Source organism: Podarcis raffonei, chromosome 5, assembly GCF_027172205.1.
Source record: "Podarcis raffonei isolate rPodRaf1 chromosome 5, rPodRaf1.pri, whole genome shotgun sequence".
Classification (NCBI taxonomy): Eukaryota; Metazoa; Chordata; class Lepidosauria; order Squamata; family Lacertidae; genus Podarcis; species Podarcis raffonei.
This window is the reverse complement of record NC_070606.1, coordinates 91,674,363-91,746,112: the sequence shown is the minus strand read 5'-3', so window position 1 is coordinate 91,746,112 and position 71,750 is coordinate 91,674,363. Positions and strand designations below refer to the sequence as shown.

The window sequence follows — 71,750 nt, the reverse complement described above, 5'->3', positions numbered from 1 at the left end:
CATTAACAGTACAGTTCTGGAGGTCTGTTTGTAAACCAAAACAGGTTGTAACCCAAGGCGCACTTTCGCCAATGGGGCCTCCAAAATTTTTTAGTTCATAATCCAAAAATAAATGGGCTGCAATCCAAAAAAACGGTTGCAAACCGGAACACGCATTTCCGGGTTTGACGCGTTTGTAATACAAAGTGTATGCAAACCAAGATGTATGCAAACCAAGGTACCACTGTACCTCCTACCCTTATACCCTAAAATTCTAAGCGTACTGAATAGCACTGATTAATCTAGACTGAATCCTATAGGGTCTCACACATTACATTTAATAAGTTTACAATTTGTGTACCTGTGTACACTAAAAGTCAAGATGTACAATCATAAATATATTTACGTGTACAAGGAGTGTATAGTCTGTGTACCTGTACACCCAATATTTTAGCTGTGCGGTTTGCCAGAAGCGGCTTAGTCATGCTGGCCAAATGACCCGGAAGCTGTACGCCGGCTCCCTTGGCCAATAAAGCGAGATGAGCGCCGCAACCCCAGAGTCGGTCACGACTGGGCCTAAAGGTCAGGGGTCCCTTTACCTTTACCATCTTGGCTGTGAGTCCTGGAAGACTTGCTCCCTGCCTTGCAGGCCTTTTCCCATCTGGCCTGGGAGGGCAGAGCCCTGATGGACTCCAGCTACAAAAGCTGGGATGGGGTATTTAGGGGGTTGTTGCTGTTATTGATAATAATTTTTTGTATCTTTATTTTGGATCTTCCTATTATTAATGTGGAAATCGTTCAATTTGGTTGTGCACTTTCTGATGCTTTATTGTTTAGGACTACTTTTGTTACAAATAGTTACAAATGTATGTCATTTTTTATATGTTGCAAGACGCCTTGAACTTGGTTTTAACGTTGGAAAGGCGTCATACAAATAAAACGATTGATTGGTTTGATTGAAGTGTACATTTTTTCATACAATGGGTGCGTTCAGACACAATGATTATTGCATGAGTTTTCTGTGTTATAATGCTGCTGCTTTTGACCTGGTTTCTAATGTTCCTTTCACAGTGTATTTTCTGTCGCGTAAGAGAACTGTGGCTTTTTCATCAATATACTGCCATGTCACACTCAGTTCCATTCACACCAGTGGGTGTGGTATGACACCACGGCAGATGACATCAGAGAAGACCTCAAGCTTCTGTTCCCCCTCAATATCGTCCAATGATTTTTCTAGATTACTGAGATGGCAAATTCTGAAAGCAATCAGCATGAACATTAGCACTAAACCTCTGCCAGATCATTGTTTCCCAAACTTGGGTCTCCAGCTGTTTTTGGACTACAACTCCTATCATGCCTAGCTAACAAGACCGGTTGTAAGGGATGATGGGAATTGTAATCTGAAAAACAGCTTGGAGACCCAAGCTAGGGAAACCCTGTGCTAGATTCTCCTCAATTTCCAGAAGGAGCTTTCATGTCATGTGAAAAATCACATAGGATGTGAAAATTATCAGGTAAGAAGATGTTGGGAAAATGAAATGAAGTTCCATCTGAATGCAGCAAAACAATTGTACGTGTGAAGAGATAGCTTGTGTTCATTGTACTATGTAAAGAAGGCTATAGAATGTTCTTTCTGTTGTTGTTGTTGTTGTTGTTGTTTAGTCGTGTCCGACTTTTCATGACCCCATGGACCAGAGCATGCCAGGCACTCCTGTCTTCCACTGCCTCCCGCAGTTTGGTCAGACTCATGTTTGTAGCTTCGAGAACACTGCCCAACCATCTTGTCCTCTGTTGTCCCTTTCTCCTTGTGCCCTCCATCTTTCCCAACATCAGGGTCTTTTCCAGGGAGTCTTCTCTTCTCATGAGGTAGCCAAAGTATTGAAGCCTCAGCTTCAGGATCTGTCCTTCCAGTGAGCACTCGGGGCTAATTTCCTTCAGAATGGAGAGGTTTGATATTCTTGCAGTCCATGGGACTCTCAAGAGTCTCCTCCAGCACCATAATTCAGAAGCATCAATCCTTTGGCAATCAGCCTTCTTTATGGTCCAGCTCTCACTTCCATACATCACTACTAGGCTGAACATAAGATGAGCCCTGCAGGATCATACCAAAGGTCCTTCAGCATTTTGTTCCTATGGTGGCCAAACAGATGTCTGTGGGATGCGCAATAGCACATACAGTATGTGCAATAGCATTTTTCTGCTTATGTGTCCCAGCATTTGGTATTCAGAGGTACATATGTTATTGGATGCAGCATATAGCCATCATGACTAGCAGCCATTGTAAACTGATAACTACTTACATGTCGACTGTCAAGACAGTTACTTGTCCCTGTTCCATCTGCTTAGCTTTTGAATATGTCATTTTTTAAAAAAAGTCTCAGATGTGTCAGCTGAAATTCCTGCATTGCATAGGGTTGGACTAGACTAAATCACTCTTAGGGTCCCTGCCAACTCTCCAATTCTCTGATTCCATTATTCTATATATAGCCTATTTCATGACTTTGATGCATGATTTGCCTTGCCATATGTGACCATCAATTTGTCCACCTGAACCTGATTACTATTATATACGAACATCTTTTGTTGCAGCGATCTGTCTTATTTTCAGAAATACACACAGTTCTGGCAACACAGGCCATATATTTCAGTGTTACCAGCTTTCCAAATGGAGATGAATTGTCTGTACTATTTGTTTCACCTGACGAGTGGATAGTTGAGCCCATGGCAGGTGCCCCAAGCCTGGCACCCCCAGAACTTGCCTGGGTTGCCCACCTCTCAATCCAGCCCTACTTTTGACCGATAAACGGGAGTTATTGTTTTTACTGATGAGCGGAGCTGTTTAGGGTTTAAAGTTCGCATGACCAACGTCTTACCTGTTTACGAATTTCATAAAAATTCTTTTGTATTTTATTTTTTGGCGGGGTTAATTTTTTTTGTAAGACATTGGCCCAATCAATTTCAGAAATATATAAATGGTGTGATAAAAGAAATGTAGACCTTTGTCTGAGACTCTGTAGGTCTGTAGCATCGTGCTCCATCTGTTCTTTAAACAGATTTTACTTAGCATAAAGTTAGACATGAAATATCCTGAGTGAATGAAACCTTCACTCGCTCATTTCTGCGTACTGCCATTTTTAGAAAAGAGGATTTCAACAGGTGTTTCCCTCCCATTTCAGCACTGTGGTGACCAGAAAAGCAGAACCCTCTTTGCATTCTCTGCTGAAATACTAGCAACTAAACTCCCAATAAGATTCAATGGGTTTTGGAAAAATGCAAACTGCATCAGCAAAAAGGGTGGAGGAGAAAGGCTGGTAATTAATGGGATCAGAGCAGCAAAGAAATAGAATTCCACCCTTTCCTTGGATTCCTTCCCTGCTAAAGTCTGGGAAAACCCACCAAAGCTAGCATTTGCAATGGGAGAACATTCCCCATCAGCACCAATGGGAGTTTACCCCAAATACAAACATTAGAGTCGAAGGAGGGGTTTTCCTCCTTCGGTAGCAGGGGAGGAAACAGCCTCCCCCCCAGCAGCTTCTCTGCAGATATAATTTGCATTCAAAGCAAAGGCTAGATAGTGCACAACATACATTTAAAGTGCACACAGACACACACACACACACACACACCGGCACTGTCAATAACTGTGGCAACTGTAGTTTAAGGGCTCCTGGAACTGCAACTCTCTAAGGGGCAAACTACGATTCCCATGGCTCTATTTTTGAGAGGGGTGCTGTAAACATATGGTGTGTACAAACCTGCATGTAAGATGCAAAACCACATCTAACATCGTATATAGGTAAAGGTAAAGGTACCCCTGCCCGTACAGGCTAGTCGTGACCGACTATGGGGTTGCGCGCCCATCTCGTGGCCAGCGTGACGAAGCTGCTCTGGCGAGCCTGCACCAGCGCAGCACACGGAAATGCCGTTTACCTTCCCGCTATAAAGCGGTACCTATTTATCTACTTGCACTTAAGAGTGTTTTCGAACTGCTAGGTGGGCAGGAGCTGGGACCGAACGACGGGAGCTCACCCCGCCGCGGGGATTCGAACTGCCAACCATACAATCGGCAAGTCCTAGGCGCTGAGGTTTTACCCACAGCGCCACCCACGTCCCTAACATCGTATATAATTTGGCCCTAAATTAAGAGGTTGCTCTAATATCAAAACAACTCTCACGGTGCAAATCTTGAGGTGATTTAGGGACAGCTGTCAGCTAACTCCTTCTTCACTTGGTGCAACTTCTAAGCACTAACAAATTCCTGTTTGTTACGCCATTGCTGGTCTTATTATAACTGCTTGATACATTCCATGGATGTCTCCTCAGCTGCAGGTAGTATTATGTTAACCTCTCACCAGCTCCTTACACGAGAACCAAATCTGGGGTCACTGAGCATGTGGAAGTAATGGACTTCCCCTGCTGTCTTTGCTCTATGCAGAATGTGTATTTGCTGCATCTACAGTGCTTAGGTGCCTCCTGGTAGAAGCGTCAGTAAATTTTATTCACATTGGCTCTTGGTGGCCAGACGCAAGACAAAATGCAGGATTAATCTGCGCCGCTGTGGAATAGTGATACCTGCCCTGAGCCTGCGAGTTAAGACTGGGCTATGAATGGAATAAAATAAATAAAGGCGGCATCTGCGTTATCAGGAAAGGAGTGAAGCAGAGCTGTAATTAATCACTAACGGAGACACAGCGCAACAGTTAAAGTAATTGTTATGTACTGAGATGAATACGATCCAAACTGCAGCAGTCTGATTGGTCCTAGAACAATAGGATCCAAAAGGCAGCAGTCTGATTGGTCCTAGAACAATAGGATTCAGAATGCAGCAGTCTGATTGGTCCTAGAACAATGCAGCAGTATGATTGGTTGGCAGGAACTACCCAATCATGCTCCAGATAGAAGTGAATCCACAACCTGATTGGCTTACAGTAGAATTCTGGAATTAGCCAATCATGTGCAGCCCATTGTGTAAATAATGTATATAAAGCAGATACTTTGAGGGGACATTCATTCATTCCTCCTCACCACTATGAGCTGAATAAAGAGCATGAAATCACTTTGCGACTCTGAGTATATTTCAGTAATGAAGCTAATTTATTAAAATAGAAGCGGCTTGGTGGGTGAGATAGCTTGCAAAGATTCAAGCCTCTGAAACAGGAGGCCCTTATTTATTTTTATATAAAAGAATTCACTACCACCATCATCTTCCTAGTGGGTATGCATCATTCAACAAATAAGGCCACAATTATAAAGTCCCAGCACCAAGACAAAATACAGCTGAATTTTTCTTCCGGAAGACTTCCTCATGGGTGAAGTGTGGAGGAGGAAAGTCCTTTCTGGAGGTATTTGTTGATACCCGTGTTGCCTTGAACGAATTACAAAGTTCTGAATTAAAAAAATAAATGAAAAGTGAAGTGCTTGAATATGACATTTTACTGCCTTAAAACCTTTTCTTCAGATTTTTCTGTTAGGAAGGGGTCACAGGCCCTTGAGCTGCTTCTCAGAACCCCGGCGATTAACCAAATATTCAGAAAGAAGATTTCATGAAAATAAATAAATAACATGTCATAACCTGCCCTCTTACTTTGAGTAAGTGCCAGTTAAGACATTAGGACATAACCTCAATACAACCTAAATATGTATGGTTTGGTATTAGAACCTTTGCTGTGGAGCAGTTTCCTCATGTTATGAAGGACTTTGCAGTATTCAGCTTAACAGAAGAGACACCCACCCAATATGGAGAAGGGAGTAAGACTGCCAACCCAACCCCCCCAAAAAACATGCTTCTGACCCTCCAACCCCATTTTGTGCAGAATGTCAGCTGAGGTCTGATTCCTTAACTTCCGCCTCAGTCACTGAAATAATAATAATAATAATAATAATAATAATAATAATAATAGTAATAATAATAATAATTTATTATTTATACCCCACCCATCTGGCTGGGCCTCCCCAGCCACTCTGGGCGGCTTCCAAAAGAATATTAAAATACTGTGATACATCAAACATTAAAAGCTTCCCTAAACAGGGCTGCCTTCAGATATCTTCTAAAAGTCTGGTAGTTGTTGTTCTCTTTGACATCTGGTGGGAGGGCGTTCCACAGGGAGGGCGCCACTACCGAGAAGGCCCTCTGCCTGGTTCCCTGTAACTTGGCTTCTCACAGTGAGGGAACTGCCAGAAGGCCCTCAGTGCTGGACCTCAGTGTCCGGGTAGAACGATGGGGGTGGAGACGCTCCTTCAGGTATACTGGACCGAGGCCGTTTAGGGCTTTAAAGGTCAGCACCAACACTTTGAATTGGGCTCGGAAACATACTGGGAGCCAATGTAGGTCTTTCAAGACCTGTGTTATGTGGTCTCGGCAGCCGCCCCCAGTCACCAGTCTAGCTGCCGCATTCTGGATTAGTTGTAGTTTCCGAGTCACCTTCAAAGGTAGCCCCACGTAGAGCGCCTTGCAGTAGTCCAAGCGGGAGATAACCAGAGCATGCACCACTCTGGTGAGTGGAATATGGCTGCCATGACAACCATGAGGCTGTCCCAACTTGTCCCATGACAACCAGGTCACTAGCCCAAAGCATGTGGCAGGACATCTCTCTGAACCTTGTTTTTCTCGACTGGGCAGTAAGAAGGTGGTGTTGACATCAGTCCCTCGTCATGGTCAGATTGCTTCCTGTTCCAGGCTTTCAGCAGTTTTTCCACTCTGTAGATCAGGGGTCAGCAAACTTACCGCGCCTCGGGCCAGTGTCTCCAGTGCCTGGCGGGCTGGAGGGTGGGGGAGCGCGTGCCCATACTTGTGCGCACACACTATTTCTGGTGCACTTCTGGGTCAGAGGAGCACCAGAAATAGCTCGTGTGCATGTGCACGGGTCTCCTCTGACTGGGATGTGCACCAGAAATAACGCTTGTGCATGCACAAATAACACTTTCGCATGCACACAAGCTACTTCTGGTGCTCCTCCGACCCAGAAGTGGGCAGCTGCGCAGCGTAGTACCGTTAAGAGCAGGCGGTGGCAGCGGGTGTTGCCGCGAGCAAGATAGACGAGTCCCTCGGGCCTTATCTGGCCCACGGGCCTTAGTTTGGGGACTCCTGCTGTAGATGATTCGCCCTATTAGGATGATCCACCCACGGAGGCTGATGGAGCCCATGGGTTTCTGGATGGCTCTAGGGAATTTTTCTGGCTAATACGACTGGCGCTCCTGTCAAAGTCCTTGCTAACTTTTGGAACATCTTGATGACTCGGGCTGTTGACACGATCACCTCTGAGCACCTTCTCCGACTTCTTGGAACTGGTTTGCCTTCCTGGTATAAATGCCAGTCAGATCCAGGCAATAGTCAGGAACCACACCTGTAGAAGTCCGGTTAGAGGATGCAGAAGGCGATTTTGACATTCCTTCAACCAAAGTATTCTAAAGTCTAGTTAGACAAAGCAATAGCCCCACCTGTTGGCAGCTTTAAAAAACAAACTCTGTGAAACTATGCAGCCTGATCCTATACACTTTTACTTGGAAGTAAATCTAGATGTGGGGTTTAGGCTTAATGCAGCTTGCTCCCAGGTAAATGTGCGCAGGATTGCTGCCTTGCTGCTACTTGATTACATGCCATGCACTTCTGTTGAGTCAGAAATTGTTTGCAAAACCCCTTCTCTTCCGTGATAATCCCCTCATTTAATCTTGGAGAAAATGAGGCTGCAGTTCAGGTGTTAATTGCTCTGGAAAGTAGTGTAAGTGGCTGATAATGGGATCATTGCAAAGAAGGAAAGTTCCTTTCGCCAGACTGGTGAAGTCTATCGGAAGACTACATAGTCCCAGAGAGGTCATTTGGCGCAATGGCAGGGTCTTTCCTTCTGTTTAGGGGCTTGTTATGAATATAAGAGGAGCTGGGGCCTTGTGCTGTTTGCAGGAGGGGCAGGATTTTTGAAAAGGAGATAAAATATTTCAAAATGGCATAGTGGTCAAAGTTAGGCATTGACAGGAATGGCTCCACTATGGAAGGCAAATGTGAGTCTCTCACATAAAGGCTTCACTCTGCACACAGCATGCAATATATCTTGCCAATAAATATTCAGCAGTTGGGGTTGGTGCTCCGGATATCTGTGACTAAAAGAAACTACGCTCTGTGCAGGAAACAAACAAATAAATAAGACATGAAGTACATACAGGCAGAAGCTACCTCTAAGTTCCTGCTAACAATCACTTATTAGGATGAAGTATGTATACAGGAGCACATATATTTCATGACTGCAATGCAAACACTGAATTTGGTATCAGCTATGGAAATCAAATCACATACCCTCCAACGCTCCTCAGATGAAAATAGGGGTATTTCTCACTCTCCTCACCCCACCCACAACTGACCCTCCTTGAGCCCCCATTTTTGTGGGGGAGCCCCTCACCACAGAGCATTTCCTGGCAGAAGAAGGCGACCACCACTGCAATAATGGGACACAGCACACACACCATCCTGGAAAAAAACACCTTAATCCCAGTTTTATTTTATTTTCTCCTTTGGTAGATTTACAAAAAGAAAAGCACACCAATAAATAAATTTTAGAAAGGGGCAAGATTAGACATGGAAGCACAAAGTAATTTTTTTTAGAACAAAAACAACAACAAAACTAATCCAAGACTCCTTCTTCTCCTCCTCTTCACTCCCCCTTTCTTCCTGCCCAGGGTGGCCTTGCCCTTTGCCTGCAACTCAGAGCTGGTGCATCACACAAGGCTGGGCCTCTGTGGTGGCAGCCTCTCCAGCAGCTGCTACAAGCTGCCCAGAGTAGGAGGCAGACAGAAGGGAGAGGCCATGGAATGCTCCCTCACAGCCACCACTTCCATCAATACCATCACTCAGGACAAGCACTGCATCCTCCTGCTCCCCAAGTTTGGCAGTGGGTGGGAGGAGGAATAGGGACTTTCCAGGATCAAACCAGACGCCGGGATGGCTTTTGTAATTCTGGGAATGTCCCTGGAAAATCGGAACACTTGGAGCATATGAAATCAGCACTGAGATAAACTCTGTTGTTGTTAGTCAGCCAAAGGCCTGGTTATGGGGAAATGTTGTCACCTGGTGCCTAATGAAGGCGCCAATTGAAATGGATCTAGAAAAGCAGTTTCCTCCAGGAGCACCTGGATCTGGTCTGCGTATGCATGTATACACCCATGCGTAGCAGATACATGTAGAAGGGCAGAGCAAATCTAACAAGGGGGTGGAGAGGGGCGATCTGCTGGCTGTACCCAGGGCTGCCTTAAGCATATCCAGCACTATGGTGCAAAGCTCCCTCCAGCACCCCCATTTCCCAGAGTTTTTTTTAGGGAGTACGGCGCCACCGGTGGGGCTGGAGGAGGCAGGCAGCAGCTGGAGGGCGGTGGTGGTGAAGAGGTGGTGGTGAAGAGGCAGAGGTTGGACGCCGTGCCTCCCGGCTCAGCTGGCTGCTTCGTGCCGCGGTGGCCACGGCAGACGGAGGCTCCAGGCACGACGCTGCTTCGATTTGGCATGGTGGAGGCAGGCGAGGGCCGCAAGCTGATGCCAAGAGGTGCTCTCCAGAACTTGGCGCCCCAAGCCACTAGCCTCTATGGGTAAGACGCCCCTGGCTGTACCCCCTCACCCCAAGCCCTACCAGCTTCTAGACGTGGGTTTTCTTCCTCCTCTTTGCTATTCCAGCTCCAGCCTCTGATGGATATAAAAGCTTCTGGGGCAAAAAGAAAACAAGAGCAAAAACAAAATTCAAATGAACATCAGCCAAGAAGAGGGATAACCTATTGGGTACCACCACTGAGGGGTGGGGGGAAACCACAAGCCTGGTGTTACCACCAGCCGCAGCAGGGCAGGAGCAAAAGGTCATCTCAGAGAGGGAACAAATACATATGGGAACAGGCCGTCCTTTCCGTTATTTGGTCTCAAAGACATTGAGGGTGTTAAAGATGAAAAGCCAGCAAGGTTGACTGTGTGGTCTTTGAGGCAGGTTGTGACCATCGCAGGAGGTGCTCAGGACAGACACATCCTAGATACATAAGTATTTTCCCAGGGTGGGGGGAGAGGAAAAGATGCTGGAGGCAAGCTTGCATTCTAATAAATTCCTTTGACTGCTCTGAACTATTCATTATAGAAATGAGCGCTATCATGTTCTTTCACTCTACTTCCTTCAGGGATAAATGCAGTGTGACATGTATCAATTTTTGTTAAATACGATGTAACAGGAGATGGAAGCTATGGGGCTACAGTTGGGGAGGAAGTAACCACAGATATCACCCCCTTCTCCCCACCCTCCAATACCATTTATTTAACATCTCTTCCTTTAGAAAAGTTGGAAACACAGACATTATCCCAATATTTTTCTGCTTCTACCTGATATCTAGAAGCTAACTAAATAATGATAACAGGTTGCTGAAAGCATTGTTATACACAAGGCTGGCTCTACCACTGGGTAGAGGAGCAGGCAGATATCAGGGCACCACTAAAGGTAAAGGGACCCCTGACCATTAGGTCCAGTCGTGGCCGACTCTGGGGTTGCAGCGCTCATCTTGCTTTATTGGCCGAGGGAGCCGGCATACAGCTTCCAGGACATGTGGCCAGCATGACTAAGCCGCTTTTGGCGAACCAGAGTAGTGCACGAAACTGCCATTTACCTTCCCGCTGGAGCAGTATCTATTTATCTACTTGCACTTTGACATGCTTTCGAACTGCTAGGTTGGCAGGAGCTGGGACCGAACAACAGGAGCTCACCCCCTCGTGGGGATTTGAACCGCCGACCTTCTGATCGGTAAGTCCTAGGCTCTGTGATTTAACCCACAGCGCCACCCACGTCCCTCAGGGTACCACTAGAGGGCAGCAACCGGTCATTTGCTTACTTTATTATTATATTTTTGGCTTATGAGGATACCATCTTGGTTTTCTGCCACATGCTCCAAAACAGAATGGCCCCTTCTGTTTGCAGAAGTAATACAGTCAGTGCTATGTTTTCTTAATGCACATTGTTAATCTGTCTAGGTGAAATAAGGCCCAGATAACAGGATTTGGAATAAGGCAAAATGTGGGGAGGTGTGTGTGTGTGTGTGTGTGTGTGTGGCTGCAACAAAACGTTGCGTTGTGGAGTCTGGCTGTACAGGATTCCAGACACTCTATTCCATATACCCTCCTATTTTTCATTTCAAACTCCAGTGGTGTGTCTGCATGCACACCATGCATTTAACACACACACACGACTCCTGAGGAACTGGAGTTTACCCCCCCCCGAGCTATAATTCCCAGAACCCTTAACCAACTAGGGTTCCCAGGTTTCTTGGTGGTGGTGTGTATGTGTGCTTTAAATTTATGTTGCGCACACAGCCTTAGTCAGTCCAATACTTACCATTTTGGCTACATAACGATCAACACAACCTGAAGATCAGAAGCAGAAGAAAGACTACCTTAAAGGCTTACGTTGCACGCAAGTTTCTACATGAGTTGAAAGCACAGGGGATAGAAGGGCAGAAGATAGGGAGGGTTGTTTTCGGATTTTTTTTAAATCATTTTTTCATCAGGGCGAAAAAGAATAATCCAAAGCGTGTCGGAAATGGAAAACAATTTACTTGGGACTGTCTCCTTAAGTGTCACAAAACTCTTCTCCGGCTGCTGCGACATCCTCTAATGACATTACAGCTTGTGGCTCCCATCTCATCTAATCTGTTAGCAAAATCCGAAAGTCACTTATGTCAGTCTCTAATGCAAGCTAAATGAGTCTTGCCAGTAATAAGAAGCTTCGCAGAATTAGTTTTCGTTCTGCAGAAAATTGCCATGGGGGCCGGCACTTTTATCTAAAAATTTCACTTGTGCATAAGCAAAAAACTCATATATTATTTGGTTACATTCCATCAGTGTGAGGAATAACATTGTGAGAATTCAATGCATGCTAATGATATATAGAAATCCACCTGCTTTCCGATAAAATGAGTTTAATTTTCTGTTGCCCACTGCCTGGTTGGCCTTTCATAAATTACTTATGCACAGCTATTATTAAAATAGAGGGAAAGCAAATTAGAAAGTCGGCATATCTCTCTACTGGATTTAACCAAGGCAGGACTGTGACAGCTAGAGTCAGCGTTTTTGAAAAAAAAAAACCCTCTCCTCTCTTGAAAATTTTTGCATCTCTATACAATTCTCTGCCACTGTTGTAAACGTTCTGACCTGCCTTCTTACCAAATTAACCTAAATCCTTTCTATTTTTCAACATTAATGGAATCCTCTAGAGTCCTGCTGATATATATTAAAATATATTTATTGGTTAATTTGAATTCCAGCCATATTTTTTTTTTGTACCTCATTTCCTGGCACTTCTGTTATATCTCCGCAGTTTGGAGCTTTAGCATGAGAAACCTTACAAATTAAGATAAATGCATCTGACAATTATCAGATCAAAAACAACTTAACTTTCATTGGAATATATGATTGCAAATTTCCCTTCCTGATGAAAGAGAAAAATGAGGACTTTCTCCTTGAAACAGTTAATTGGATTTTGAAGCACTGTACATTTGAAGCAATTGGTACAGCTTTGGGCCGGTTTGCGACTATATGACCCCTTGGCTTTACAAACAGACAATGGGCTTTCGTTTTCTCGCGGGTCTTTCAAGTCCATAGTTCACGGTGACTTTAACTTTAATTTCTGTTAATGATATTATTTTGCTCTTTTTAGGATAAAACTTTCGTGTGATGGGTTTGAGCAACAGTGGCAATCCCATTAGCGTCTCAAATTGCACTCTTTTTAATGCTGCTTGCAGCATTATTTCATTTTATATTATCTTTTCACACACAAACACATTTCAAACGCATACAAACACACATACATATGCACACACATATAGAGAATTTCGAAGTATTCTAGGAGATACATGATAATAAAGGGTAAAGAAAATTAAATAAATTGAAGCTGCACTCCTCTATCCATTTACCTAGGAGTAAGTCCCATTGGACTTAGTGGGGCTTACTTCTGAGTAATAATAATAATAATAATAATAATAATAATATTTTATTCATAGCCCACCCATCTGGCTGGGCTGCCCCAGCCACTCTGGGCAGCTTCCAACACAAAAAATAATAATAAAACATCAAACATTAATAGTAACAATCTGATCCAATATAAAAAGTCACAATAACTTTAAAGTAAACAACTTATATCAAATAAAGCAACTTATATCAAATAAAGCAATATTTGTTCTGTGAACCACCCTGAGACCTCCAAGTATAGGGCGGTATATAAATTCAATAAATAAAATAAATAAATATTCAATAATCCATTACAGTCCATTAGTAGACCATACGTTTGCACTGTAGATTAAGCCTTTGTACAGCGGAAGCTGATAATCTAATAGTCAGAAACATTGGGTTGTAGCCAACATTAGTATTACTCAGGGCTGGATTTAGGTTTGATGAGGCCCTAAGCTACTGAAGGTAATGGGACCCTTTATATGTCCAGCTGTTCTTTGTCAACAGCAAATTGTCACTGTTTTTTGTGTTGAATATATGCTATATGGTAATTTATGGACCTAACAGGTATCTAAATCCATTATCACATAACAAAATATGCATTTTGTAAAACACTATTTACAAGGACTCATATTTTTTTGGGGGGGGCCAAGAGAGTGGGGCCTTAAGCTATAGCTTATGCGTAAATCTGGCACTGGTCTTACTCAGAGTAGTCTCATTGAAAATATTGGGCATGATTGACTTAGGTACATTAATTTAAATAGTCTATTCTGCACTGAATACAACCCCTTGTGGTTTCACTCAGGGATCTGATGAGAAGAAAGGGCAGGGGCAGATTCTGTTCTCGTGACTTGACTGTAGTAGCAGGGGGCCTGGTAAGAAAGAGCGACTCAGGGATAAGACTCACAACCACCCCATAATTGGGCCAGAGGAAGAGTGTTATTCATTGCCCCCCAAAAACCCACCACTTGCATTCAAGGGTTTCAGGTACTTGATATATGTCCATTTGGTGGGCAGGATAATTGCAAACTGCAATGTTACTCATTTTCATTTTCTCCCTCTTTGACCTGTGTCCATGGAGCCCTTGTTGATTTTGTGCAGAAACACCACATTTTCTTGAAGTACGAAGCAATGGCAACAGAAAAGGTGACCACTTACACCTTGCCCAAAAATAAGACAAAAGGGGTCATGGTTCTGCAAAAGCTAATTTGTGTGCATTGGTGCAAATTTAGAAATAATTGCTGACCTCCCTCACTGCAGATGGTGACAGCAGTCACAAAATTGAAAGACGCCTGCTTCTTGGGAGAAAAGCAATGACAAACCTAGACAGCATCTTAAAAAGCAGAGACATCACCTTGCCAGCAAAGGTCCATATAGTTCAAGCTATGGTTTTCCTAGTAGTGATGTATGGAAGTGAGAGCTGTACCATAAAGAAGGGTGATGGCCAAAGAGTTGATGCTTTTGAATTCTGGTGCTGGAGGAGACTCTTGAGAGTCCCATGGACTGCAAGAAGATCAAATCTATCAATTCATAAGGAAATCAGCCCTGAGTGCTCACTGGAAGGACAGATCCTGAAGCTGAGGCTCCAATACTTTGGCCACCTCATGAGAAGAGAAGACTCCCTGGAAAAGACCCTGATGTTGGGAAAGATTGAGGGCACAAGGAGAAGGGGACGACAGAGGACGAGATGGTTGGATAGTGTTCTCGAAGTTACCAGCATGAGTTTGACCAAACTGCGGGAGGCAGTGGAAGACAGGAGGGCCTGGCATGCTCTGGACCAGGGGGTCACAAAGAGTCGGACACGATTAAACAACTAAACAACAGCAACAACAACAACTGTCCTCCCATCATTGCCATGGCTGTGGTATACCAGGAAAGCAAAGGGTGAGGCAGCAGCAAGCTTGGCATGCCGCAACCACATTGCCAGTGCCAATCCAGTATGCTTGCTGGCATGTTTGCACCCTGCTGACCTTGGTGTTGCCTTATCGCTGCCCCTGCTGTTATGCTACAGCGATGGCAGTGCTGGGCAACACTCCTTTCTTAGCGTTCTTTATCTTTAAACCAAACTTGGTCAAGGCAGCATGGAGGGCACCTTCAAATACGGAGCTGTCCCCCAGCGCTTCACCACCACTCCCCAAAGCACTTAGCACCTGCTGTGCCACTTGAGGTGGCTGCCTCACTTTGTCTAATGACAGGGCTGGTCCTACATATAGGAAGAGCTGGAATTTAAGCCATTTCCCCCTTATGAACACCTAATGGTTGCTTTATGTCAGGCTTCCTCAACCTCAGCCCTCCAGATGTTTTTGACCTACAACTCTCATGATCCCTAGCTAGCAGGACCAGTGGTCAGGGATGATGGGAATTGTAGTCTCAAAACATCTGGAGGGCCGAGGTTGAGGAAGCCTGCTTTATGGGAACGCCCCTCTGAATACCAAGTTTTAATGTCACAAAGGCTCAAAATTAAGTGATTGTTATGCTTACATGGGCAAGACTGGTTCACAGAACAAGGGGTAGGAGAGCTGAAAATAATGTCAATATATCTTGCATAACACATGGGAAATTTAGGGCTGCCATACATCCAGATTTTCCCGGACATTACTGGGATTTCAAAGGCGGAATTGATGTATGTGGGGAATTTCCAATAGGCAAAGCTTTGTCCTGGATCTTAGGCAAGTCAATCAAAAAATCGCCCTTTTTGCGCTTACGTAAAGGAAAGCTCAACAGCTTTTGGGTGTCCTGGTTTTTACTTTTTGAAATATGTCAACCCTAGATAAAACATGGGTCCTCCTGACATTTTGGGAAGGAAGAAGCTAGGATTCCCTCTCCCACCCCTCATATTTTCAGTCTTCTTACGAACTCTGGAAAGATACAGGGATTAAGCATCTGCGAGTACATCGACACATCAATAACTTCAAGTTTCTAAATATTTAGAAATAAATTTGCAAGTAACAGGCATTTAACATACAGGGGAACAAAAGCAAAGTTATCAACTAGAATCCGCCCATGTTAAAACTTAAACAAAAAGGCAAAGCAAAAGACAAAAGGCATAGCCTTCCAGTTAATGAACTGTAGTAATTAATAAGTAATAGTTAAATAACCCCCTCATTAGGAACCAGCTGCTCTCCAACTTTCATTGGGTCCTTCTGTTGCTTATCTTTCTTTAGTACTGTGTATGCTCTCTGAGTTGTCTAATGGCTGAGATTAAAATAACTTTCAGTTTGATTTATTATTATTATTATTATTCATTGGTTAGTTGCTTTATGCATAAGTAGATAGTTTATTGCGTGGACAGGCGGAGTCCCCAGATCCCCCGCGGTCCCCCCGTCATGTGGAATAACGACTCAAGACAACGTGCTATGGGATTAAATTGGCCACAACTTTATTAAATTTCAAATGTGGGTAGACCTTGGCTCAGGCATTGGACGTTCTCCCTCCCCAGTCCCCAGCCGGGGACCTAGGGAGCATCAGGGTTATCCAGTGTGTGTGTGGGGGATGGGCCGGCTCTGGAGAACATATGTTCAAGCAGAGATAGCCGCCCCTGTTACGCCGCCGCCGCAGGGGAGAGCAATGACGACCTTTCGGCGTACAGTCAAAACCTCCCTTCAGAAAACCCCTTTAACGGGGAACCCTGGTATTGCCGCCACAAAGAGGAAGATGGACTAAAGGATTCCGCCCAAGGCCTGATACCGCCAAAGTTGTGACGTTTTGCTACGGGAAAGGCGAAACCTGCCAATGCAGGGAAATTCCTTTCCGGCCCTTTAACAGCGACCTTAACGTAGCAGCGCCCGCATACCTGTGAAGAAAAGTTAACCTGCAAAAGAAGACATTAACTGAGGGTGGGTAGGGTGGGAGAAGCTCTGGAGCCAAGTGAGGATTCCCAGGTAAGATCCTCCCTCTATTGTGTGGGCAGGTAATCCCTCCCCTACCTGGCCTGGTCTCCTTAGCAACACTTCCCCCAGGTGGGATTGGACAACTGACTGAGGTAGGCGGAGACCTCCAGGTATTCCACCTGAGGGAAGGCAAAGCCAAGCCTATGCTGTTGGAGCTGCTCCAGATTTAGGGGCTGCACGCGTCCACGCAAAGGGTGCCCCCCCGTTTTAAGCGGGGAGCGGTCATTAGCAAGAAAAAAAATACAATAAATTAAAGCAATTTAAAACCAGATTTTTATTTAAAAGTGAACTATACAAAATACATAAAATGCTTACTCAACAACATATTAATAAGGACAAGTCTAACCCCACCCCAACTAAGAAGAGCATTGCCACTGGAGGAACTTAATTCCCTAAGGCCTGACATCTGATGGAATACGATGAGCTAGATACTATGGCTTATATGTTGAGTTGGTGGGTTTTTTTTAAAGTTGTTGTTCATATTAATATTGTTTAATTTTACAATTAACAAGACTATCAATAATAACATATCCCCGTTTACAGATTGCATTGTGTTGGTTTTTGTTGTGTGTTATTATTTATGACCTTTTTAAAACTGCACATTCTTGATGATTTGTACTCACGATGCTATTGGGGTGGTCATACACGATTTTGCTTTCCATACTGGCTGTGGCTGCAAAATTTTTGGAGCTGTCACACTGCTTCATTTCCAACCAGTTACATATCCCATAACTTCCTGCTGAAATCCCATAACTTTTTATACTGCAACTGTTTTGGTTTTGGCTTTGTCCTCCTTTTGTTGTGCTATAGCCTCTCCAAACAGCAAAAATGTGGTAGCATTCAGGAAGCATCATGTAACAAACTGAAGCAGAATAAAATCCACCACAGTTGTACTATTGCGCTCTCTCTCTCTCTCTCTCTCTCTCTCTCTCTCTCTCTGTGTGTGTGTTTTAAATTATGTTTATTATTTGTTGTAGGTCTCCAAGAGAGTGACTGGTATGAGGTGATGAGCACACAAAATAAATAAGTAAATAAGGCCACATGACCTCCCCCTAAACTAGTTCACCCCTCAATGTCCAAAGATGCTGAGAACCAAGGAAATTTCCCATGCACAGTAACATCCTATACAGAGCTGGGGAAGTACCTTTACCAAAACATTTCACTAAGCTACAAGAACAAGACAATATATGCCTCTCAACAGGCATGGTAGCAATCTCCTCCAACCCCCTAGGATGATGGGAAGCAAGACTATGGCTGGTGACTTGGAAGGTTCCACTTCTGGCAGAATTAACATTCTCCAGTAATTGGCTCACTGCCTCTTTAGCCACAAAGCCATTGTCAAACAAAACTGGGAATAAGCAGGCATTTGACAAAGCATCATTTTGAGCATAGTATACTGAAAACAACATCCAAGTCTTGTTTGCATAAGCATGCAAATTAGCTGGCTTAAGGGCAGAGAAAAAAGCAGCACTCCCTTGTGATGACTTTTTTTTTTACATAGAAAACTCACTCTACTGTATTTGTTTGATAATGGATTCATGCCTATTGTCCTGCCCTTCACTCCTCATCAACAAGAGCACTTCAGTACAGAGAAATATGATTTTACTGCAGAGGAACAAAAGCGAGTGGTAAGGCAGAGGGGAGGGGAGAGGAGAAAACAGCAGATGGAATATTATTTGCATCTGTGCAAATAATGCATTGCAACAAATATATATGCTGTTTTATTATGAGATAAAGCAAGCCAGCTTATCTAGAGTGCACCTAGTGTACGGAGGAGGAATGTCTTTGTTCGAGGCAAAGTTCTTAACCTTCATGTATATTCCTCCTTGTACGTCCATTAGCTTTTCTCTTTATAAATCTGTTCACTTGCTAGATGCCAAAATGTGCACACAGTGCATTTGCACAGGGCTGCATTATCATCAAAATGCCTTTCTTTCTAACAAGTGACACTCAAAATAAGGTTCTGCTTTTGACTGTGAGCACTGAGCTATAGATAGCCTCTAAAAACAAAACACACTTTATAACTGCAGAGATAGGGAACAGGTGAACCTTCAGATGTTGTTGAGCTCCCATTAGCCCCCAGCTAGCATGGGCAATGGTCAGGGATGATGGGAGATTGTTGTCCGGCAATAACTGGACAACCACAGGTTTCCCACCCTGGCATAGGGCCTTTTGCATAATCAGTAACCCTGCATGATCCAAAGTCCTCATTGCACATACAGAGCCTAGACATGGATTTATGCACCTGTAGAGAGGCCTGTCCTGCTCTCATTCCTGCTCTTGTCAGGTGCTCAGTGAATGCATACGTGGGTGGCACTGTTGTCTAAACCACTGAGCCTAGGGTTTGCCGATCAGAAGGTCGGCGGTTCGAATCCCCGCAACGGGGTGAGCTCCTGTTGCTCGGTCCCTGCCCCTGCCCACCTAGCAGTTCGAAAGCACGTCAAAGTGCAAGTAGATAAATAGGTACCGCTCTGGCGGGAAGGTAAACGGCGTTTCCGTGTGCTGCTCTGGTTTGCCAGAAGTGGCTTAGTCATGCTGGCCACATGACCTGGAAGCTGTCTGCAGACAAACGAAGGCTCCCTCGGCCTATAGAGCAAGAAGAGCGCGCAACCCCAGAGTCGTCTGCGACTGGACCTAACGGTCAGGGGTACCTTTACCTTTAGAGAGGCCTGTCCTGCTCTCATTCCTGCTCTTGTCAGGTGCTCAGTGAATGCATACATAAACATAAGGGATACCATGTTAGGGGAAGGGGAAGTGTGTACACCTCACAGATCTGTTTATTTGAATGCTAGAATGTTTAGACCAGCTTTTCCCAAACTTGGGTCTCCAGCTGTTTTTGGACTACAACTCCCACCATCCCTAGCTCCCAGGACCAGGGATGATGGGAGTTGTAGTCCAAAAGCAGCTGGAGACCCAAGTTTGGGAAACATTGACTTAGGTCACTCCATGTTCCTTTTCATGGTGGATCCTAAACCCAGAGACATCAGGAGGGCAGCAGGCCTTGCAGGAGACATTTCATTTTTCTGGGTTCATGTTGAATGTTACAAGACCCTCTTCCTACAATTCCTCTTTCTACTGTGTAGGGACTAATTGCGTCCCGTCTGCAAAGCAGAACTATACGACAGTTTCATATGACTTCACCCAACATGATTCTCCTGGTGAACTGTACAATAGTGAGTTATGTGATCCTGAACAACCCCTTCAGGAAGGCTGCTTGTGCTCAGTCATGTGAATGCAGTGTAAGTTTCAGTGGCTTGAAATAAAACAAGATACTGACCCTTTCCCTTCCTTGTTCAGTCAAAAGTATTTGCAAGCCTGTCACTTCTTTCTCGTTTCTGTGATGAGCTCCGTTTTGCTGCTGGCTCTAATGCATCTTTTTTTGTTTTTAGCAAAAGTAGCAAGTTCCCCCACGACGCCTCAGTAATGACTATTAAGAATTTAGTTGCCTACAAGCCAAAGTTTTGTTCCCGTTCTAAAACTTTTGAGAAGGCTCTGATTCCAACCCGAATGAAAGGAAGAGTTTTAACAAGGCGTTTGCTTGTGAGTTCAGCACATGTATTTCTAATCTGAACCAGATCAAACCCTTGCTTCTCTGTACGGCTACTGTCCGTTGTGTACTGAACCAGATCTTCAGTCATCTTTCAGCTGACCAGTATCTATAATAATGATTCCTTTTGCTTTTTTATTTTCTTTTTTTTTAAGAACGGAAAGGTGACTAAGTTCTCCACACACGCACGCTCCTAATGGCTGAACATCTCCAAAGGGCATCAAGTCTTTTGGAGTAGTAATGAATACGGATTTTTGTCTTGTGCACTGCATGGGAGAGGAACTTTTCAAGCTTTCCCCCATATAGCTACCATGAAAACTCGACCCTAAGCAAGGGTGTGAGTCACTGATGAATGCAGCTCCAAGGCTTCATGCTGTGTGCTATGAGAGCTGTAAAATGCATTATAAGAATGCAAGAGTAGGAGGAGGATGAAGACAGATTGCGGCTGTTAGGAGGTTATTAATAAAAATCAAAATGTGTTTTTATGAGATGGGAGCCATTTCCTAAACAAGAAATTACTGCTGGGACTTCTGACATGCACCTTAAATGTCATCTAAAGGCTGCAGTGCCCTTGCTATCATGGGATACATCTGCATGTATAGCCAGTGTCTTGCAATAATAATGAACTAATCTCCTGCTATTAACAAAATGTGCTAAACTTAGTATAGATTAGAAACCTGGGTCTTCTCTTGAGGTTGATCCAGACTGAAGCAGCCAGCCAGAGACTGGCTTAAAGCAGGAATGAGGAAACCTTTTCAACCCAAGGGCCACATTATCTCCTGGGCAACCTTCTGGGGGCCACATCTCAGCGGTGGGTGGGGCCAAAGGCAAAAGTGTGTGGAACAATGAATGTGAGTTCTGTATTGTAGTAGGGTGGTTTCTACACACTACACACTCCCCCTCTGTCTTCTATCCGGGCAAACAAGAGGCATTATCAGTGTTCAAGGATGCATATCAGCCAGGCAAAAACAAGGAGGGTGAAGAGCAGAACCTTTAGGGAGAGGGAGTGTAGGCTGGGGGAAATCTCAAGAGCCAAACAGAAGGGGCTGGGAGGTTGCATTCAATTCTCGGGCCTGAGAATACTCAGGCTGCAGCTGATGGGAGTTGTAGTTCAAAACATCTGGAAGGAGCCAAGCTGTCAAAGGCTGAGCCACACTAACAGATGCTTCATCATCTTATAATCTTTTTTATTTTTTTTTAGCTGTGGTGGTCTTTGTTGCTTTCTTGTAGAACCCCACTGCTCCTTGTCTTCTCCTTAGCCAATTGTTTCCCTCTTCTTCCCACATTCCACTGAATATCTGAAAAGTCAACGCATTTCCACTTAATCTTTCCGCCATGCTCCTTCACCCTTTTCCTCACGTTGCTATTTTCTTTAAAACTCTTTATTGTTCTCATAGCTTTCTTCTGAAGCCTTTCCAACTTAACTTCCTTCTTGAACTGTGGCTTCCAGAGCAGAGCCCTCAGGTGAGATCCTCCTAGCACTCTGTCAAGTGGACACTTCCCTCCCTTTTCTGGGAGCTGAAGTTCTCCTTGAAGGAGAATAAGGAAGTAAACCAGACCTTGAAGAACAATTCCTTAGTCTCTCACTGGATGTTGAATGACGGGCAAAGATTGAGCACATATTAGATATGTGTTTGGAGACATTCAGGTGTCCCCCTCCCTGCAGCAGATGCCTTAGTTAAATTCTAGATTTGATTCCATAGCACAGTAGTTCCAAACTTTTTGGGTGATTGTCCCCTTGGCTCCATAAACCCATCCCCAGTGTCCACTACCCTACCCTACGTATAAAGAGCATTATTCAGAGTAGCAGTTTCCACAACCCACTAAGTTAGATAATGACACAATAAAATTCAAAACAGTAAAATTGTACATTGATCAAAAATTCAATGCCCTTAATTTAATTAATTTAACCAAAGTTATTAACTTGATCCAGTGATACCAGCTTTTCAATGTCTGATAGTCACTGTTACCAGTGTTTCCTTGCTGCCACCTAGATAATTCCACAGCCCCCCAGGGTGGGCTCCTGCTCATTTTGGGAAGCACATACTGAAAGTTTTTTGGTTTCATCAAGTGCTTTTAGAGAATTCATTTGATACAGGTTTGGACATTTACTATGCATATTATGATTGCTGTTGTTGTTGAAAAAGCATGTAAAACAAAACATTAGCACAAAACATTCCAAAAATTGCATTGAGAAAACAAGAATCACAGGTGAACAGTGCATCCTCCTTACACAAGTTGGAAAGAATATATCTCTATATTTTATATTTTAAAATATTTGTTTTGTTTTATTGGGCCCCACCATATTTCTGATTAGCAGGTGGTTTATAAATATTAAAATAAAATAAATAAAAGGTAGGATCACTCCATTTTAAGTTTGACAGTGTTTCTTCAAAGTCCACTGAGGGCTTGTCCACATGGCCACTTGCCCTATTGTTTTCCTGCAGGGAAACCCAGTATTTACCACTGAATTGGAATAAACACCAATCAGTTTCTTTGCAGCTTGATGTTCCGATTCAGAGGTAAACAGTGTGCTTACTTGGGAAAGGGGTGGGACAAACGGAAAATCTCTTGGACCCATACTTTTTAGGCATGAGACAAGGAGAAGTGTGGATGAACCCTGCGCCTTCCTTCAGCCTCACCTTTCTTAGTCTGTTGGCTTCTCTGCTCCCGGACTCCCTGTCCCTTCGTTTCCCTGCATAGGAACATAGGAAGCTGCCTCTTATTGTGTCAAACCATTGGTCCATCTAGCTCAGCATTGCCTTCACCGATTGGTGCTGGGTTTCCAGGATTTCAGACAATATTCTCTTCCAGCAATATTAGGAGACATCTGAAGGCAGCCCTGTTTAGGGAAGCTTTTAATGTTTAACAGACTATTGTATTTTAATATTTTGTTGGAAGCCGCCCAGAGTAGCTGGGGAAAGCCAGCCAGATGAGCGGGGTATAAATAATAAATTATTGTAATATTATTATTATAAGGATTGAACCTGGAACCTCCTGCAGGCAAAACAGATGCTCTACTGCTAAGCCCTTACTCTATGTCACGAGGAATGCAAAGGGAGACAAATTTCCTTATCAGTGCACAGGAGAAGCACGTGATAAATTTCCTCATCACTAAGCTGTTTATCATTTATATATTACATTGATATACCACCTTTATCTTCCAAGGATCTCAAAGGGGTGTACACCGTTCTACTCCTCTCCATTTCATTCTCACATCAACCCTGTGAGGTAGGTTAGATGGTGACTGGCCAAAGGCACCTGCCTTTCTGTTTCCCATTGCGGACAGAGGCAAAACCTGTACGCCTAACCCCAACTGCCTTGGAGTAAGCCCAACTAAATTCAATGGTACTTATTTTCTGAGTCGAGGTGGTTAGGATTGCAGCTCACTATCATTTGATGACCAAGGATTATTTTTTGTTCTGTTTCCGTAACATGGGTTTAAGCCACTAGATAATTTTTGGATTCTTATCTTTTGAATGCAAAGGGACTCTTCAGGCGGTATACATATTTATTTATTTTTAAAAAAACATTCCCTTGAAATATACAGACATGCAGCACCATCTACTGGAATAATGACATTTTAAGTAAGGGAACATTGTCATAAATATTGGCTCACATGACAAGGTGGGAGGGAGTCATGAAACAAATACAGTGTGTGTGTAATTTCACATACAGTGTAATGATCAGCGTAGCCTTTTCCGGCATTTTCTTTTGCGGAGGAAATCTCTTCAATTGCACATGTATGGGCCGAGCAAAGGTTTGTTGGTCCCTTGCCCACCCCCCCACCCCCATCCCCAATATCTCTTGTGCATCTAAGAAATGAATTAACAGGCAGAGAAATTCTGCATAGTTTGTGAATGTCTGCCTCTCAAACAGCAGAAAAGGCACAGCTTTTTAAAAAATTTAATCGGTTTTTGAGATGCGGTGGGCATGAGTAAATGGGAGTGAGATGCCTACTGTCTGTGCATACGTGCACCTGGGTTTTTTTTTAAAAGGCATAAAAACCTTCCAAACATAATGTAGGCCCCCCCCCCCATTTTAAAACTGTGCTCTCCAACAACACATACCGCTGGCTCATGTTATAAACGAGGAACTTATAGCGAAGTATTCCATATAATAATGGGCACGTTCAAAAGACCCGCTTATGGAGCATTCATCCCGATTCGTTTGCAGGGAGATCAGACAAAAGCCAATGAATCTTTCAGCGCATCCGTTCCGCAAGAAACCTGAAAAATCTCCCAATGGCGCCACCACAATTTGCGACAGCCTGGAAACGCTCTTAGCTCTTGTTTTAATATATATAATTTAATATATGATTTAAAATACTGTATATTATAATAAATAAATAAATAGTACACACACACACACACACACACACACAATTATATATTCTCATATATATGGGAATCTCATCTATGTATGTGGGAATTAAACCCAGATTCAATGGTGCTGGGATATCAGCCTATTTCGACGCTTCCGACGTGGCGTGCAAGCTGCGAAATGTTCGTGCTCACGAGGAGCACTATAAACACTGGTCTGGAGGCGCCTCGTGTTGCCGCCGCCGCCACCCCACCCACCGGACCCCGAGTTTTATGAGAGGAGGGGGCGGAGGGAGAATCCCACCCCCACAGCACCGCTCTTGGCTTTATAAACCCGCCGGGCCCAGGATGAGGCCTGCCTGCCTGCCTGCCTGCGCGGCGGTTGCCGGGGCCTCGCGCCGGCCGTTGCCAAGGCAACCAACGGCGCGCGTCTGGCTTTGCTCAGGGCCGGCATCGGCGGCGGCGGCGGCGGGAGCCCCGAGCTGAGGAAGGGGCGCCATGAACGCCTTGGGCGACCGCGGCCATGGCGGAGCCGACTCCACCGCTTCGATACTGGCCGAGCTCGACTGGGACGACGGCTTCGCCATCCCCGTGGCCAACGCGGAAAACAAGGCTCTGGAGGACGAGGCGAGTTGGCGGGCCTGGGTGGGGTGGGGTAAGAGGAGAGGCCAGGGCGTTAATATGTTTAATTTCATAATGTGAAGATCTAAGGATGTTAATGTTTAAGTTAAATTTTATAAGAACTGTGATTTGGAAAACCGTTAAAAGGACATGCAATGAAATTCAACCAAGGGGAAGCGAGGAAGTCACTTAACAATGTTAATAAGTGGAATTTTTAATAAGACTATGATTTATGTTTGTTTGTCTTACGTGTTTGTTTGTTTATAATGTGAAAACCAATAATTTTTTTTTGAGAGGCAAGGGCAGGTGGGGTGGGACCTCCTTTTCCAAGCCCCTTGGCTCCATCTCGGAGTCTGCCTTGGTCAGGGCGCACCTGGAGCACTTTGTCCCGTTTTGGGGCGCCATCACTGAATAAGGACATGGACAAGCTGGAACACAGGCAAGAGACCAAGAGGATGAAGGGTCTGGAAGCCTAGCCTGATGAGGAACGGTTGAAGGATTGGCATATGTTTAGCCTGGGAAAGAGGAAATACAGTGGTACCTTGGGTTACATACGCTTCAGGTTACAGATGCTTCAGGTTACAGACTCTGCTAACCCAGAAATATTTTTTTAAAAAGATATTTATTAGGGTTTTACAAAATGAAAAAAGAAAAAATACAAGTAAAAAACAATTCCATTTTTCCATCACATTCTTTCATTTGCTTGATTCCCGGACCTCCTCAAACCTCCCTTTTTGTATTCCAGTTTAATTTGTTAGTTCAGCAAATCCTTCCCCTCTTTACTTATCCTAATCTTTAATCTTAAAATAATGTAACATTAGATTTTTGTCTATTAATAGTCCAATTTTTTCATACTCCTTATAGCATTATAGCTAAAAACCACATAACTTTTCATCCAACCTCATTCTAACATTCGTTAATTTTACAATATTTCTGTAAATAGTCTTTAAATTTCTTCCTCGGGTTAAGAACTTTGCTTCAGGATGAGAACAGAAATTGTGTTCCAGCGGCTCGGCAGCAGCTGGAGGCCCCATTAGCTAAAGTGGTGCTTCAGGTTAAGAACAATTTCAGGTTAAGAACGGACCTCCGGAACGAATTAAGTACTTAACCCGAGGTACCACTGTATATCCACCTTTCACATATCTCCAGGGGTGTCCCATGGAAGAGGGAGCCAGCTTGTTTTCTCCTGCTCTGGAGGGTAGGACTCGAACCAGTGGATTCAAGTTACCAGGAGGAAGGAGGTGCCAACTAAATGGCAGGAAGGACTTCCCGGCAGTGAGAGCTGCTCGAGGGTTGAACGGCCTCCCTCGGGAGTCTGCAGACTCCCCTTCCTTGGAGGTTTTTAAGCAGAGGTTGGATGGCTGTCTGTCCCCTGGGTGCTTCGGTTGAGATTCCTGCATTGTGGGGGGTTGGACTAGATGACCCTCGGGTCCCTTCCAAGTCTACATGTCTATGATGCCGATTAAAAATGAGTGGGGCTGTAAAGGCTCCCCACTCCAAATGTTATTGGAGCGGGGAGGAGTGGGATCTCCTGGAAAGTGAGTTGTGGGTTGGGTGATTTTGGCCGACCAGCCCCCCCAAGTGCAGGAATTTCCTCAACTATGTGCTTAGTGTGCCACAACCATTGCTGATAGAAGAATTGAAACCGAAGAATCCCCCCCCCAAAAAAAACCCCACACACAAAAGTGTCCACCTGTTTTCTCATTGCATTATGCTCTGGTGCAAAAATTCTTTCAGTCAAACTCTACTTCCAAGGATGCTCTGTGTATGTGAAAGATGTGTGTCTCATCTTTGCATAGGGCAGCAACTGGTTTTCAGAGGCATATACTGCCTCAGAGCATTTAGCTGTCATGGCTAAGAGCTGTTAATAGACCTGCGAGGCTGCTGCTCCATCTCTGCATGAGTACATCTACTTTGGGCTTGCTGCCTTCCATTGCAGAGTGACTAGTGCAGAGCAGAGGCGGTTCAAAATAGGAATTTTCTTCAAGGGCAAGAGCAAAGAGTTCCTTGAATTCAGAGGAGAAAATAAGCATGCCTCAACCACCTGGGGTTTGGGAAACATTGTGCTGATGCAGTATGGTGCCTCGTAGGGCTGTGTTCTGCTCTTTATATTTCCGGAGCTGTCCGTAATTGGTCAGAAAAGTTGGCTTAAGAGAGCACTGCTGGATCAGAGTAAAGGTCTGTCTGCTTATTTTAGTTCAGCGTTCTGTTTCCTTACACTGGCTAACCAGATGAGGTAGGAACATGAGCTGGGTGTAAAGGCGGCCTTTATTGTTTGTGCCCAGCATATGGTATTCAGAGATGAATTGACTTTGGACATGAAGGTTTCAAGTTAGCTATAATAGCTAATAGGTGTTAAGAGAGTGCATTTATGTAATCATTTTAAAAGGCCATTTAGGCTAAATGCCATGTGGCAGTAAATTCCATTATATATGCATTATGGTTGGAGTTTGTCCAGTCTCCTGCACTCACAAATTTTATATCCAACCCAGCCTAAATCTGGGTTGGATAAATTTTTACACAGGGTTAGGATGCGTGTATTGGTTAAATTGTGGCAAAGTATGGCAAACAGGGAAGGAAGTAGGGTTAACTTGCCTTTAAAAGTGGATATATTTTATGGATGGCTGTACTGACATTCCCATTTACTGTTTGCTTCCAGTGCTGGGCGTTTAACACATATGTATCCTGAAATTTGGTGCAAAATGCTACTGTTTGATGTATTGTTTCTTAAAACAGCTTCACACTGATTGGATCCTTAAGCCTTTCTTAATTGCTACTTCGTTTCTAACCAAAGTGTAAACACTTTTGCATGGGGTAAAGACATCCCCAACCTGTCAACATACCTTGGTGTGTACACAAACAAACATATCTGATGAATTGAAGATGTGGTGATAGAAACAGCTGGTAAGGGGAGTACTGTGAAACATGCTGGGCTGCTAGTGGTGAAATGTGAATACACCAATTTATTTCTGAACAAGTCACCAAATATGTTCATGTATGAAGACTTTGTGGTTTTTCTTCCCCACCCCTAAATGCAATAGTATCTAAAAGACCTGACCATCTTCTGATCTTCTAATACTTCTAATATTTTGTAACACTAAAATATATTGAATTTTGTTTACAGCTGCAAAAATTGCAAAAAGAAAAGGCAAACTTACAAAATCAGTTGACTGACTTTGAAGACCGTATTGCTGCAATGACATCACATTTGAAGAACGTCAGGCAGGAGTTTAATTTGACACAGGTAGATGCTTAAGAGTGCTTCTTTGGTGAAATACATGTGTAATGTAGTCCTGTGCATGTTTATTTTGAAGTAAATCCCACTGTGTTCAGTGAGGCATATTCCCAACTAAATTGGCACTGGATTTCAATTTTATCTAAATATACTCATCTTTCTTCCCTTCAAGGTAGTAAACATAATATTCCATGTGATCTCCCATCCAGACACTAACCAGAAATGTTGCTGTATTACAGCCTTTCAGGCCTGCCATCCTATGCACACTTACTAAGCATAAATAAACTTAATGGAATTTACTTCTAAGGAAATATGCTAAGGATTGTTATTTAGAGCTGTAATCCTGTGTGCAATTATTTGCAAATAAGACACATTTAACTCTGTAGGGTTCACTTCTGCGTAAACATGCATAAGATCAGGGTACATGAAACAGAAAAGGGGTGTTGATCATTGTTACTTATGTTCATTGTTTATCATTGTTGCTTGTGTTTTGCATTGATCATTTCCAAACATAATTTTTAAATGAGTTGTATTCCTCTTTTGTCAGTAGGCAATGCATGGCGGGTTCATAATATTTACAAAAGAAATGTCATAAGCAAAATGATATCATTGATAGTGTGGGCACTTAAAGATTTAATGGATTTTTATAAGTCAAAAGGGATTCTAGCAAAAACGAGAGATCTTATAACTGGCTATATTTAATATGCTGGTTCTAGATAAGATTACAGAACTTCTTTGTAAGAGAGAGAACATTTTATCTGGAAAAATAAATGATTATTAATCATGACAGTTAATAATTTCTGTCAGTTAATTCATATAGCAGCTCTTGATATTAAGATGTTTGCTGCAGTTACGTTTTTTTGAATGAAATAGACTCCAAATTGGTAGAGAAACCCATGTGAATATAATTAACACTACATTTGTTCTGCTCTGGACTACAGAAAAATAAAATAATGGATTCAAAATCTCATTTGAAATGTTTGCATCACTTGGATAGCTAACCGTAGGAAACTGCTTCAAGAGAAAATGCTGGATCTTTTGTTATACAAAACTCATACCTTTCTAAGTCTCAGTGCCTATCAGAAAGGTTCTTGGATATTTACTTAAGTGGAACTCCTTAGTTGTATGTTTTATAAATTTCCATCCATTTTTAACTTCAATTTCTTCCAAAAAGGAAACAAACACAAAAGGTGCCTTTAAATCATCACTGCTTGTTAACCCTGAAAAATAATTAATTGCCTTTCTCTTTAGTCTCTTTTCAGAGCCAGGCAGAATGAAATTGAAACCGAGCAGCATTTTAAATCCCTCGCAGAGAGAGAAGTGGGGCGACTGAAAAGCGAGATTCAAAGACTGGAGAATGAAATGGTTTCATTACGAGAGAAGAAAAATAGTCAAGAAGTATGTTTCAAGTATTTCATCACATATCTGAAAAATATATTCCTAAAGTTGGAAGCTTTCTCTGCTGCTATTCTTGCACTGAGCTTCTCAGCTGCATCAAACAAAGGACTTCACACAGCAACAGTTTTGATATTCATACTGTTTTATTGCAGCATTCCCTCCTAAAGTATTTTAATGATCCAAGTATTTAAGGTTTTTAATGCAAGATTAGGGTACAATGTGGAGATGGTTATCTGAACTACTATCTTGGTTTACTTTACTTGGTCACTTTAACATGGTTGACGAGAAAGCTGTCAGACATTTAGTTCATCTAGCTCAGCTCTGTTTACAGTGAGTGGCAGGAAATGTTTGGGATTGAATCTGGGACCTTGGGCATGCAAAACATGTTCTTTATTGCTTATCTACAGCCTGTCCCTGCTTACCACTCGATTTTCCAGGAACTGTTTACTTGGGGCAAAACTGTACTTAATAAGAAGCAGTCTCTTATTGAGGCACTCATATTGGGCTATTGTTGAATCGCCTTGGGATGTTTTATGAGGTGTAACTCATAAATGAAGTAAGTAAATATTGTTACAGGCCACCCTAATCTTTGCCGAGCAGTAGCAAGAGATTCTGGGTTCTTCGCACTTAACCAGGGTTTTTGATTCCTTGGAAAAATGAGGCACAGCAGAGTTTGTGTGTCTTCGAAATATGGTTTATTCACACATATTTACACCTGAAGCCTTCAATGGAGGGGGAGTTCACAATATTAACATTCCAAGAGGGGCTTGTCCTTCCCAGCAGCACAGCAATGAATTCAGAGGCTTAGCTACATAACTTGTTGATCCCAACTGAGCCAAAGCTGGGTAACCGGAGGCCAGTGTAAATTCCTCAGAAGGGGCAGTTTAGAGGCGTGGCAGAAGTGGGACCAGAGAGGGAGGACTTCATCTGCATCCTAAACCCATTCATCTTGGTCACGTGCCTTGGCAACCCAGCATAGAACACTATTTTAAAGGCTTGTTTTCCCTCTGCCACACTTAGGCAAAGCAGCAACAGCCCTGCTGCCAGATGAGGTTTAGATCTGGTGTAACTTTATGCTGCATTATTTTCCCAGGCTTGCTTTATGTGAGTTTCTTGTGCATAGGATTGCTCCCTCAATAACAGTTGGTGTTTGGCATGGATTTGTAGTAACACATGGTTTTATGCATATTATTGGTATGCTGTACTGATGTTTTCTCATATGGCATGAGAATCCACTGTGTACAATTCCACTGAACTTGCAGAAGAGGTAAGTAGTGTCAAAAGAAGTCTTTGGATCCTAGCAATGATAATGATCATTTTTATCTCCTCCAATAGGGTCAAACTAGAGTGACATGTCAGTTGTGCTAGGTGTGTCTCTGCTTTTATGCAATTTCCCCTAGCCAGCTCCAATGCCGGAAACTAGTTGGGTAGAGAGAAAAAATGTTTAAAGCGATATAGAAGTAAGGTTGGAAAAGGGGATTGCTTTTTGTCCCCTTCTCCACTCACCTCTTTTGCTGTAAAGTAGTAGATCCAGTTCTGTTTTTTATATGAACAGGGTAGACACATGCTTAAAACACATGTGACTGTCCTGTCATGTCTGGCACAAATACACATATATAGGAAAGATTTGGAAGCAGCTAGTCTGTCCCCTTACCTTTCTTGGGAGCAGTCATGTGAATTAAAGTCCTTTCAACACAATGAGTTAGTCATAGCCCTCTGTTACAAATACAACCTGTTTTTATTTACTTGGGCCCATCACTTCCATCTACTGTATCTCAGTGTCTTCAGACTAGGATTTCAGATTACTGGAGTGGGGAAAGGCAGAGAACCAAGAGATACACAAACAGATTCTGACAGTATTTAAACTCAATATTTCCCACAGGTAAGCAGCCTCAAGTTAGCCATAGCATAGTTGTTTGTTGGGCTAATAAAAATATGATATTGTATGTTTTTTTTATTACGTCTCCTTTTTTTCCCTTTTTCCTTCCTACTATATTAGAACAATATTTTCAAAGTGACTCAGAAGCTGGAAGCCTTAAGATGCCAAATGAACTGGGACCAACAAGCTTTGGAGGCTTGGTTAGAAGAGTCTGCACGCAAAGACAATGATGCAGTTGCAATCCAGAAGTATGCACAGCAAGATGATGGCAAATTGCAAGTATGTCTATATTTTATTTAAAGTTCACGTGTAACACCCCCCCATCCCCGCAAGTCCATATTACTCGCAGCATCTGGTTGGATGGGAAAGAGGTGTAGCGCCATACTAAGACATGAGATGCAAAACATGGATGTTTGCAACTATTATTTCTTTATTAACGGCATTTTACAACAAAATAAGACAATATCAAATATGAAAATCTGGAGTGGATTATGAGGGATGGGGTGCAGAATGGAGGAGAAGAGGTTTGGTTGTGCAAAGTGGAATTCTGTTGCATGAGCAAAACAGCCACATTGATGGTCCAGATAATCTTTGAGCCCTTCCTAGCCTTAGGATTTTATGACCTGAGGTTTTCTGAAAACATGGCAGTGGTAATGCTTTATTAACTTCTAACTATTTTATAATTAGAGTTCAGTATTTTTTAAAGTATGTTTCATTATCTTTTCAGATGTTAACTCTACAGATCGAAATGCTGACTGTACAATGTAATAACAGACGCAGAATTCTTGACAATGAGCTTACGGAAACCTTGGCTGCTCAGGTTTGTCCACTGGAGAATGGGTTTTGCAGTAATACTTCAAGTGCTTCTTATACCTGGTATACATTGTTATTAGTTTTCACTTCTCTTTACAGATAGAGCTGGATAAAACAGCTGAAGATTTCCGCAGGGTTCATCATGAAAGGCAAGAACTTATCAGGCAGTGGGAGAGCACCATAGAACAAATGCAGAAAAGAGATCAAGAAATAGATAAGTGTGCCTTGGTAAACTATTTTCTGGCTTTTTGACCTTTTAAGATATGTAATTTCATCTGGGCTTCCATTTCCTAAAGAGCTGAATGTCATATGGGTTTTATCATATTGGTCTGAATATAAGCCACCCCAAAATATAAACCACACTCGTAAAATGAGTTCTCTTTGGAAGAAAAAAAATGTCATAAATCTCTGGCACAATTTTAAAACCACATGCAACCTCTAGACTCGTTTCACACAGAATAATACTGGGCAACCAGTGCCACCTATTGAGAAGGGCAGGTGATCTTTTTACTAAAATTTCTAAATCTCTCTGTGGTTCCTGAGGCCTCATCCTAAATCACACCTTCTCTACCTATAAGTGCACAACTAAAGACTGTACTCAGGTTTTATACAAGCCAGATTTGGGGGGAAATGTGGACTATATTTGCACCAATACAGTATATAATTGGGTTTTCCCACCATTAACTGTTAAAGCAAGAAAACAAAACAAACAGTCCCCTGAACAGCAAATTTAACTAACATTTTTTGCGGTTCTTGGTTTGTTGATCCAGCAGCATGGTTACAACTGATTTGTATATTTTTCTGTGCCTAGCTTTTAGCACAGGCAAGGCGGGCAATCCGTGCAAAGGAAAGTTTGCTTAAAGACAAGGTACAGTTTTTGGCAAATGAGAGCGGTAATAACATGGAGTACGAGAAGAGAATCGCCGTGGCTGATCGGCTAGCTACCAAACTGAGGCTAGATTACCAAAAAGAGGAGGCCAATCGAAATCAGTTCCAGGATGAGGTAATTTTAACATCATATATAGTATGGAGACTTTAATCTTTTTCAGTTTGGAACGTCACTTTGGAACAAAATGTCTGCCCATGCTGTCATAGCAGAAATATGCTGTAAACTTGAGAAAGTTAAAGCGCAGCAAAATGAAGACACCTTTCTAGAACTGATAGTCCCATTATGTCTGATGTTTACTAACAGATTCATCAGAAGAAGTTATAATCAAAAGTTGTTATGGTCAGTGCATGTAAGGGATATTTATACATATGTGGCATTTGTCCAGGGGTTCAGACTTTGAGCATTGGCATTTGAATTGGGAACGCTGTAAAAATGCCCATGATGCTTTGTCAACTTTACATCTTTTGTCAACTGAAGTAGTAGGTTTATTCTCTCGTTTCACCTTTCAATTTAATTTTATGCACGTAACTAAAATCCCACATGGCTATAAAATCTAGCCCCAAATTTTAGAATTTATCATTTTTACTATGGCTGTTATTAACTTCTAGAAGTCCCAATTCTGTAAAAGGTTTATCTTTCCCGCCAGTACTTCAGTCTTGTGCTGAACGTCATCAATATTTTCCATTTTCAATATGGGAAACTATGGCTTGGCAACCACGTGAGTTTGTGGCTTAGCACCTATTTGAACTTGAGTCACCCAGATCCTAAGTTCAACATTTGTGGCCTAGTGAAGTGAATTCTGTGTTTATTCCAGCCAAACTGCACTTCACAATCAAGTAGCATAAACTGAGAAAAAACCAATACTGTACACTCTTTCATTTCAATAAGGTTTTTGATAGGAAGTTCACAGAGAAATATACATAAAATTTAAAGTAAAAAGGTATGAAAACAAGGGGTGCGCACCTAAAATTGGGAATGTTTGCATGACAGAAATGCAGGTTTTCTTTATCAGAGTAATATTTGTAATAGTTAGGTAAAGGGGACCCCTGACCATTAGGTCCAGTCATGACCGACTCTGGGGTTGCGGCACTCATCTCGCTTTATTGGCTGAGGGAGCCGGCGTACAGTTTCCGGGTCATGTGGCCCGCATGACTAAACCGCTTCTGGTGAACCAGAGCAGCACACAGAAACGCCGTTTACCTTCCCGCAGGAGCGGTACCTATTTATCTACTTGCACTTTGACGTGCTTTCGAACTGCTAGTTTGGCAGGAGCAGGGACCGAGCAACGGGAGCTCACCCCGTCGCGGGGATTTGAACCGCTGACCTTCTGATCAGCAAGTCCTAGGCTCTGTGGTTTAACCCACAGCGCCACCCACATCCCTTGTAATAGTTAGATGTTAGTAATAAAAAAATAAAATCTGTGTTAGAAATACAAAATCTGTGTTACAGCACAAATGTGGGAAGTTGGTGGGCTGCCTGACAGCTATGATTTCAAAATGACCACAGTACTCTGAATAAACACTTATGTTTTCAATATTCATGAAACCTAACCATTAGCTGGATACCTTGAAAGCTACTGTGGATGGAACTGCTTCTGAGTTAGAAGCGATGAGGATCAATGTAGCTAACCTTAAAAAGGAAATCCAGGAGAAAACTTTAAGGTAGGCATTATAAATGGTGAGATGACTGCTATAGTTATTTTAAAAATATTTTTGTAACAAGTACTAGAAGAATAGATACTTTAGACAATGATGAAAAGTGATGGCATGGGCAGATTCACAAATATGGCTATTAACATTTACTGAACCATTTTTTGTTAGCTAGGTTTTTTTTTAAAGACTTAGGGAAACTTTGGGACTTGGAGCATAGTTTAGGGCAAGGTGCTGTATTACCTGGATGCTAAACATTGTCTCCCCTACCTCCCCAGCTAGAATTTATTATCTTGTCTTCTCTTTTCCATACCAATCTGTAGATTCTCTCAGAATGGTACAGTATTCCATCCATTCTCTTCTACATTCTGGAAAAGTGTGAGAGTTGCCCAGGAAATTCCCAATTCCATTTTTGATAAAGCTTTAAAGGTGTTTCCTGATTCATATCTTAATATGTGATAAGCTATTAAGTGTAATGCAACTATCTGATTTATTTTTTCTTTAAACTATATCTGAACAATGGCTGAAATTTGGGCTCCTTACTAAGTAAGTTGTTAGAGGTCCTAAATAGCAAATTACATTTCTTAGAGTTACATGTATTTTATATTAATTTGAGGGATAGGGATATTAACTCCAGTTTTCTCTTTTGAAAATTATATGTAACGTTCCCTCTCACCCCATAAATCTGTGCTAAGGCTAAACGTGATAAAGGACCAGAATGACAGTCTTGCGAGTAAACTGAAATATGTGACAAACCAAGCACTGACTTTAGAAGAAAAAGCAGCCAGAATGGAAGAGCTCCTGAAAGAGAAAGAGAAAAGTGTCAAGGTAAAAGGAAATATAAATAAAAAGTATACTTTCTTTCACTGTTACCAGCAGTTTGTCAAAGTGCCATTGGACATGGATACCTCTGACAATTTGGTTTCAGTTTTTATATGTTACTTTACAGAAATATTTGTTGTCCTTGTGAGCTTTATCAGATTAATCATTTCCGCAATACTTTGAACTTCCATTAAGAACCGAGATAAACTTATAAGAAATTTTAAGATGAAAACCTGTAAGATCAGGTGTATGCCAGACAAATGTGTTTTGACTGAATTGGGAATGAGATTCACAGAGGAAAGAGAATGAACAGTTCTAAGGTGAAGGAACTCAAATGTTATAACAAGCACCACAAAAGCAAAAATCCTTGAATCACCCAATGAATCACAGAGGATGTAAGGAAAGTCTGGTCATTATTTCCGCATGGGATTTTTTTTTATAAGTAATTTAAGGAAAACCTATAATAATGATCCTTACAGGAACTGTTCATACGAAGCATAAAAGGTAAAAATGAACAGTATTTTAATCACTATTCAGTTGTGCAAAGCTTTAACATTCTGGATGACATTATTTCTGGTCTAAGAGGCTCACAATCAATGCCTGTTATAAAATCATACACTTATAGAGTTGGAAGGGACCACAAGGGTCATCCAATCCAACCCCCTGGAATGCAGGAATCTTTAGTCCAATGTGGGGCTCAAACTCAACGACCCTGAGATTAAGAGCCTCATGTGCTACTGACTGAGCTGTCCCGGAATCTTCATAAGGAACTTGAGTATCAACAACAATCTGTATAGACACAAGAGGTAGATTAGTGCCCTTGCTAGCACTGACAAAATATTTTATTGAAATTACTTAAGATGGGAACACAGCTCAGTTGTCTCCACTCCTTAAGCTTAGCAGACAGACTTCCAAAATGGCTATTTTTGCATAATGGTACTGATCTTTGTAGTATTGGTGAGACAACATGGACCGGTTTGTGACACTGGACTGTGCTCTATTCTAAATGCTAATTTTTTGGCATATGATACTATAACACTAGACCTCAAGTGACTTCATAATTCAACAAGAAGCACTTTAAATTCTTCTTTGAACTTAAGTATAGAATTTTCTAAATGTGGATTAATAGTAGTTGAATTAAAATAACAATAAGGCAGAGAACCTGAAAGCACTGAAATGAAACAACCTGACTGCAGACTGCAAGAGATTATCCATAATATTCTTAGTAGGGCAGCTAAACCATGTGCAGTGCTTCTTTCCTTACACAGGAAGTGGATAACCCGAGAGCATAGCAGTTCCACAGCTGAGAGGTGATAGTTTAACTAGGATGAACAATGTCTGTAATGTGTTAGTCATAAGTACGCTTTCCATCAAAATTAGCCATGCATGTCTATTTGCCACATCTATTAATTCATGGTGAAAAGATATGGGCAGGGAATAATGCACTTAAAATTGCATTCTTTCCATTTGAGCTCCTGTTCCTCAGTGGCTGCCCCCGGTCTCCCTTGTAGGAAAGCAGTGTTGCTGGGACTGAATCCTATTTAACACTCTGTATGTTTTAGGATCTCTATGTGTTAATAAAATATCTGAATTAAGATCTTAATCATTTAGAAAGAATGAGATCTCATTTCAGTCGAAGTGAATTATATTTTTGTGTTCTTGTTATGTACTGAGTTGAATAGGATCCAAACTGCAGCAGTCTGATGGGTCCTAGAACAATAGGATCCAAAAGGCAGCAGTCTGATTGGTCCTAGAACAATAGGATTCAGAATGCAGCAGTCTGATTGGTCCTAGAACAATGCAGCAGTATGATTGGTTGGCAGGAACTACCCAATCATGCTCCAGATAGAAGTGAATCCACAACCTGATTGGCTTAAAGTAGAATTCCGGAATTAGCCAATCATGTGCAGCCCATTGTGTAAATAATGTATATAAAGCAGATACTTTGAGGGGACTTTCATTCATTCCTCCTCACCACTATGAGCTGAATAAAGAGCATGAAATCACTTTGCGACTCTGAGTATATTTCAGTTCTGTTATGGTAATTGCTAACGGTGTTTTGTAGATCAGTGGATGAATAAGTTAAAACTTATTTTCTTACGGACATAGTGGTCTGCCCTTTAGGTAGATGAGAGAGATAGAATTGCCTGAGTGGTTGTCTTTCAGGTGACACTTTGCAGCAAGTTATCGTGGGAGTGAGAGTGGGAATGGTCTGTCTCTAGAAAGAAGAGGGAGAGGCAGGATGGAGGTGTCAGGTAAGGGGTGACCTGGGTGCTAGGGACAGACCCATCCAAGGTAACTAATCTTAATTCTGGTTAAACTTAAAAGTGCATCCTTGTGTAGTCATTTACAGTCTTAGGGTGCTTTCTGGTTATCACTGTTTCGCTGGTAGGATTTGGAATGAATGCTTAATAAATAGCGAGTGTCATATAACCTCCATGCAAACATTCTACAAACAAATTGGTCACCTGGAAGCAACCTTGGAGTTGGAAAGATTGATAAAGCAACAGATAGCACAGCATTCACATTTTGAACGTTTTTAACACCATTAGGAGAGAGAGGCACTGGAACAACATCTGCGAGACAAACAGTTCAAAAGAATTAAGGAGCTGCAGAAACTTAAAGACAAGGAGAAGTGTTGCTCAGCTGAAATAGATGGACGCAAAGGACAGCTGAAAAACCTACACAGTCGCTTATGCCGGGTGGATGCTGAGACACTCAAACAACAAGAACTCATGTATAAGCAGGCAAGGAATAACAAGTTTGTGTGTGTGTGTGCGCGCGTGCGAGCAAAGGGACATCTGCTGCAAGAGAGGGTTTTTAAAAAGAACAAGAAAGCAGAGGTAGACATTTAAGAACTGGGAGAAGACCATGGGCTGAGCACTCCTAATTCTTAAACATTCACTTTTGACAGGTGTCCCCTTCCTGACAAATTTCTCCTTTCTTAGCACAGTCTCCTAGACTTTGTGATTTGAAATCCAGCTGTGCTGTTGATGATGGCAGAAGCCAAAAATGGTCAAGAAATCATTTTAGGCCTTTCACTGACATACATATAATTGCGTGTATATTTTCATTGTGTAGTTCTGACAAAATCTAAATCAGAAGTGTTTGCAAAATGCAGTATTAAGTAAGAGAATATTTATTTGAGTTCAGAGTTAATAAAGTTATTGTTTTACCCTTCAGTTATAAAATAAATTTATCTGATAGTAAGTGTCATTGATATTAGAGGAAGCTATTTCTAAAAAGGGGGAAAAAATCCATTTACTTGGAGACTAATTCCATTTACTTCCAAGTAAATATGTTTGGAATGGGATGGTATGATTTCCAAATCAGCTTTTTGCTATGGCTCCTCTGAACCATGGCTGCTTCAGGGTAAATTTTTGAAGCGATACAAGAGATGAACATGCCCAAATCCTGTTATTTGTTAATGGGATTTGTATGCATAACTCCTATGCACCACTTTGAAAATTTACCCCTTTTTATCAGCATCTACTGGTAGTGGTAAGATTGCTACTCAGCTGTAAGCCTCCCTAAAGCAGACTCTCTCTGGGTTGGGGACTCTTTGTTATATTTTTAGAAGATTACTTGGGAGCCAGCATTGCACACCATCCATTTTAAGACAGTCTACAAATGAGAAGGCCTATAGGCCTGAAACAATTGTACAGGAACAATTACTTAATTAGGTGCCTGTCCTACAGCTAATTTTTTTGTGTTAATGTTTTAGCATGTATAGAAATGACTCTAATTGTTTGCTTTTCAGCCTCTCTGTTCATTTTATTTCTTGCCTAAAATATTTTTAACAGGATTTTTACATACAGCAAGTTGAGAGAAGGCTGTCACGCTTGCATGGGGAGCTTAACACAGATGAGAAGCAAGTTTTAGAAGCAAAAGTTGCTGAACTTTCGAAGATAGCAGAAGAAAAGAAACAAGCATACAATACTCTACAAGCACAGCAGAAGAAACTCCAGGTAGTATGGCTTTTCATCTCATGGGATTGCACCTACAGCGATGATTAATTTATAGCCCACATAGTGGTCTAATGTAACTCATTGTTTGGAACTAAGCACATTTGTCCTCAGCCAATATCAGGACAGAGGTGTGGTTGGGAATGCCAGTTCTATAGGGGGAGATCTAATATAGTATGAGCAGGCATCCTTGCACACTTCTCTTTCCTCTTTTCTAGAGGATCAGGGACCATTTGAAGCAGATTTTGGGGGTACTTGGGGAATGCTGGAGTGGGGAAAAGAGAAACTAGACATCTTGTTGTGGTAGTAGGTTTCTGTAATGCAAGCAGATGGACATCAATAGATGTCACCCATGTTTCTGGGCTTCTTGGAAGAAGGAAGGGGTTTAAATGTAACCTCAGGTGCCTGAGACCTAAATACATTTTGCTCAGGTAAGGATCTGGGATGTGGCAAGGATCTACTGATAACAAAACAGTATTTATGACCAAACTAAAAGTAACTCTTTTTTTCTTTCTTTCAGAATGACATCCATTTTATCAAGTTGGCTATGACTAAGACTGGAGAAGAAATGGCTGGCTTGACAACCAGAGTAGATGAGCTAAATCTTTTCACTGAAAAATCAGAGAAGCTATTAAAAAAAGCCAGAGCAGATAAGCAGGTATAAATAAAAATAATTATTATAATGCTGACCCGCACAGATTCTTGGGTTCTTTGCACTGACAGACTGTCCATGGCCCTTGGGCATACCTAAATTGACGTGTCACAAGTTTGGAAACCAAACTATTAAAAAAAAAGTTGCATCTTAGGAGGCTTTGGATTTAGTGCTGAATATGCTTTTTCTTTTGCCAACTGAAGGATATGTTGATTGAAGATAACCTCCTGAAACTAGAGCTGAAACGTGTAAGAGATACCCTGTACAACAAGGCAGAGCAAGTTCTTTCCCTGGAAAAACGGAAGCAGCAACTTCAAACAGCAATGGAAGAAAGAACTGCGGATATCAAAGTTCATAAGGCAATGATTGAGACACAAATAAGGATAATAGAGCAGGAGCGTCAGACTTTGAGGTATTTGCCCTGTGTGCTGCGTGGAGGTGGGAATGGATTTCTCTTTTCAAGGAAACACATGATATTGAAGGAATCACTTTGGAAGACCAACTTTATACTTGCTGCCTTTCTCAGCCTTGGTAGTTAGCTAATTACTGATGTACCTGTGTGATTGGTTGTCAGGAATTGCTATTACTTTGCTGCTTCTAAATTTCCTTGCACAATAACTCTAGACAGAAGCAAACACACTCAATACTTATTATCAGGCAGGGTTCTGTTACTAGGAGCCTGCTTTTATGCCTGCTTGCTTCCTTGTTTATCGCATTTGTACCCCATCTTTCTATAAAAATGTAAATCAGCAAAGGGCCCAATAAAGGCTAGCTACAGTCAGCTACAGAAACTAAGATACAAGCTGCAAGGGCCTGTTTTCTACAGCTTTAAGAAATCGGGAAGTAAGAATCTTTGTGCAGCGGGTGGTTAAAGCCAAGTGGGAAATGAACACTCAACCAGCTGATTTGGCAGCCCTTTTTTCCATTCTCCTCCTTCCATCCACAGCCCACGCAATAGGAAATTAGAGTGATTTAGTGTGACTGGAGCTTAACCCCTCGCCAAGCAGGCAGGCTCTGTGTGTTTTTCCTGTGATAATTACATGACTAATTGGCACTTGCATATAATTTGATTTGGGGTTGTTTCCTGCTGTTGCTTATTCTCTCTGAGCAGTGGCAATATTAAGATACAATCAGCAGGGGGCAGCTTCTGCAGCTGTAAGACTGAAATGCCAAACCTTTCAATATTTGGGTAAGGTTCCTTGGATGGCGGCTCCCCACGATGCAGGAATTTGCAATGTAATGTTGAATTTGTCTCCTCCTGTGTGTGGGGATTTGAGACAACTTTGAGTCGGGAGGACTGGGTACCAGCAGCAACTAGAATAGATGGGTATACCACTAGCCTAAGTACTGTGCTGTCTGTTTTTAATAGCGACATCATCCACTTTGCTATAGGGTTCACACACAGTCTCACTAAAGGGAAGAGGTCCCCCAAGGATGCATCTAGATGGGTAGCATTTGGAAAGTCTTTTACCAAGGCAGCACAGACTTCATCTCAATCTGCAATTGTTAAATTGAACTAAAGAAAAGTAGCTTTGAAATAGGACAGTTCTCTGCCCCAAAACATCTCCTCTCAAAGTGGCTTCTCCTCGCTAGATGAGCTGACAGGATTTTGTTGCATACATTTGTGTGTAGTTTGTAGCCCTGCTCTTACTTGGCAGTCACAGGAAAATCAAATAGACATTTCAAAGAAAGGATCACATATGTCCGTGGAAGCTTCATAGTCTGGGTAGGAGGGACTGTCGGGAAACCCAATCTCAGTGGTGCACAAAGGCTTTCCCCTCTAACCTTCAGCACTGTCCATAGGTTCTATGGACATGGATGGGCCTGTAGGTTTAATAGCCTTTTTCCTCTGCTGATTGGAAAGGAGGATCTTTGTGGAATGCTCTCCTCAGGGAAATGCACCTGGCACCATCATAGTCAGGCTAAAATTTTTTTATTTACCTAGGCTTTAGGTGCTTAAGTTAGCCTCTACTGTGCTGCTTTCAATGGGTTATAGTAGGACTTGTTTTTCTTACTGTTGGTTGAACATTTTAGATTTGTATTGTATGTTTTTTTAAAATTGTTTTTAATTGATTTTACTTGCTTGTATTTTATTTTGCTGTAAAGTTGCTTTAAGCTTTCCTTTGTATAAAGCAAGTAATAAAAGCAAAACATAATAAAATAATTACTTTCAAGTCAATTCCCTGTTCCCCAAAAAGGCCAACAGGTGTAACTGGTTTCTTAGGAAACGTCATCTCACATATTTATGACCATGAGTTAAACGATTTTCTTTCAAACCTGTTAGTCAGTTTCTCCTATTCTTCTCAAATCAGTTCTGAGTTTCATGAGCGCCTGGGTAAAATTGAGAAATTGAAGAGCAGATATGAAATCATTACCGTTGTCATGATGCCCCCAGAAGGAGAAGAGGAGAAAACTCACACTTACTACGTCATCAAGGTAAACTTCCAGCTTGGATGCTGCCCATGAGCTTGTTGAATTATCCATACTTCATCTCCAATCTCTGCTGTTTTCATTACTGGGTATCCTGCATCTATCCAGTGTGAGATTGGACTATGGGTTGGTTCCTAACTTCCTGATCTGCCACTTCAATTTAGAGATCACTCAAGCAATCTCATGAATTTGAGGGATTGTGCAATCATCCCAAGTGTAAATGAGAGAAAATATCCACAACCATCTTCAAAATCAGAAGGAATAGACAGGGAGGTGGGCCAAACAACTTTTTGTAGTATTTCTGACTACACTTGTTATTGAAGAAGGAAAATGTGGCACTTTTGACATTGGCCTAGGAAGCGGAAGTGTGTGTTGCCATTCAGTCTAATCTTTCCACTGGTGGGCAGGGCACGTTACAATTTCAGTGCCATTGAACAGTAAGGGTGTTGCTTTCATCAGAGGAGTCTGTGGTCAAAACCTTGAGAGAGGTTTCATGTGACCATGTGCGTGGTGTCTCAGAAAAGGCTTGTGGGGGGGACTAAATGTGTTTATTCATTTTCAAAAGTTATGAACCATAACAAAATCTCCATCATCACTCCTCCCCTCCCCTTGGATCAACCTTTTCATTGGGTCCTGATCCAAAGTTGGTAGACTGGGGTCAGAAAAAATTTCTTCATTGGCCACTGCTGACCATATACCTAGAAGAGTTTGGATTTGATATCCCGCTTTATCATTACCCAAAGGAGTCTCAAAGCGTCTAACATTCTCCTTTCCCTTCCTCCCCCACAACAAACACTCTGTGAGGTGAGTGGGGCTGAGAGGCTTCAGAGAAGTGTGACTGGCCCAGGGTCACCCAGCAGCTGCATGTGGAGGAGTGGAGACGCGAACCCGGTTCACCAGATTACGAGTCTACTGCTCTTAACCACTTCACCACACTGGCTCTCACCTACTTAGGGCTTGTTAGCAGCCCCCTATTTAACTGAACTCTGATTTATCCAGCTGTTTTAGGCATTCTTTTGAACTGGTTGCACATTCTCTCCCCCTGCTTTTTCATAGCTTCCTCACACACTTTTCCTGCATACCTCATTCAAAACATGCTGGGTACTATTCATAGGGTTTTAGCTCCACTTTTGCCTGCCCTTCTGCAAAGTTGTTTTTACAAAAGTATGCTGCACTTTGTTCCCATGCTGCTCATCTTATTATTTAGGCTTGGAATAGGTTTGAAAAATAAAAGTATCTATTAAAGGTTGAGTAACTGCAGCCTATTCCACTCCTTAGGTTTTGTGACCTATGCCCACCCTACCGTTTCATGAGTCTTTTGGGGGGACAGGCAGTACAGTGGTACCTATGGATGCGAACGGGATCCATTCCGGAGCCCTGTTCGCATCCAGAGCAGAACGCAACCCGCGTCTGCGCGTGTCGTGATTTGCTGCTTCTGCTCATGACGTCATTTTCAGCATGTGCGCATGCGCGAGCGGTGAAACCTGGAAGTAACGTGTTCCGTTACTTCCTGCTCGCCGCGGAGCGCAACCTGAAAACACTCAACCTGAAGCGACTTTAACCTGATGTATGACTGTAGTTTTAGTGGAAAACCTCAGGGTTGCTGGGTGACCCTGTTAAACATTTTCGCAGGTGATTCACAGAACCTTCCTGCTGTTGAATTGCCATGTATCAAATATGCAGCACATTTGATGTTGATTCACACAAGCCTAGAAATCTTTGCATATGTCCAGATTTTCACCCAGGATTGAAAACAAGCAGTGTTATGAGGTGTTATTAGACAATATGCACTTGTGCTTAACTACTTATCCCTTTCTGATAGAGGATTCACAAACCCTCCAAGTGTCCCTATTTTCCAGGGACAGTCCTGGATTTACAGAAGCTGTCCCAGTTTCTGATTTGATCCCAGAATGTACCAATTTTTCTTACGACGTCCCTATTTTCATCAGAGAAATGTTGTAGGGTATGGAGTTATGCGACCCCCGAGCCAAGGAGATAACTATACAACCTTAAGAAGACATCTGAAGGCAGCCCTGTATAGGTTTTTTAAAAAAAACGTTTAATGTTTTATTATGTTTTTATATATGTTGGAAGTCACGCAGAGTGGCTGGGGCAATCCAGTCAGATGGGTGGGGTATAAATAATAAAATTGTTGTTGTTGAATAGGATGTCCCTCTTTTCATTGGAGAAATGATGGAGGGTATGGATTCTTTAATAAATACCCAAGTGTAATACTAGAGTGTAAGGCAGACGGGGACTAGGTATTAATCTTAAGATTCTGAAATCTGTTAATACTGATTTTTCTTCTTTCAAGGCTGCCCAGGAAAAGGAAGATCTCCAGCGTGAAGGAGACGATTTGGATGCAAAGATCCAGCTAGCTGAGAAAGAATGTATTGCCCTTGAGAATACTATGCATGTGCTTAATAACTGCAACAGCAACTATCGAGACACATTCAAGGCAGTCACAGAGAAAAGTAAGTAAGTAGGGTAAAAGGCTAAAGTCCAAGAGCAAATGGAGATCAGGAAAGGACTCTGCTTACTAACTGCTCTGCCACAAACACTGCAATGTAATTTACTTTTTTAGTCCTTCTCGGCTCAGAACATGCAATCTTTTCCATGTGATGCAGTGAAGTTATGGATGAAGATGATCAGAGTTAAAATCTTTGCACAACCATGAGCCTCGCTGGATCACCTGGGGCTGGAAATGCTTGAGCCACCTAAAAAGATGTTGGATCATTGGGACTTGAAATGCAGTTGCATTAAACAACATAGTTCCTTCCAGTGATTTCAGATGTACCTTTTTCTCAGAAGCAATCGTTTCCTAAGTATAAAAGGCAGGTTTAATTACAACAGAAGTAGGCTATGCTACTTACACTGAAAGTGTAGCAGACTATAATACCACAATACAAACTAGTTTGGAAAACAATCTAAATTGGAACTTTAAAATCTCCCCCTTTTATTTGTACCTGAATATTAAAATAGTGTTTTGATGACAGAGAAAGCATTTGCAGTTAACTTTTGCTCCCTCTGCTGGCTCTATTACTTTATTATTATGCCATCTTCATTAATAAGTTGTGAGGATTTTTGAAAAACTGCCATGTTAGGCAGCTTTAAGAGAGGAACTTCTTTAGCATTTATTAGATAAGGCATTAAAATGGTATTTGAGTTGACCATAGAGCTGTTTCACACAACACGGTAAGCCAAGCTATGATTTAGCAAGACTGAACATGCAGACTCCCAGGGACCCAGGAGTTCAGATACTTTTCTCTGCTTTTCAGTCAAGCACACTGCATAATATTGTCATTCAGATTAGTATAAGGTACTGTAAAAGTGAATTTGTGTAGATCTGACCACTTTTGACGTCTCATTGTAGACTAAATGTTTTGAAATGCATCAGTTTTGTTATGCTGGAAGCGATTCATGCAGCCTCCTTTGCTGGAACACATATTCTGTCCACAGTCCAGCATTAAATGAGTGTTCTAGACCTTTTAATAATTTAAACATTTTTAAATTAGTGCACAACTTTAACATCTACTTCTGTTTCTGATCATGTGTACGGTTGATTGTGCCTGTAGCAGTGTGGACTTTTGCCACTTTTAAAAACTCTTGCTTAGTTTACTGTAGTTGGTTCCCTGTATTTAATAGCTGTATTGGACTAGACTGGATGTTTTAAAAGTATTTTTTCCTGTATGTTGCCTAGAGGTAAGGCAACCAATAAATTCAATAAATAATTGTATTTTTAATAGGTGAGGAGCACCAAGAGAAGCTGAAACTGGAAAACGAGAAAAGAGCTGCGGATGAGAAATACAGATACAAGAGAAGACAGATCAAGGAAATCCAGGAAGATATACAGGTAAAGAAACTTCTGTCTTAAGCTAAGGTTTAAGTCACTCTATAATCCTTATCCAAATTTAAAATTTTCTAGCAACTTTGTTCTTATATCTATCCACTTCCTCACACTGTGAAGTGCCACCTTTGCTTTGTAATTGGACAGGAAGAGGTGTAAAGGGAAGAATAGAATGAAGCAAATTCTGTGCAAATATCCCAGGAAGGGTATTTATTCATTCCATCCCTCACCCCCTCATACACTGTATTTTTGCTTTCAATGATTTTGCAACTGTCACTGTCTTTCTTACCAGTTCTTCTGAAGTTGTGTAGATTTTAAATTGCTTTATATATTATGGCAGGAGAAAATCAGGACGGCACCCACTTCCTCCAGCCCACGCGTTGGGTGTCACAAAACACAGGGACCAGGCCCTCTACAAGTCAGTGTTGGTGATGCTATTGGTGATAAAACCGCATCTATGCATTTGATTACACAGATAGGACCCCTGACCATTAGGTCCAGTCGTGGCTGACTCTGGGGTTGCGGCGCTCATCTCGCTTTATTGGCCGAGGGAGCCGGCATACAGCTTCCGGGTCATGTGGCCAGCATGACTAAGCCACTTCTGGTGAACCAGAGCAGCACACGGAAACGCCGTTTACCTTCCCGCTGGAGTGGTACCTATTTATCTACTTGCACTTTGACATGCTTTCAAACTGCTAGGTTGGCAGGAGCAGGGACTGAGCAACAGGAGCTCACCCCATTGCGGGGATTCGAACAGCCGACCTTCTGATCGGCAAATCCTAGGCTCTGTGGTTTAACCCACAGCGCCACCCGCATCCCTTACACAGATAGAGGCTCCTCTAAAAACATTAGAAGTAGCAACGCCATTTGAGAGTAGAAGTCAGAGGAAGGCATATTGTTCCAAACTACACAGCCCCTACTAATTGTGTTACCCTTTGTACTTTTTTATTATGGAGTATGTCTTACCTGGTATATGACCCAGAAATTTGCAAGGGTGGAATATAAAGGAAGTAACAAGTAAATCACTAGTTCCTTGAGCTTTCTTCTAACTCTGATAACATACTGTTGTTCTCATTTTACAGATCTGAGTTACAACATACTGTAAGACATTTTACAGATCTGAGTTACAACTCAAGAAAGAATGTGCCAATGTATATTTTATTTTATTGTGTAGCATTTATTTATTGTTATGGATTTTTAAAATGGCTTCAAAACAGGTTTATGTACAAACTTGTATTTCTTCAGACCATGCAGGGTAATCTTGATACTCTTTTGAAAGAGGAGGCTCTCTGCAGAGAAAAAATACAAGAGAAAGAAGCACAAGCTTTGCAGTTAAATAAAGACATAGATGACCAGAAGCCAAAACTAGAAAGAGCCACAAAACAGGTTAGTTTAAATGAAGATAGCACTATCATTATTAAATGAATTGTTTCAATTTCAATTAAAAAAGATAAACATTGTCCGTTACTGCTAAAATATTTACTATATAAAATCTGTTAACATGAAATCTAATTGTTACCATAGCAGCATCGATTAAACAATACTTGTAATACTTTTCTGTCTAAAAAGATGGACCGAGTAACTAGAGAGATCCGAGCATTAAAGAGGACTCAATCAGAAACACAAGAAGAACAAGATATTGAACTTCGTTCATTGAAAGAGTTCAGCAGATCAATTGATACAATGTTGCACGAAGTTGCAGAATCAGATCCAGATTTGAACACAATACTTCAGAGATACTTCGAACAGGTACTCTCTCGTGTTGATAAATCTGCTTCCAAAAAACACCACTAAAAACCTTCAGAGACTTGCAGACCTTAAAGCCAAACCACAAAATACGGCCATTTCAAAGTAATAGCCTAATATGAACTCGGTATGGTTGTTTATATCCAGTAATGGTTAATACCACAATACTTTTTTTTTAGGCTTCCCTCCAGCTTCAGATTTCTTCTCGGCTTAGCTTTCGGTCATCTCCTCACAGCTCATCCTCTTCAAATATGTAAGTGCTATTATAAAAATGTTTTAATTTTTGTTACTGTATAGTGACCACAACATTTATCCAACGAGGATGGGGGAAATGGTCTGTATGCAAGGTAACTAATTTTTCCTGACTGACCACTTGGCAGGAGCTGGGAAGAGAACGCACCAGTGACTCACAATTTCAGTGGGGGAAAAAGGGGAGAGTTGATTTGTTACTGGTACTCTGTACACAAGCTGTCACTAAACACAGTAAGTAGAACTTGATGATCTACTGGAAAAGGAGCCCCACTTAATTTTGGTCCTGACTTTTGACCAAAGAACAGTTGTTCAGTGTTCATGGAGCTTACTTTTTCAGCTAGAGCAAAATACAACCATATTCACACTAGGATGACACTTAAATCACCCTCATGGGAGTACTAAGGAAAGGAGCTTTAATTATTCTGTGAACCCCCCTGAGATCTTTGGATGAAGGGCGGTATACAAATTTAATTAAATAATTAGCCCAGGCATAGGCAAACTTGGCCCTCCAGATGTTTTGGGACTTCAAATCCCATGTTCCCTAGCTAACAGGACCAGTGGTCAGGGATGGTGGGAATTGTAGTCCCAAAACATCTGAAGGGCCGAGTTTGCCTATGCCTGAATTAGGCCTTCAACAGCATCTAATATCTGGCACACTTTTCCCTGTGGATGGACTTCAAAGGAAACAGCAAAGGAAAACAGGGCAATATTCAGTGCTAGAGAAGACCCATTATCATTGAAATTTGTTAGTCACTTAATTTTTCCCAAGGCAACCCAAAGCGACTTAAAACCAAACCAACAACCCCAAAATGCATTAAAACCAAGGGGCGGGGAGCAGACATTAAAAACATCCCACCCACTTCTAAAAGGCCACAGATAAAGGCCAAAGGCCTGGTTATAAAGTTTTTACCTGGCACCTAAATATATGTAATGATGGCTCCACAAGAGGGGAGAGCATGCCACAAACGGAGCCACTGCCAAAAAGGTCTGCTCTTATGTTCCCACCCTCCAGACCTCTCATGGAGGGGGCACATGAAGAAGGAAGAACCTCAATTATGATTGCAGGGTCTGGGTCGGTTCATATGGGAAGCGGTGGTCCATGTGCGATAAGCATTTGATAGCAGTAAAAATAAGCTCAATGATCCTTTTGAATGTGGTGTAAAATGGACTTCTTGGCCTAATGCTTTCGGAGTGTTGCTTCATGCATTTAAACATACTGAGCTCATTTCAATAAGCTGTTTCTTAGCGTGTGCTGAGGTCATCTCCTTTTGGTAGTGGTGGGGATCTTGACTGATTGGAGCAAGGTCTCGCAACAGTCACAGCAAGTACTGAGAAGGGATCCATTGAAGACACTATGGAATCAGATAGTAGGGGCCGGTGGAGCAGCGTTGGCCACCTGCCCTGCGTGGTTGTTGGCTACCAAGGGAGAAAGGTAGCTGGGGGCTTGGCGTGGGTATAGTGGCAGGAGTGCCCTGCCGCTGTGCACTCCCTACTGCCATGCCCTTCCCTCTTGGTAGTAAGTAGCAGCGCACAGCATTAGGAAGCAAAGTGAGCAGCACTGCCTCACTGGCTGCAACTGGAATCAGTAGCAAAGGCAAGAACCTGACATGCCAAAAAGTATAGCAAAGATAGGGAACGGCACCAAGAGTACTTTAGGGAGGAGGCCATGCCAAATTTACCACAGAGAAGGCCGTGTCTTCTTCCCCTGCTGCTGGGACAAGTGCTCAGGGAGGTTCATTAATATCTTACATGATTATCTTAAGTAGTAAAGTAAGATTCAGTGGAGGGACCAAGGCAGGGACTTCTCTTTACATAAAATAAAAAAGAGGATTTTTTTCACTGCTAATATGGATGTTACAACATCGTATTGTTTTCTGCAATATTCAAGATATATTTATAGTGTGACATCTTTCCTTTTGTCTTCTAGGTCCCCCAAGAGTTCAGCTTCATCTGCTGCTCGACTTAAAGTTGTATCTCTGACTTTGAGTCCCAATGCAGAAACTCTTTCACGTCCTTCTAGCCAAAGCAGCTTTTCTGGAACCTCTCGTAGCAAAAGCCCCAATTAGCTTTCACTGTTATACTGCAGGGAATGTCTCAGAGCTTTTAAAAACATAAATGATTTAATGTTTAGGTATTTAGAAATACTAATTTGCTAAACTGCAAGTTTCTTTGTGGATAAGTAATTTAAACATTGTTTACTTTGGGTTATATCAAACAAGCTGAGTTACTGGAAAATACAATAATTTTTTAAAAAAAATCCTCAATGAACATGAAGTCATTTAATAATTTCAGTAGCCTAAGAAGACTGGCTTTAATGTTTCACATTTCTTCTTTTTTTAAGATTCTGTAGCTTTAACTAAAGGTAATCTTTAGAAAACAATATCAAACTGTGCTCCCCTGCCCTACCCGTCTCAATAAACTTCCTCTATTCATGACTTGGCTTAAGTAGCATCTTTCACTTAAAGATTCTGAGAGTGTTAGGAAAACTTCCCCAAGTCTTCTTGCTTAAGAGGCCCCCTCTTGGCCCACCCCCAAAAATGATTCAAGTGAAAAAGGAAGTTTTATAAAAAATTTAATGGCAAGACAGGCTATTTACACACTAATGGCACATTTATGTTTTTATTAACAATACAAAGTTAACAGTCATTGATGCCTTGGAAATATTCCTTCTGTAAAGTGCAATTTAGATGCCAATTAAGCACAGGTGGCAGTCTTAATAGTAGTAAAGTTTCTCAGCCAATCACGCTATCACATATGAATATCCAAAACAGCAAAAGAAAATCTTTTTTTTAAAAAAAAGATATGATGTAACTCTTGCATATTCGCCATTCCCTAAATCAATATCAAGTAGAGGGAACAGAAATACACCCCCCCCTATTTTTCCCCATTAAGAGTACAGACTCATCAAGTGTTTAGAAGCTGAACTATACTTGCACCTTTTTTAAAAAAATCACTGGTTTTTCTGTTTACTTCCCTTTTCTCGCTCAAATTCAGCAATCTGATTAAATATGTTGACCAAATTCTGAGGCAGTTGTTTCTTAGCACCAGTTCCTGACTGTCCTTTACCATTGAGTGTTGCTTCTTCGTCTCGCTCCTTGGCTTTTGTGGTTTCCCTTTCCCTGCTCTTGGGTTCTCTCTCACTTTTAATCCACGCCAATTCAGGTCTGTTGTCAGCACTGTACCTACTAGGCTCATTTATCCATTGGCTAGTATATCGGTTGTAGTGTTCAACTGACTTTGTTGAGTAATCGGACCCTGTAGGAGATGTGGAGTACTTTGTTTGGCTTGGGCTGTGCTTCTGATAATGCTCCTTCTTTGATTCTTTTTCTAATTTTCCTGAATATCTCATCTTGCTCCTGTCATCAGACTTTCTACGATACGAACCTGTACTATCCCTCCTGTCGGAAGAAACTCTATCTAACTTACCCTGTTTTTCAGTTGTGTTACTGTTTGCCTGAGTCTTGGAACTGCTGTAGGGCTCTCTGGAATCTTCAGACCTACCTCCATAAATATCTTCAGCAGCAGAAGTCCTTGATAGAGAGTGATCTCTCTCTCTTACCTCAGTCTTTTGATAGATTAACCTGTCCTGTCTCTCCAGCAGTTTCTCCATTTCATGCTTTTGATTAAGGAAGGAAGCAGAGGTATTGGCTGGAGGAGAGTAGCAGTCATCTTTCCTACTTTGATGTAAGAAACTCCTGGACGTGTGCTTTTTAGAGCTGCGTGAGGACTCGGACCTGTTCCGACTCCTTTTCTTACGCTTTTTGTTATCAGAAGAGGAAGAGGAGGAAGGAGATTCATCTGATGAAGAACTGCAGGAGGAAGAGGAAGTTGACCTTTTCTTTTTCTTCTTCAACCTAAAAGTTTTAATTAACCATGAGGTAATGTCGTTAGCATTAAAAATGCAGTATTTGTTGGCAAATCTTTCCTACTTAGCTGCTGAACTATATACATTTTATGGTTTAAAAATTTCCTGGTAGTCAGGTTCAGAAGTTTGACTATTACTCCTCATCTCATCAAGATGACCAAAATTACCCACCAAGTAGCAACACTAAAACAGGCATCACTAACCTGCGGCCCTCCAGATATTTTGGCCTACAACTCTCATGATCCCTAGCTAACAGGACCAGTGGTCAGGGATGATGGGAATTGTAGTCCAAAACATCTGGAGGGCTGAAGGTTGGGGATGCCTGCACTAAAATGTAAAACAGTATTTGAAGACCATGCAGCTGCTGTAGGAATTGCTTTACCCTCCCTTAAAAAAATAATAAACAGTGGATTAAGTTCAGTTGATAGTGTCTGATTTTGCTTACCAACACTCATTAGATTCCTAACTGAAATGCCATATACACTTCCTTTCTTGCCTTGCCTTATGTTCCCCCTTCCTCAAAACTAATATTTTTCCAATAAAGTTTTGCCTCAACCCCTTAATCTTTAAGCTCTGATATGTGAAACTCTATTTCCTCACATTCATCTCATACTATTTTTGTCTCTTCCCCTTTTCTTTTCTTTTCTGCTTTCTTCACCTGGGTCACAATATAGACTGTAACCTTCCAAGAGTATTGACCTATGTTTATTCTAAAGTACTATATATAGTTATGGTACTGTATAAACCATTTTGGCAGTTATTCAGCTTTACCTAAGAAAGACTAAATTGAGTGATTCAATACTGGTGCCTAAAGATTTGAAATTGGGAAAGGTATGTTTTGCTTCTTCACCTTAAAATAGATTTTCAGGACTAAAAAGCATTTGGTACACAAATCACAAGCACACAAGGTTTGCTTACAGCCTAAATATAGCTGCAAGTCCCACTTATTTCAGTATCTTTAGACTGACACTTAAAATTGCAGTGGGAGAGGTTATGCTCTTAGAAAGAATTAGCTACAAGAGAGACAGCCAAAACCAAAATTTTAGTTCTGATATTAAGGAATCAACTAAATAGAGAAACGAACACTGATGGATCTGTTCTACACAAAATGTCTTAATTGTATCCAACTAAGTCAGAACAACTTCTACAACTTCCATTTCCCTCTCATTTCCCTGGCTTGCCCACAAATCTGGGTTCCCCCACTAACCCTCTGGAGCAGATCCATGTGTGTGCGTGCAGCAGACATAGGAGAAAAGAGGGGGGAAGTTCTGAAACATGAGTGGAAATCATTCTGCCCAGCAATGACTTAGTAGTTGGATTCAACCCAAACAGGTACAGTGGTGCCTCGCAAGATGAAAAGAATCCGTTCCGTGAGTTTCTTCGTCTTGCGGTTTTTTCGTCTTGCGAAGCAAGCCTATTAGCGGCTTAGCGGATTAGCGCTATTAGCGGCTTAGCGGCTCAGCTGTTAAGCGGCTTAGCGGCTTGGGGAAAAGGGGGGGGGGGGAGGAAAAAAACCCTGCAGGAACTCGCAAGACATGAAGCAAGCCCATAGGAAATTCATTTTGCGAAGCACCTCCAAAACGGAAAACCCTTTCGTCTAGCGGGTTTTCCGTCTTGCGGGGCACCGCACCACTGTACAATTTGCAATTCATTGTGTGATACAGAATTGCAGTATTGTTGCAGTATGGTTATAATAAGCAACAGTGTAACTAACAAGGAATACAGTGGCACCTTGGTTTTCAAACATAATCCGTTCCAGAAGACCGTTTGAGTTCTGAAACGTTTAAAAACCCAAAACTCAATAGCCAACAGCTAGGCCTCAGGATCTTGCAGTCAACAGAAGCCATGTGGCATGTTCGACTTCTGAGGCGTGTTTGAAAACCGAAGCATTTACTTCTGGATTTATGGCGTTCGAAAACCAAAATGTTCGTCATCAGAGACGTTTGAAAACTGAGTTACCACTGTACATCCTAACACAAGTAAGCTATAGCTCCTTGACACAAAATGAGTCAGGCAGCAGATTCTCTACTGCTGAGCAACAACACAGTTTGCTTCTGGACTCAAATTCAAAGTGCTGGCTTTGACCTGCATATTTCGTATCTGAAGAAGTGTGCATGCACACGAAAGCTCATACCAAGAACAAACTTAGTTGGTCTCTAAGGTGCTACTGGACAATTTTTATATATATTTTTTAGATTTAACGATTGTGTTTAATAGTGGTGGACTCAATCCTAATATAGACATGAGTGTAAGGACTGCACAGGTTGTTTCTGTTTTATTTCTGTCAGGTTCCCAAGGATTGTATGCTCTAAGAAACAAAAGGTTGCATATGGTGAATGGTACAAAAAGAGGAGTAGGGCCAAAGGAATTTTCTTTCCATTGTCTTATATATATATATTATCCTGTATCATCAATGCAAAAGAGTGCAAGGCTTGCTTATAACCAGATATTTTGTATATAACAAGAGGTCACATTTCGCCCACCCTCTGTGGTTAAGATTCCTTAATGTCCATGTTCATGTCACAGTAAGCCATAATGGGTTACCATGCATGAATGACCTGCACTCACTTCGCTGCTCCCCAATACCACTAGAAGGAAACAAATGACCCCATATTTCATGGTTAGTTTCATTCCATACAAGCCACTGTAAGTCCAGTCTGACTAGAAAGCTAAATACCTGGTTAAGAGCAACCCATTCTGTTCTCTTATGAAATGTGAATTAAATAATGCTTAGGGCATTCAAACCCATGCCTCAGAGTTCAGCTGTCATTACAAAGGAACTTCATGCTTTAATCTTCCTCATTTATTCCCTGAGACTTTAAAAAAAGAAATAACTCTTGTGAAGGTTCTCATTAGCTTTTTTCACTAGTAGGGAGACACACACACACACACACACACACGCCACAAAATCAGCTCACCAATAACCACGAATGCCTTACTATACTTACAGTACCAACAAGGCTCTATAGAAGGTTGAATATAACGGAGGTTACCTTTTTTCTTCTTTTAAGAGCTTACGCAGTTTTTCTGCACTTGTTTCTATTTTCTTCTCTTTTTGTCTCTCTTCTTTTGCAGCTTGTTTCTCTCTCATTTCCAGAGATTTCTTTTTTGAATCCCAACATTGAAAATATTCCATTAACAAGCCAGTGTTGACCCAAGGTTCCCCCCCCAAAATTCCACCCAATATTCACACAGTTTACACCAACCCCAAGGTATCAGATCCAAAAAGTAAGGTATTCAAGGCAAAATAATTGTGTTCAAATGGGGTGTTAAGCATTGAGATGAACAAGTACGGCATTAAGGACCATATTTGCAGTTTAAAACCCATATATTAAAAGAGAATTATAAAGAACCAAGATGGGAATTAGCATCCATTGCCCAATACAATGACATTAGTAATTCAGAAGGCATAAATGGAAAAAATAGCAAAGTGGTGGGCCATACAGAATTAACCAAATACAGAGGCATCAAGGAAATAATCATTATTTGGATTTTTGCGTAAAACGTGATCCAAATTAAAACATAATTGGAAGAGGCCATGTATGAATACAAACCATATGGCAACCGTATCACAGCCCAGTTTGATGCATGGTTTACACACGTAATCATATTCCAATGGGTTGTTGATGAGCAGCACCAGAGGTCAGACACAGCAGCAACAGTTCCAGTCCAGAGGAAAATGCATTGAAGAAAAACATATCATCAGTATTACAGGAGGGCAACTGTTAAGTCTCAGCAGTAACTCAAGTCAACTTTGCATGTGCTTGTTTAGATTTCCCCCCTCACTGTTGAATGCTCCCCACCAAGGGGAGAGAGGTGCATATACGAAGGGGGACAGAGAGTCTATTTTTACCAAGCTTCCATTTACAGGCTGCTTTTTGCTGGCATGTTATGTGGAAATGTCTCGGTAAAAATAGACATGGCATCCCGCTTTGCATGTATTCTTCTCTGCATGACGGAGGAGAGGCAGCATGTAGAGGGGGAAAGCCCAATACTGGCACGTACAAAGTGACCCTCAATGTGTTTCAAACATGCACGCTATAAATAAATCTCATCTGGAAAACTTTTATTAGCAAACTTTGAGGGCATGCTAACTAACCCTGTAGGTTAAGGATCTCTGAAAATTATATTCAGTTGTAGGTAATCAGCAAGCTCATGGCAGAGCAGGAAAGCTGAATCTAGTTGCTGGATCAATATCCCAAGTTATTGGCACCAGTGCCAAAAGAAAAAGCAACCTTTCCTTTTGCAGGATTTATTTTGGTTCTGCTGGAATCAAGTTCTTGTAAGCCTCCCTGTGCCAACCTTGCAGTCTGATCCCAAGCATACACGTGCTTCAGAAACAAGCTTAATTCCAATAACACTTATTTCCGAATAACTGCTCTAAAGGTTCACTTAACTACTCAATACAGGTAGGTCCTGTTGGCAGAACTAATCTGATTGAGGCATCTTGAATCTAGCTTCAGTGCCATATTTTACCTCTTCACTCAAATCATCCCCCATCCCTGACTTAGCAGCAGTTCAGAAACTCCACACACATCCAAGCTGCAACCATGCTCCCAGTAAATGACCCATGGAAGCTTGCAAGGACAAAAAGTAATGCATGCCTCTTGATGCATTTACCTCAGTCAACTAAGAGAAAGTAAAGAATCACCTGCATCTGCTTACGAAGTTTCAACAAGGCATCCTCGGCTTCTTGAAAGGTCTCATCTATGTTTAAAGCCTTCTTGTAGTAACTCTCAGCATTCAACAGCTTATCTTCCTCTTCTAACCTGGCAGATGATTTTATACAACATGTAAAGTATTCTAACTACCACAGTTAGCCTCAGCTACATTTTTAGAGTGAGATCACTTTATGCTTAAGAAACGCTGACATCCTTTGCGATCAATCCATCAGCATTATAACAATGTGGGAACATGTTCCCATGTACCTCCCGCCATGCAAATGCCATTGGGCTGAACCTGAGCACAGCGAGGCATAACAAATTTCATAGCAGAGGTGATTGTGCGACATGTTACGGCACTAAATAATCAAGTGTCTCCTAGGTATGGTTTACTTCAGAAATCCTTAGGAAGAGATGGCAGTGAAATGACAGTTCTGCTAACTGAATCCAGCATTTTGCATGATAAAAAGAAGTTACATTTAAAACAAAGGTTAGGATGCAAGATGCAGCAGATGTCCACAACCATATAGTAGGAAGGTCAGCAACGAAAAAAGTAGATGCCAAGGTATGGTGGGATGGGTATGATTAGAGCTGGGTTTTCCTGGCAAACCACATAGTGGCATTAGTAAAAGGCACCTGTGCCTCAATCCCAGCCCTCTAAAACAGCAAGTTTTGTTGACACAGATAACTTTTCCCACCTCTCCTTTGTCTTTGAGATAGTAATGAATGTGTGTGAGAGTCGGAAAAAGCACTGACTTCCCTGAGCATGACAGCTTTGGCTAAGGATCCTGTAAGTACAGTACTGTGGGGGGAAATGAAAGACGCTTATATGTTTGGCCCAGTCACTAGGCAACACTTACTGTCCTCCCCGTTCAACAAGCGTTTGGCAAAGGTATTTCCTGGCATTTCTGTGTGTTGGACAGTTTTCTAGAGCAACCTGAAAATCATCAATTGCTTTATTTAAGCTTCCTTTTGTTGCATACCTAGAAGGGGGGGGGGAAACCTTGTTAAGTACAAATATTTTAAATTTGCTCATAAAATTATTTAAAATTCTGCATTCCAGCTACAAATCAAACAGACACTTACAGAGCTCCACGGGCTACTAAGGCTTCAACATTTTGCACATCTATTTCCAGCGCCTTGTTGTATTCATTCATAGCATCCACATGGCGGCCTTCTTTGAAATAATCCACACCAATCTTGACACTAAAAACAACAACAAGGCATTATGAATATTATGGTTTCTATATGCAAATCAATAATTGGGTAATTTGCTGCAGTAGTTCAAACTTGATAAGTTGTGAAGGCTAGTGACATTCCTAATTTTTTTTAGCTCCTAAATCTGCCCAATGCACCTTTTCTCATTATCATTGCAGATTTTCTCCAAATTCCTTAAAAATCAGTTTTAAAATGCAGTGGAGTTTCCTCAAGTTACATGAAGATAAGGACAGAATTCTTTGGGGACTAACCTTATCTCCCATCGATCCTCCATGGGGAACAAAGTAACATTGAGCACTTTTATCCACATGTAGACAAACAGCACATGCAATGATAGGAAAGCTCACTCCAGTCTTGTGAGCCAGAAGTACATGATCCAGAAATATGGCTAAATGGGAAAACTAGTTAAGTATCATCACACTTAATTTTTTTTTAAGTGCCTCCTTAAATATCTACGTTCTCACTTCACAAGCACTTCAGCATGGTTCCCAATGATCAACCAGAGGAACTTGACAAATAGCTAATGTCCATTTCAAGCAAATATCACGATCCTGGGAGGAAAATGATAGTTCTTTCCAATCTTACATAAAACATTTGCCTATCAATATGAAGAAGTGGGACGCGGGTGGCGCTGTGGGTAAAAGCTTCAGTGCCTAGGGCTTGCCGATCGAAAGGTCGGCGGTTCGAATCCCTGCGGCGGGGTGCGCTCCCGTTGCTCGGTCCCAGCGCCTGCCAACCTAGCAGTTTGAAAGCACCCCCGGGTGCAAGTAGATAAATAGGGACCGCTTACTGGCGGGAAGGTAAACGGCATTTCCGTGTGCGGCTCTGGCTCGCCAGAGCAGCGATGTCACGCTGGCCACGTGACCCGGAAGTGTCTCCGGACAGCGCTGGCCCCCGGCCTCTTGAGTGAGACGGGCGCACAACCCTAGAGTCTGTCAAGACTGGCCCGTACGGGCAGGGGTACCTTTACCTTTACCTTATGAAGAAGTGCATACCATTTTAAGGCCCAGGAGGCTGATTGTTTTTTCCTCAAAGCAATGGCAAAATCTTCTTCGTTGAAATTTTTACTAGGGGAGAAAAATAAATCAAGGAACATTTAAATCACAGATGCATAAGAGCTGGAAGGTACCTCCCAGGGTCATCTAGTCCAACCCCTGCAATGCAGGAATCCCAACTAGATCATACATGACAGGGGCCATCCAACTTTTGCTACAAAACCTCCAAGGAAGGAGAGTCCACCACCTCTTGTGCGAATCTGTCCCACTGTCCAACAGCTCTGACTGTCAGAAAGTTCTTCCTTTCTTGCAACCTGAATTGACAACACCTTTCTTAAAATCTGTAATCTTTACATGGAAGACTCAAAGCCAAGTTTTGGCCCCTGAGATGTCCCCATTAATTCCTTCTTTAGATTACCCTGCCTTTAGGCAGAAAGGTAAGTATCAGAAATATAAAGTGTGGTAGGTGAAACAGAGGTCTTTATAGGATATGAGACCTACTGCTCAAAAGTAAACTGATCACTAAAGGAGGGCTAAAGGAAAATCTAAAAAACCTGTACCCTAACTGGCTCCAGCTGCAGCAGTCTTGTTTGTCCGCAAAACATTTAGAATGAAAAGCAAAAGGACTAATGGTATTTTAATTGATGTGTACCAAGTCTCACCGCTTCATTGATTTAGTGTATGCTTGTGGAATATTATATGGGAAATGCAAAAATGTTAACGTTTAGTATGCGAGGCCAAAATAGGCAAAGGAGGACCTTGCCCCTAAAAACCTCTTTATCTTGCCTTCAATAAGTTTCTCTGAAGGTCGTCATCAGATGGCATTTGACTTTGATTCACTTAGCAAAAATCAATTAATCCTTATCCTCTCTCTGCTGGAGGGGCTGTGGTAATTTTGGATCCTATTTCCATGTTTTGTGGGAATGCAAAATTGCTCACGTGTTCTGGACCACAGTTTCTGATCTATTTCTAAGGTTATTTCCAAATCTGGCTTTAGCTCGGCTTTCACTAAAAATGGATTCTGACCTCACTATCAGACACAAAGATTTAGGGTTTTTTTTATTGACAGCTGCACACTTGGTGATAGGCCGCTTTTGGAAATCTAAGGTTCAGCAACATATGGGAGATCGCTATCTCAGAGCAACGACTCAGGCACAGAAAGGTAGCAAAAGGTACTGCCAAGAGAAAACTTTATTGAAACTTTTGTCTCCTTTCTTTTTGTATGTAAGGGCATCCCACCGACTACCCAGATTTGTCCATGGAGAGGCTATATTAACCATTAATGTATTAAGAATATGTTTGAGATTATACTACACAATTAACGTAATTTTAAGTGGATATAGTATTACGTAACTAGACTTGTACCCAATTCTTATTACAGTTTTGTTATTTTGGAAAATTAAAATTTTATTTTTATTTTATGCTGTAAGCTGCCCAGAGTGGCTGGGGAAACTAGCCAGATGGGTGGGGTATAATAATGATGATAATGATGTGTGGTGGGGGGAGGTGATGTACATGGTTTTCCACCTCTTCATTTAATTCCTGCAATAACCCTATGAGGTAGGTTAGGCTTTATGGCTGAGGGGGAATTTAAACCCTGGTCTCCCAAGTCCTAGTCCATGGATAGGCAAACTAAGGCCAGGGGGCCGGATCCGGCCCGCCTTCTAGATCCAGCCTGCGGACGGTCTGGGAATCAGTGTGTTTTTACATGAGTAGAATGTGTCCTTTTATTTCAAATGCACTTCTGGGTTATTTGTGGGGCCTGCCTGGTGTTTTTACATGAGTAGAATGTGTGCCTTTATTTAAAATGCATCTCTGGGTTATTTGTGGGGCATAGGAATTTGTTCATTCCGCCCGAAAAATATAGTCCAGCCCCCCACAAGGTCTGAGGGACAGTGGACCGGCCCCCTGCTTTGGTTTGCTGACCCCTGTCTAGTCTAACACTTTAGTCACTATCCCACACTAGGTGGCTGAATTGGTTTAAATATGGTTGTGGATCAGAACGTTAACCTGTTGCCCAATATAAACTATTTGCTTTGTTTGTTGAGGAAGTTTAATAAAGATTTAGTTGCAAATGGAAAAAGAGCTTTTCCTGCACTTTTTTGTTTTTTAAAAAAGTAATGGAAGTTTCACTTTAGTGAGCAATCTCAAAATAAAGTAAATCTGGAAGCTGCCCAAGGTTTAAAAGAACTTGAATACTTTCTGTGAAGAGGTGCCTTATATACCTTTGCAGTCCTCTCATTAAGGATGGTGGGCTGGATTCATTCAATCCTAGTTTTCCTACCAGAAACTCAACTACAGCTGGATTGGCAAAGCCCAAGGAATGATGTAAAACTTTATCATATGTTTCCAAACTGCTGGCTATTTCAACACTTTTCCTGGGGAAAGAAAGAGAGAGGAAGCAATTATGAGCATTCTGTCTTTGGTTCCACCTTGACAGGGACATCTTTCCCATTCTATTTCTAACGAAGAACTGATGAGGGACAAGCCTAAAGATACATGGAAAGGTTGCCAAAGGAATATGCCCAACTCACCCATCTCAAGGGCTACTGGCACAACTACAAAAGAGTTACTTCAAGGAAAACCTTAGGAACTTTTGCTTTTAGATAACCATGGGTTCCTGTTGTCTGACTGGTAATAATGGTCAGTTACACAGGCCAGCTTCAAGCCACTGGTTATGAAGTTGGCTTGTTTAAATTAATGATAGTGATGACTATAGTTCCTAGTTTAGACAAAAGGGCAAAGTGTCATTAACTAAAAGGAAATGAAAGCTTCAGAAATCCTCCCTCTAAACTCACAGGAGGAGCAGAGGGAAAGGGACAAAGTGTGCAAGCCCAGAATACTAGGATGACTTATGTAGTGTGAAACTATGGTTTAACATTATGTTCAAATGTGGCTAAATATTTTATTCTATTCAGGAAAGCCCAGTATGTGCCAAAGAGTTTATTGAGCCACTAAAGAAGGAAGATGCAGTATATTACTGTTTCATACCTGTAGTGCAGAGGCAGATCTTCTGAGCTGATTACTCCTAATTTGGTACTTGCTAGACTGGGTGATAGAGCAGAGCTGTGCAGTGATACTGTGAGCTTTTCATGGTAGCGATCAATATCCTTGATTGCAGCTATTAAAACACAAAAAAGGCTTGATTTAAGCAGCAGAATATCCTGTCAACATATCCTGAAAATAAATATTAAGGGGGAACCTAGTTGTGAGGCTAAGTCAAATTAACTTGCCTTGGATAAGGTCACCTGTTTGATAGTATGATAAAGGGTCACCATGGCTGCTCTGGGAAGGCACATCCCTCAATGGACAAAGAGCCTGAAATAGAAACCAAATGACCAAAAACTTTAGCATCCTTTACCAGACCAGTAAATGTTCTTGCTGGGGCAAGGGGAACGCATATAACTTGTATAAATGAATACTCAGGCCAGCTATATTTATTGCAGGGAGGGGTTCACTTAGGAGAAACCATGTTGGTCTGAACTTGCTGTAACGGCAACACTGAAGATTCAGTCCTGCTGACATTTTAGCTCCAAATCACAAGGGGAGGGAACAATATGCGCAAGGGAAAACATAGTAAGAGAGGTGGATTTGTGTTTTCTTCCTATTTTTGCAGTGTTCACCAGTGCGGCTGTTGCTGGTCCAGCCCCGTAATTCTTCCAGTGTCCCACGTAGGTTAGGAATTGCTGTAAAGCTGAGAAGCTCCCAGTAAAATGAGAACGTGATCTGACAGAGAGCCTTATGGTAAGGCAGTGAACATGAAGTCACCTGCAGATCCTTCTTTTTATGTTTACAGGGCCTCATGAAAATCTTTGGCCTCTCCTCCAGACGAAGAGGCGCTTCTCCAAGCATAAATGCTTCTTGCACATTTTCCAGTAAGATACATACAAGTTTCACTTTTGCATAACACCCTTGAGCACAGAAAAAGGAAGCAGAATTTATTTGAAAACAAATTCTACTCAGCTATTGCAAAGCAAAATGCAAATGCTTGCAAAAATGTCTTTTTGAGATGTCTCCCTTTTTAAAGAGCCGCACAAATGCTATCAAAACTGCAACAGAGTACACTTGAAAGCTTTTATGTCCTCAAAATAACCTTTAAACAGAAAAAGAATGAGAAATGTTTTGCTGAGGTAGCGAAACATCTTCTAGCTCACCACTTTTCAAGGCCACACTACAGTAAAAGCTTTAAACTACTGACTGTCCCACAGAACACATTTACTTTTCCTGAGCAAGCAGCTCCCAATTTGTTGTACAAAAAGCTAACACACAACAAAATGATCCATCAGAAGGTGTCTTCAGCGCAAGAATTCACATGTGAATAGTTATCATCAGACTTACAGTGATCTCTAGATCTGCTATCTCTCGAGTGACGCCACTTCGAAGGCAGAACAGCACCATGAAAAAACCAAATTCACGAATGGAACTAATCCTTCCAATCACTATGTCCCCACGCTCAATATCACGGAAAAACAGCTCTCTCCTCTCTGCACTGGGAACATCCATGAACTGCTCCAAAGGTGGCATAGTAGCATAATAATCTTCAATTGAGATAAAAAGAGTCATGTTGAAATAAAATATTATACAAACAGTTTTTAAAATATGATATTATCCACTGTATCACATAAAACATTTTAAATCAAAAACTGCCACCTTAAAGTGTAACCTTTCATATGCCTACTTCAACGAGACTAAAACTCACAGGTAAGTGGGTTTAACATTTCACTCTTACAGAACAATCCTAAACATGCCTACTTAGAAGGAAGTTCTAATGAATTCAGAGGGGCTCACTCCCAGGCAATTGGGGTTAGGATTGTAGCCACAGCTTCTTAGAGCTATTCACAATTTTGACACACAGGCCACTTAGCACACTCCTCCCCTGGCCCAAATTAGTATTTACAGAACTTGTCTGCTTGCACCAGAGCTGGGGCTTGACCCCAAAGAGAAGAGATCCCAGCTCTGGTGCATATATTAAAATCACATTTATTATATAGTGGGACAGAGCACAGAATAACAGAGAAATACTAATAAAACTATTTCCCCAATGAAAATTGGTGTCTGAAAAGGATCTGTAGTTTTTAATTCAAAACATCCACTTTCAAGCTTCACAAACTTCAGAAAATTGAAGATCTACACACACTGAAAACCAAGTCCACCTGTTAGTATGTTTCTTGATGATATATGCATATATTTAAACATTTATTGATTTGTTTTACTTGATATAGGAATCCTAGGCAAGTGAGAAGCAACAGACATCAAATGATGTGTTGTGCAAAGGCTTTGACACTATGAAGCTACTCTGTACTCTACCACATTTGCAAATACTATTCCAACTACATCTGAAAAATGTTGCTTAGCATATTACTGTTGACTGGAATACTAACAATGCTTGAACTCTAAATCAAGAAGTAATGTGAACGGATTATAACAGCACTGTTTTCAAAAACTGCTTTAATAAATATTTCACTTCTAATACTTAAAAGAGCAAAATATTTCATATGAAGGTTTTCCTCATTTTTTGTAGACCATGGGGTGAGAGAAGAAAGATAAAAACATTAAGGAGATGCACTTTTCAGCACGTACCACTAATCACAATATGACTTACAACTTTTGCCTTGTCTTAGTAGAAATCTTACCTTCATTCTCTTCATTTGCTTCTGTTGCTGTTGGCACATTTGTTTTCCAAGCATGAGAAAAAAGGAGATCAGCTTTTTTTGCAATGAAATGCTGTATCTCAATATTTTCAAGTCCTCTCTCTTTCCTGAAACAGCAAAGAAAAGAGATTAGCACCTCCTAAATCAGGGCCCACCAACCTGGGGTGACACCTCCCATGCTACCCACAGAAAGGTCTCTTTACATCGATAAAGGTACCTCTGACTGTTAGGTCCAGTCGCGGACGACTCTGGGGTTGCGGCGCTCATCTCGCTCTACAGGCCGAGGGAGCCGGTGTTTGTCCACAGACAGCTTCCGGGTCATGTGGCCAGCATGACTAAGCCGCTTCTGGCGAACCAGAGCAGCGCACAGAAACGCCATTTACCTTCCCACTGGAGCGGTACCTATTTATCTACTTGTACTTTGACATGCTTTTGAACTGCTAGGTGGGCAGGAGCTGGGACCGAACAACGGGAGCTCACTCCGTTGTGGGGATTCGAACCGCTGACCTTCCAATTGGCAAGCCCTAGGCTCTGTGGTTTAGACCACAGCGCCACCCGTGTCCCTTCTTTACATAGACCTGAGTAAATGTTCCCTCAAAAGCCACTCTCCAGCCCCAGGAGCCTTCATAAGGGAGCCATTTGCAGAGAAAGAACTGAGGGGAGAGAGACCCTGTATTGGACAGAGGGGGTGGTGGGTTTCACTTGTGCTGCCCCACCTCCAGGCCAAGGAACCTTCAGAAGGGAGTTGCTACCACAGGCATTATGTGTATTTTAATGAGCTGAATAGAGTAAAAGATTATGAGTCGTGGGTGTGTGGAGGGAGTGATGTATGAACTTAACAGTGCTTAGTTTATTTTATGGCTGCTATTTTGTTAATGTTGTCAATATTGTTTTACAGATTATAAATGCTGTATTGATTTGTTAAGCATACAATGTGACTTTTGCTTTAACTGTGATGTTTAACTTATTTTTTAGTTGCTGTTTTGGTAACAGTGTTTTATAGATTGTAATTGTTTCACTGAAGATTTGTTAATTGTTCTGTATGATTTATGCTATACAGGCAGTGACTTTGAGGTGCGTCTGATATGGGTGCAAATGCAAAGCACATCACGCTGAAACCAGAAGTGACCCGAAAATGTCACAAAAGGGGGTGGGGAAGGAATGGCGTGTTTGTAGGCTTTTGCAATGGGTGTTCTGATTATACACAATTTCACGTAAGCGTGCAGTGCCAAGGCATGCAACCCCTACGCAAATCGGTCACTTACTATATTTGTTATGTTCTATCATGTTGATATTATTTACTGCTTATAAGCTGCTTTGGGATTCATTTGGATGAAAAGCCGCATAGAAATGTAATAAACCATATCAAACTCTCTGCTTTTACTGCTCAATTCCTGTCTGCACTGACTCAGCCCTTCCTACATGCAACATGCACCCTTCAAAACGTGCAAGTTTGGAAAGTCAGACAGGGGCATATCCACACTCTTTTGTGGTCCTATATAATTTTCCTTTAATGAGGGTGAAAGAGGAGAGCGCAAAATATAGTCTGAAGCTCAACATCAAAAAAACGAAGATCATAGCCACTGGTCCCATCACCTCCTGGCAAATAGAAGGGGAAGAAATGGAGGCAGTGAGAGATTTTACTTTCTTGGGCTCCATGATCGCTACAGATGGTGACAGCAGTCACGAAATTAAAAGACGCCTGCTTCTTGGGAGAAAGGCGATGGCAAACCTAGACAGCATCTTAAAAAGCAGAGACATCACCTTGCCAACAAAGATCCGTATAGTTAAAGCCATGGTTTTTCTAGTAGTGATGTATGGAAGTGAGAGCTGGACCATAAAGAAGGCTGATCGCCGAAGAATTGATGCTTTTGAATTATGGTGCTGGAGGAGACTCTTGAGAGTCCCATGGACTGCAAGAAGATCAAACCTCTCCATTCTGAAGGAAATCAGCCCTGAGTGCTCACTGGAAGGACAGATCCTGAAGCTGAGACTCCAATACTTTGGCCACCTCATGAGAAGAGAAGACTCCCTGGAAAAGACCCTGATGTTGGGAAAGATGGAGGGCAAAAGGAGAAGGGGACAACAGAAGACAAGATGGTTGGATAGTGTTCTCGAAGCTACCAGCATGAGTTTGACCAAATTGTGGGAGGCAGTGGAAGACAGGAGTGCCTGGCGTGCTCTGGTCCATGGGGTCACGAAGAGTCGGACACGACAACGACTAAACAACAACAACATATTTTTCCTGCTCTTTCAGATGTAGCAGGCTTGCATTTCCTCAAAATTTCAAAAGGTTCCCTACCCCTGCCCTAAAGGAACACTGTTCCAAATGAGAACTTGGCAACTTGATTACTATAACAGCATTGTAGATAGAAAACACACTATCTCATTCTAGTAAGTCTGCTGTAAAGTGCACAACTTTGCTCTTCCAGCTGATGCTTTGTAATTATATGTTTAGGAACATGATTGTTTAATTCTGCCTTGAGCCACTTTTGCATTCAAAATACATTAGCTCTTAGTCAGCTACCCTTTCAGCCTTTAGCATATCATTAAACATATGTTTCTTTCTTGATGCCATTAAACTGATATCTGTACAGTCCTCAGTATGTTTATTCAGAATTCCTATCAAATTTAAAGACGCTGCTTCCCTAGTACGTTCTGGAGTCTGACATAGCTGGTTGGTGGCTGCCAATGCTATATATGTACACACACCCGTATATATATGCTCGTGTGTGTTATTTGTTTATAAAAATATTCCTATGCCACTTTATCGTAAGAATATCAAAGCAGCTTACAGTAGTATCTGTATATAATAAAAGCACATAAAAATTAAAACCAGAGACCATCAGTTAACTGTTATGGAAAGATGTGTTCTTAATTGCCTGCATAAGCTTGGCAGAATAGAAGTTTTTCAGCAGACATTTAAAAGTTTAAATAGATGTCCCTGCTCAAGTTCTCATCATTACCACCATCAACATTTTACTTGTATGCCACCTTTCCATAGTTAAAACCATGCTCAAGGCGGCTGAATCGATTGACACCAATATTGCACAGGACTGGGACAATGACACCAGAGGCTTTGTTTCATGTTAATGTCAAATGACTGTCACCAACTCAGAATAAAACCAGCGTCATTCCTGCAATGATCTTAAGTGATCAAGCTGGGATATGAGGGCACAGCTGGATGGCACAGAAGTACTAACATCTAACTGCTGTGCTGGAGGAGGATTGGGGCTTTACATCATACAACACAGAATGCCACATTTGGGGGGGGGGGAAACGGACACGTTTATGTTGTGGAAAGAGGGAGGGTGCTCCAGTGGCAAATTTCTAGAAAGAAGCAGAGCAATGGAGCAGGTGCGTTGATCACAGAAGGCCCTGAGTTCAAATCCCCCGGTAGGGCTGGAGAAGAATCTTGTCTGAAACCCTTCGGTTGCTGCCAGTCGAGAGCCACCCATTTTGAACTAGATGCACCAACAAGCTTGACAGAGAATAGGGCAACTTCCTACAGCTACAGCCTGCTTTCAAAGCTTATCCAGCAAAACCTGCTATGATATATTTAGGGTGTGTATATATATATATATATATAATGTTTAGTAGGTTATTGTATTTTAGCATTTTGTTGGAAGCCGCCCAGAGTGGCGGGGTATAAATAAATTATTACTATTATTATTATTATTATTATTATTATTATTATTATTATTAAACCACCTGCACATGTTCAGAGGCGCTCTTTCATGGGATAATACAGAGCCTCAGAGGCGGGCTGCAAAATAAAAACAAACCCTTCATCTCAGGGTCGCGGGTTTGAATCCTACGCGGGGCAAAAAGGATTCCTGCACTGAAAGGGGGTTGGGCTAGATGACGCAACAGGCGCCCACCCAGAGGCCCCTCCCCCTCCACGAGGAGCCCCGCCCCTTTCCCCTCCCCCCCCCCAGCCAAGGCAGGGCCCGCTCACCTGACTGGCGGCAGCGCCTCCAGGCCAGGCCCGCCAGGCGGCAGGAGGCCTCGGAAGTCGGGGTTGTCGTGCTGCTCTGTGCGGAGCAAGGGGAGCAGCGCCGGCCCGTGAAAGCCGAGCGCCTGGCGGAGCAGGTCCCGCTCCATCCCCCGCGCAGTCGGCCCGCCTGCTCCTCCCCCTCACGCAGAACGATCTACGCGACCCGGAAGGGAAACCTTTCCGTAGACTTTCCCTCACGCCCTTCTCCCCGCGCTGAAGCGGCGCAGGCGCAGAGGGGAACCCCGCTCGTCAGCATTAAACTCCAGTCGCGAGGAAGGGGCGGAGCTTCGCGAGGAAAGGGCGGGAAAGGCCGTTGCTTCGCCCTATTTACCTCACGAAGTGGTCGCGCCTCAGTAAAAGGCGAAGTGCGTTTCTCTGTAGCTTCGCGAGGGGAGAACGGAGTTGGCCTTAAATATAATAAAATGATTTTTTCTTGCCCTTGTGAAGTTTCTTTCTTTCTTTCTTTCTTTCTTTCTTTCTTTCTTTCTTTCTTTCTTTCTTTCTTTCGTGCAGTAGCCTAATGTCATTCAGAGACGCATGAAATACGACAGGCGCGCGCACTCTGCACTTTCCAGAAACAATCGAAGACATTTTTGGTCTCCATAGGCTTTTCCAGCTGGGCATGGGAGCAATCCTAAAGATGAGAAACCAGTATAGAATAAGATTTTTTTGGGAGGTGGGGTAGGTGGAAATTCCTGATCTAAACTCCATTGAGGAGTGGCTGAGGGGGGCTAAACGGGAGCATGAAAATGAGCCTTTAAAATAGAGTTTCGTTTCATAACATCCTTTTTGGTGGCTTCAGTTGAGACAGGTCAGACCATGCTGAATTGGTTCAGGGTGATTTCAGCCTAAAGCCCCTTCCTATCTAGCCACAAATTTGGGGATGCCCTTCTTTCCAGGACTTAAGACAGTTTAAGATTTGGCAGGGCAGATGCTAAATTATAAATCTCTAGGCTCAGCTGGAGATCTGCTGGATCCCAACTGCTCATCCTGGTGGATCTATTGTAGCCTTAAGGTTGTGCCCTAAATGGGTCTTTGCCATGAGTGTCTTTTTTGGATGATACTACTGGTAGTTTTGCTTTTAATGTTTATTTCTTTTTTTGCTATTTTTTATTGTACATCACTTTGAGATGATCACATATAGGCGATTAATAATAATAATAAATTTTATCTGTTTTGTTTTTTTAAGTAGGGGTTTTTGTATATATTGCTGATAACATTTAACTATTGCTGCGAACATTTCTGAGATCATGATCTTTTTCCAACTAGTGGCTCTTGTCCAGGTTTGTTAATTGTCTTACTTTAAATGATTTGAGGATCCTATGTCCTTTTAAAATGTATTTTTTTGGGGTGGGGATTTACTGGGTTGTTTTTATTTTGATTATGTATTTTGTGGTTTTATATTTTGATTTTATTCTGTGAACCGCTCTGAGACCTCAGGGTATAGGGCGGTATATAAATAATAATAATAATAATAATAACAACAATAACAACAACAACAATAGTTTGTGTGCTGTACCAGCAGGCGTTGCAATCTTCCAACAGCTTGATCTCATCCCCAAAACGCAAATTCTTCCATTGCCTCCTGAGACTGGTGGATGCCAGGACATGTATAACTAGACTTCGGCACCATCTGAATAATTTTTTTTTCATGCAAATGGTTTGTAAATTTCCTAAATAAATAAATAAAGTAGGCAAAAAAATAATCAGAGAGCTGATAATGAGATAATGGGTTTTTCCAAAGCTCTGTGAGCAGCATCCTATTTGCACAAGGGGACTTCCTCTTCTTTGAATCTGCCCCAGAGGGTCCCTGTTTGTGGGGGCCAAAGGAGAGAGGTTGGGGACGTTGCCTTGCACAAGTGGGAAGCCTGTCGTGCAAGTGAAACGGCAGTGTCGGATGCGACCTGATAGATATCACAACGATTTTTGAGAAGCAGGACGACGGTCTAGGAAAAAACACTTCCACACTTCTCCTTTTAGTGGAGGCATCTGTAGGATCGAAAGCCACTTTTGTAAGCACAAATAACCCATTTGAATTCTACCCAGTGTCTTGTATCCAACAGCCATGGAAGCATTAGAATGGATCGGCTTGTCTCCTGCAAAAGCCCATTATCTCAGCCAGACCACAGAACTTCCATCTCAACTAGTGAGGCAGGATGTCTGGAGGTAAATGGAAAATTTAGCCTGGCGCTGTTCAACTGTTGCTGATGCTGCCTGCTATCCCAGTCACCAAGGGCACTGTGTTTATTCTGCCTGGAGGAGGCTTTGGAAAGAATCTCAAAAACCACTGAATTTAGTTTGCAGTCAAGCCACTGAAAAAAGAAACGCATTGATAACTGGCAGGGCATTTTTATTTAAGAAAGTGCATTTTTATTTAAGAAAAATGTCATTTGCATTTGTTGTTTGTCTCTTTGTGTTCCTGTGAAGAGTGGGATAAAATGTTCAACATCAATAAGGAAGTTAAAGAATTCTGTTCCT

The 71,750-nt window shown here is 41.9% G+C and overlaps 2 protein-coding genes across 4 annotated transcripts; one reads left to right on the top strand and one right to left on the bottom strand.

Annotated features, from left to right (window-relative positions):
* Positions 1 to 25,100: 25,100 nt before the first annotated feature.
* CCDC39 (coiled-coil domain containing 39) lies at positions 25,101 to 51,320 on the top strand. The gene is made up of 20 exons (XM_053390606.1): positions 25,101 to 25,314; positions 28,433 to 28,552; positions 29,795 to 29,941; positions 31,941 to 32,099; positions 32,548 to 32,640; positions 32,733 to 32,861; positions 33,445 to 33,636; positions 35,080 to 35,183; positions 35,867 to 35,999; positions 38,546 to 38,740; positions 39,797 to 39,961; positions 40,479 to 40,616; positions 40,814 to 41,022; positions 42,923 to 43,046; positions 45,355 to 45,514; positions 46,787 to 46,893; positions 48,133 to 48,273; positions 48,457 to 48,636; positions 48,813 to 48,886; positions 50,813 to 51,320. The coding sequence occupies exons 1-20, from the start codon at positions 25,186 to 25,188 to the stop codon at positions 50,949 to 50,951; spliced, it is 2,838 nt and encodes a 945-aa protein (XP_053246581.1). The 5' UTR covers positions 25,101 to 25,185; the 3' UTR covers positions 50,952 to 51,320.
* A 120-nt stretch (positions 51,321 to 51,440) lies between these two features.
* Positions 51,441 to 69,488, bottom strand: TTC14 (tetratricopeptide repeat domain 14). Of its 3 annotated transcripts, XM_053390612.1 has the most exons (12): positions 69,234 to 69,486; positions 65,258 to 65,382; positions 63,963 to 64,162; positions 62,858 to 62,942; positions 62,616 to 62,745; positions 61,850 to 62,002; positions 59,625 to 59,696; positions 58,498 to 58,617; positions 58,272 to 58,394; positions 57,402 to 57,519; positions 55,744 to 55,853; positions 51,441 to 52,739 (listed from the first exon to the last, which is right to left on the bottom strand). In XM_053390612.1, the coding sequence occupies exons 1-12, from the start codon at positions 69,377 to 69,379 to the stop codon at positions 51,836 to 51,838; spliced, it is 2,286 nt and encodes a 761-aa protein (XP_053246587.1). In that variant the 5' UTR covers positions 69,380 to 69,486; the 3' UTR covers positions 51,441 to 51,835. The 3 variants fall into 3 exon arrangements, 1 of the variants encoding a protein (XP_053246587.1); XR_008330732.1 differs by lacking the exon at positions 55,744 to 55,853 and having other exon boundaries at positions 52,644 to 52,739; positions 56,305 to 57,519; positions 69,234 to 69,488; XR_008330731.1 differs by lacking the exon at positions 51,441 to 52,739 and having other exon boundaries at positions 55,742 to 55,853; positions 56,305 to 57,519; positions 69,234 to 69,488.
* Positions 69,489 to 71,750: the final 2,262 nt, after the last annotated feature.

Excerpts from the sequence above, each read along its gene's own strand:
- CCDC39 (XM_053390606.1), top strand. The coding sequence starts at position 25,186 with ATGAACGCCTTGGGCGACCGCGGCCATGGCGGAGCCGACTCCACCGCT. Across the intron at positions 35,184-35,866 it reads ATCCAGGAGAAAACTTTAAG|GCTAAACGTGATAAAGGACC; the intron begins GTAGGCATTATA and ends ATCTGTGCTAAG. Across the intron at positions 38,741-39,796 it reads AAGAACTCATGTATAAGCAG|GATTTTTACATACAGCAAGT; the intron begins GCAAGGAATAAC and ends TATTTTTAACAG.
- TTC14 (XM_053390612.1), bottom strand. The coding sequence starts at position 69,379 with ATGGAGCGGGACCTGCTCCGCCAGGCGCTCGGCTTTCACGGGCCGGCG. Across the intron at positions 62,003-62,615 it reads GATCTGCCTCTGCACTACAG|GAAAAGTGTTGAAATAGCCA; the intron begins GTATGAAACAGT and ends TTCTTTCCCCAG. Across the intron at positions 55,854-57,401 it reads AACTTCGTAAGCAGATGCAG|AAATCTCTGGAAATGAGAGA; the intron begins GTGATTCTTTAC and ends GATTCAAAAAAG.